Source organism: Cavia porcellus, unplaced genomic scaffold (genome assembly GCF_034190915.1).
Source record: "Cavia porcellus strain 051 isolate PalLab524CR breed Dunkin Hartley unplaced genomic scaffold, mCavPor4.1 scaffold_1, whole genome shotgun sequence".
Lineage (NCBI taxonomy): Eukaryota > Metazoa > Chordata > Mammalia > Rodentia > Caviidae > Cavia > Cavia porcellus.
In genome coordinates this window covers 130723214-130795302 of record NW_026947484.1, presented here as the reverse complement: position 1 = coordinate 130795302, position 72089 = coordinate 130723214, and the positions used below count along the sequence as shown (strand labels likewise).

At 37.2% G+C, this 72089-nt stretch overlaps 1 protein-coding gene across 4 annotated transcripts; it reads left to right on the top strand.

Annotated features, from left to right (window-relative positions):
• The first annotated feature begins 31724 nt into the window (after positions 1-31724).
• Kcna3 (potassium voltage-gated channel subfamily A member 3) lies at positions 31725-48614 on the top strand. 4 transcript variants are annotated; one of them, XM_063255618.1, is made up of 4 exons: positions 31725-33830; positions 34521-35525; positions 37085-37119; positions 43085-48614. In XM_063255618.1, exons 1-2 carry the CDS (start codon positions 32252-32254, stop codon positions 34586-34588), a joined length of 1647 nt encoding a protein of 548 aa, XP_063111688.1. In that variant the 5' UTR covers positions 31725-32251; the 3' UTR covers positions 34589-35525; positions 37085-37119; positions 43085-48614. The 4 variants fall into 4 exon arrangements, with proteins under 4 accessions (XP_063111688.1, XP_063111684.1, XP_063111686.1 ...); XM_063255614.1 differs by having other exon boundaries at positions 31850-35525; XM_063255616.1 differs by lacking the exon at positions 43085-48614 and adding an exon at positions 37653-41342 and having other exon boundaries at positions 31850-35525.
• Positions 48615-72089: the final 23475 nt, after the last annotated feature.

Genomic DNA, 72089 nt, shown 5'->3' with positions numbered 1-72089 from the left:
AAGGAAACCTCACTTACTTCAAAATAATAACTTGAATGTGCCAAACTACCAACAGTACACATCCATATAAGCATCTCAAAGTTAGGGAGTATGACTTTATTTTCTTTGAGTCCTCTATTGAAACAATAATAATATCTAAGATATGGAGTATTTAAAACATATTAAACATCATTCTAAGAATGGAACATTGTTTGCTTCATTTCTTCTTATGAAAACTACATGAGGTAGGTTCTAAGCCCTGGTTTACAGATAAGTGAATAGATGCATGATGACTTTCCCTTTTGACAAAAGCTAATCAGGCTTTGAATCCAGTGTGCATATTCCTACAGAACTTTCCATGGTCCACAGGACATATTATGCGAGCAGAAGCTGTTTTAAAATTGTTGTTTTGGATGAATGGATGGATGGATAGATGGAGCTGCCATAGGAGAGAGAACAGAATTTATCCTAACAATATTACAGGGATCTGGACTTCCTGAATAACTTTTATCATGATATAAGTCTCTGCCTTCTCCAGGCTTCATTTTGGTTAGATAAAACAATATTTTTTCCTAGCACCTCCTTCTGGGTGTACTATCACAGAGGTACAGCCCCTGGAAATTCAGGTGAAATCTTCTCATCTGTCATCTAGAGCTTTGTAATAACACAAACTTTGGCCAACAGACCCATCTAAGCAATCTTGGAACCCTAAAATTGCAGGCCCCTGGATATTTCCAAATATTTCTGATATGCCAGCATATTTGAAAAATCCAAAGAATCCTTACCTTGCTTTGAGAAGCCGTGTTTTCCCTTTGCTTCCTGAGTAAAAAGCAATGACTTTCAAATTCATTTAAAATAATCTTCAAAGACATAATCACAGAAAAAGTCAAGGGAGCTGAATACAAAGTGGGTCATTAGAACCCAGAATGCTTGGCAAGGGCCAGCTACACTGACAGATAACCTGACAAAAGAAAAAGTCATAGGGTTTCTAATGAAAAATGAGGACTCACTCCAGTTCCCATGCCTCCCCTCATTGTCAGTTACTGCCAATGGCCCTGAACAAGGGATGGCCTGCTCCCCTCCCTAGTTCACAATGAATAAGCATTTAGTTCATCCACCACACTGAGGAGGAGTGGGCAATCCCTACACTGCACTGGAAATTCACTAGCTAAAGAATCACAGCTTTGTGTCAGTCCCATTTCCCAGAGCTGTGCAGATCTGTTCCTGATTAGATTCTAGCAGCTGGGCACAATCTCTCTTTCCTCAACACTCAAAATTATTTGGGGGAAACAAACAATGGAATTTGCCTTGTTAATATTCTCTGCAGCCTGTAGGGGATGGGGTGCATACTAAACACTATCAAATGCTTATCCATCCACCATCAGGCAATGGGCTCAGGTTCTTAAGAGCAATAATGTGATAGCCCCCCCCAAAAGCCTCTCCCCTGATAGTCACCAAGTCTGAGATAAAGATGTGTGCCCTTTCACATCCTCAGCTTTGATCTTGTGATGCCTGGATGCCAAGGCTCAGACTGAGGATGAGGCAACAACCTTGAGCCATCAGAGAAGGAGACCTTTCCAGGCTTATGGAAAAGCTTAGGAGTATTAACACTGATGATTTATTAAATATCTACAGCGAATCAGGCATTGTGTTAAGTCCTTCACAAATATTATTTCATTTTGAAGTGATATTAATTACAAAATGAAACCATGTTCATTATTTAAAAAGTAATATATATGACCAAAATGAAAAAATAAATCCTTTGTAATCACATCTCCAAAAAATAATCACTATTAATATGTTGGCATGTATTCCACATAATAACCCTATAAGGTATAGACATTATTAGGCCCCCTTTTTTAGCTGAAGAAACTAAGGCCTAGAGAAGTCATACGTCTAGATAAAAGTTACTGCATTAGTAGAGTCAAAACTTGAACTCTGGTTCTTTCATGTGATGAATGTTTATTGAGAATACATGTTAACCACTGTGCTGAGAAATGGGTGACAGTTTCTTAAGGAACAAGGCAGATGGGGGGTTTCTCACTACAAATTCTCAATCTGGGGAGAGAGCCAAGAAACTACTAATATGTAATTTCTAAAAATGACATGTCAAAAATGAAAGGCACTTTCATGTTAAACTGTCACAGGCTGGGGATTTAGCTTAGTAGTGTAAGCGCCTGCCTGGTCATGAGTTCTATACCCAGTAACAAGAAAGAAAGAAAGAAAGAAAGAAAGAAAGAAAGAAAGAAAGAAAGAGAAAGAAAGAAAGAAAGAAGAAAGGGAGGGAGGGAGGGAGGGAGGGAGGAAGGAAGGAAGGAAGGAAAGAAAGAAAGAAAGAAAGAAAGAAAGAAAGAAAGAAAGAAAGAAAGAAAGAAAGAAAGAAAGAGAAAGAAAGAGAAAGAAAGAAAGAAAGAAAGAAAGAAAGAAAGAAAGAAAGAAAGAAAGAAAGAGAAAGGAACTGTTTTTGGGAGGGTAGTAACTTGGAATGAGCCAGAGCTATATTCTTTGAGGAAATCATATTTCCATCTCTTAAAATTTAAGTAGTGCTTACTGTGTTCCAATCAGTTTTTTTCTTTTTTTAGACAGATGTTAGTGCATTTTACAAGGCTAGTACTATTTCATTTTTATTATAGACAAAGAAATTGAGACTGAGTAACTGCTGAGAGTTCACACATCCAGGACACGGTGAAATTCAAGAATTAGAGACAAGCAGTATGGCTTTGTAACCACGCTGTGGCCATCTGAGTCTGAGCTGAGTTCTCATTGACAACGTGTAATGCAGGCATAAATATAGAAAGAGACCAGTGGGGACAACAGAGCCAAAACTCTGAAGCAAAAGTGTCCTTACTATCTATGTCCAAGAATCAGAAAGTATGCCATTGGCTCCTCAAGCCACACTAGGTAAAGCCTTGGAGGCTGGAAGAAAGTCTTTAGAATTTAAGTGTAGTATGAAGAAATTGGATATTTTCCTCAGAGAAGTAACTAGGTCAGATTTGCTGTTTAAGATAACCTTTTGCCACTAGATAGAGAACAGATTTTGGGAAGACAAGTCAGAGAAGACACACAGGCAAGACTGAAAATAAGGGTAGCTCACACTCAGCACCCATGAAAATTAAAATGGGTAAAAAAGGGTGCTGGGGATTTAGCTCAGCGGCATAAGTGCCTTGTAAGCAGGCAGTCGTGAGTTAGATCCCCAGTACCGATAAAAAGGAAAAAGACAAAAAAATGGGTAAAAAGGTTGAAACAAGTTACACTTTTTCCCCCATTGAAAGCTCATTAATTTAGAGAAAAGCATATTGGTAAGAACTCTTTGCTAAGTGAGGGAAAATACCTCTGTATGGTTGGGTGAGGGGCAGGAAAAGGACTTGTACTAGTTCTTTACAAGTTATGAGTTGGAAACAGCAAGGGAGACTATCAAAAGGCCACAAACAGTAATACCTAACTTGATGAGTAGTTAACTTGTTCCAGCCTACATGCTAAGTTTTTCACATATACTCACTCATGGAATCCTCATAACAATCGTAGGAGGAAAGTGTAGCACCTATCTTGTTTTACAGGCAGGTTAAATCAAATCTTCTCCATAGTCAGACAGTGGCAGAGCTGAACCTTCAATCCAGGGAGGCTGACTCAAGACCATAACTGTTAGCCACTGTGTTAACCTGCTTTTATAAGATGTCCATTAATCCAACCACCAGCCTAAAGAGCTGGCAGATGGCCAGTGAGCATACACACAGAAATGGAAGCAAGAGCCTTCCACTATTTTTTTTAACAAGAAGCATCTTTGTATTAAAAAAAAAAAAACTAGTATATGGGCAATCTTTCCTTCCATGCTAGATTTCACAAAACTCACTTGTTCTACTGCCATTTACTCCAACACTACCACATCCGGTTTCAAGAGAAAGCAGACAGAGTACTCGGGTATATCCAGCTATATCTAGCTTTTAAGGTTATTGTCCTGAGTGGGCATCTTGGAGAACTGATCAACTTGAATTTAGAAAGAGACCTCCAAATGAATCAATCTATATTGCAGATAATGAAATTATAGCTTAAGACACCACTTAAGAGCTAAATTACTACCTTGCCAGCGTAGCTTTAGACAGGAAAAGATATTTGCATTAGCCAATAAGGATGAAATGTAAAAGTAAGTTCTCAGTGAATAGTAAAAAAATCTTTCAGAAAACTATATTTTGAAACAAGCATACTTAACAACAGCCATCTTCTCCATATATTTACTTTAGTGATTAATGAACTGTTCATATCAATGAGATATTATATTTCATATTAAGCGATCCACACATATAGATAGACAGATAGATAGATAGATAAATTATGACAGCCTACACTAGGAAAATTATAGAGAGAAGTTTCAAAATATTTAATGTTTAATTTTTACCTCCCAGAAATTTTTAATCTTACCTTTAAAAAAACCGTGTACATTAATCTGTATGATTCCAGGGACTTTGATTCATATTATATATATAAAAGCAGAGAAGGGCTCGACACACTTGCTAGGCTGATCAGTGTCTCAGGGGAAATGGCACACTTGAAGGAACCATAGGAATATGACAAGGAAAGGACAAAATTCTAATCTACAACACAAGTAGAGATGTCTATGGGATGATGACACCCTGGTTGATATAAGAAGTGGGAGGAATTTTGAGCCCATAAAATTCATATGTTGAAGCTCTAAATCCAAAGAGCTAGAAATGTAACTGTATTTGGAGGGCCATTAAAGAAGTATATAAATTAAAATGAGGCCACTGATACGGATCAAATTGATCTGAATAATGTCTTTATAAGGAAGAAATGTGCAAACAGAGACAATCCACATGAGAACATAGAGATGAGATGACCATCTCTAAGCTGAGAGGAAAAGCCTTAAGAGAAACCAACCTTGAGTTTTGGCTTGATCTTGATCTCAGAGGTCTAGCCCGAGGTCTGAGTAAATGAACTGTTAGTTAAGCCCTTCACTATGTCTTTGTTATGGCCTCCATCATGGACACACATGGGTATAAAGCAAGAAGAGAGACAAAAGGACAGATGTATCAATTTGGGCAGATCAAGAACCTACTCTTTTCCTCCTCTAGATCAATATCCCACCTTTCCTTGCTGCTAGTCATAAGATGACAGAGTAAAAGATCTGAGTATATCAATTTAATATTAAACTGGCAGGTATTCCAGTGACTGCCCAGACTGTAGCCCATGGGAGCACCTCTGCAAATGTTTACTAAAATAATGAAGATATTTATGAAGCAGACCAGTGTAAACTGTGGAGAGAAAGTCATATTTGACAAAGTCAATCAGCCAGGGAAACTGCTCACTCTTCATTTCTCCAGATTCACTATTACCCATTTAACCTCCTCTAGTTTTTTTCATAACCCATGTTATAACTTAACTTTAGTAAACTCTTTTTTATGTATTTGTCCTCCCTGACTAGAATACAAGGCATACAAATTTCAGGACAATGAATTTGGACTTCTCTTTTTCATCCAGCTTTTATAACACTATATAGAGGACACTCAGCACGTGGGAGGCTGAGATGGAGGATCATTGTGAGTTCGAGACCAGCCTGAGTTACAATGTGAACTCAAGAACAGCCTAAACTGCATAGTGAGACCCTGTTTCAAAAAGGACAAAAAAATTGATTATATTGATTAAGCCAGTCAATCAATGTAAAAAGTAGCATTTTTTCTATGTTGATAGCTTAAAACTGTGTGATGTTACATTAAACCAGCACTCAGATTTAAGAATTAAGAATTATATATTATGTTTGCAATTTATATTGAGCTTTAAAATGAATAATTTCATTTGCTTCTCACAGTAATTTTGCTGGGTAGACAAAGAATATCTTAGCATAAGGTCCATTCTATAGATGTTGAAACTGAGGTTCAATAGGTTATGTTTAAGCACATAGCTAAAACTGAGACTCATATTAAAGCTCTTCTAAGAACTCACATAGTCTCCAGGAATACCATGTCCAATTTCATCAAATAACTCGTGTAATGCTTGGCTCAGTATACCACATTGTCTCTCCAGTGGCTTTTTTGAGTTATTACTTAATAATTCTATTATGAGCCAATAAAAGAAATAACCCAACAAAGAATATCTCTGTATTATCCACTGAATTGCTGCTGGAGACATTATAGGCTAATAACTTGAGTCTGTAATATTAAAAATAGAAAAAATTTCATGCCATCAAGAAGCCTAAGCCTCCTTAAAATTGACATTTTTTAATCATACAGTCTTATAAATTATGGCATTTTGTTTTTGTCTTGGTTTTCAGGAAGCATAGAGATAAAATTAAAGCTTAATTATAATAACAATAATAATAATCTAATTTCTAGTCCAATTACAATTCTCTCCTTCTATACATATTTCCTGATCTTTATTTTCATTTTACTCAATTATGTATTTGCACTTTTGATTGTTAGCCATGGTAAATCCTTTCCAGAAATAATTGTGGTAGAAAACATGAAATAGGCAATAACTAAAACCAATCAAATCCTTGTCATAATTCCAGGACCATTTTACCACTTTATATTAACTCATTTCATCTTTTTAAAAATATTATATTGCCAGAGAAATCAAATGTTATAGTGTGATGAAATTACTGTTCTGAACCATAAAAGAACAAGACACATGCCTTCTCCCTTCTCACTCTGCTACCACCATGGTGGGAGCCACGACTACCTCTCACCTCAATTTCCAATACTCTCCCCATTAGACTTTGTTTACACCCTTACTTTACTTGATCTTTTCCCACTGAATAACTAGAATCGTCCTCCTAAAACAAAAGCCAGTGTTCCTCTTCTGTCCCAAACCTCCTAACCACTCCCAACCACACCTTAAGTAAATGTTGAAGTCCTTTCAAAACTCCACTGGCCATACAAGATCTGCCCTTCTCCACTCAGGTTCTCCTATTCCATCACTCTGTTGGATGGCCACACTGAGCTCCGCTTATTTCAGGCAGCTTGTCACTCTTAGTCTTTGCATTTGGTGTTGCAAATATCCAACTAGATATTTCTTCCTTTGAGTATCTGTATGGCTTGTTCTCGCCTCATCTTCAGGAATCAAACATCATCTTCTCTATAAGGGCTTCCTGGTTCTCTTACCAACCTCTTCCTCAACACTCACTATCTTTGTTCTTGTTTTATTTCTCCTGCACCCATTTAATTAAGATACTATGTAATTTACTTATTTATAGTTTATTTATAGTGCCTGTCTTGAATGATAGGCACAACACTACAACGAAGGCTTTCTGAAGACAGGCATTTTAATTCATCTTGTTCTTTGTGGCATTCCAATCAATTAGAATAATATTTGGCATATGACAGATGTCTAGTAAATATTTTCTGAATTAATAAAGTCAGTGAGGAAAGAGGGAGCTAAACTAAAATACTGGAATTATTAAACTGGTTTTCCAAACTTCTTTCTCTTACTACATGCTGAGACTGTCAAGTAAGTTGAGTTAATGTTTGACTTAATACACAGAATAGGACCATCCATGACATTTAGGTACATGGATTTTTCAGGCATAACAGAACATATTTGCCTGGCTAAATAGAAGCTCTAATAATACTACAGTGGATAGCTACTATCTCCTCACCACTTCCCTCTTCCAAATCTTTTTCATTTATTAATTCCCATGCGAACGTTTTTTAACTATAGAAAGTGTGATAATTAGAGGAAGGGGAGATAAGTCCAAAGGATGAGAAAGAGGAAGAATACAGCAAAGATCATTGTCATGTTTGTGTGCTCATTACTACATCCCCGCCTTGGGAAAAAGGCCAGGTATACACTAGGAAGTGAATAAGGAGTTGCTATTGAATTGTTTAAATATCCCCTTGGTTTGCATCTGAATATTTATGGCTGAAAAGATGAAAACAGAAGTGAGATCTTTTCCCCTTTGGGAGGCCTTTCAAGTTCTAAATACATTATGTTCACCTGAAAGCTTGGGAATTTTGGGGGTAGCATAGCTGGGCAGAGACTGGGATGTACAGTGAGCCATGTTGGGAGCTATTCTTCTGCAAGGGGGTCTTGAGCATTAGACAGGAGAAAGTAGCAGATATCTCACAGTGGGGTAGGACTGGGCTGGGGACACACATAAGACATCCATTTGGAAACTTCAGTAAGTACCTGGGACATTTTCAAGAGACAGGCTGAAAACTCTACCAGCTAATGAGGCTAGCCTAAGTTTCACATGGCATCACAGAATGACGATGTGTAAAAAATTTTACAATCACAACTCACTAATCACTTCATCCAGAAGTTTCTCATCTTCACAGAAGAAGAGAACCATGAGTGCAGCATGATTCAGTCTCCCTTTTCTCTCACATATCTAACTTTGAATTTATCTAGGTTGTTTTAAGTCTTTCTCATCCCTTATTCCACAGCCATCAGTATTGAGACTCTCCTTCTCTTCAGTTTTCAGGCTTTTGTTGAAGGTAAAGCTTTTGTGCCTCTCCACTTAGTGTGTGCCTCCCTGTTGACACTCATGCCAAGTATCTTCTTGCAGTATTAATTGCTAGTCTTAGTAAGGGGCGGCTCTTCTTCTCCATTAGGAGAAAAAAAGCATTAATTTAAATTCTAACTCAATTAAACCATGAGCTCATGAGCTCATGTTCTGTGGGCCAGGGCAATGGGTTGCACAGACATGAACAGAATAAAAATTGCAAACGATTCCCTCTTTCCCATCCAGGGATGACTAACACAGAGAGAGAGACTATGTTTGTGCTCCAGTATCTTTCTTCAATTAATAAATCAGTAAGTTCAAAATCAAGCTTCTAAAAATGTTGAAAGTTTGCTGGCATTATTGGGAACAACAGGGTAATAACTTGGAATTTCAGAGGCGCTTAGTGATCCCCACCGATTCTGAAGCTGAACTCTTCTAATTTCTTGACATTGGGGGAATTTTATTCAGTTTTATAGAGAATAACAATGATCTTGGAGTCAGCAGATCAGAGTATACAGTTCCTCCTCTGCTCTTGAAAGAAATAAAAGAAAAATCCTCATCAAACCTAAAGTTTGGACAAAATAATGGACAGTTGCTATAAGGACATTATGAGTGGCAGAGGAGCTCTGGGCCAGGAATCATGGGGACCATTTGAGTGCTTGGTAACTGTAGGGGCATGGGTCACTCTTATTCTATGGCTCCTTTTCTATAAAACAAAATGACTGTGCTAGAGGATCTCAGGGATCCCAGGATCTCAGGATATTAATCTCTATATCAGCAAAAAGTACTTAAGCTCCTGCTTCATTTGTTTGCTTGTCTGTTTGTTGAGACAGGTTATAGTTCAGGCTGATCTTGAACTCACTGTATAACCTAGATTGGACTCAACTTCATAGAAATCCTCCTGCCTTGGCTTCCTGAGCACTAGTATTACAGGTGTACACCACCACAACTGGCTCTTTGCTGGATGTTTGTTTTTCTAGTTCTCTAATCTGCCTCCCACCACCACTTTCTACGAAAGCAGAATATTATCATTGGGAAAATGTTCCCCCAAGTTGATTACCAGGGAGGTTATTAGGAGTTCTAGAGTATAAGAGATCTGAAAGTCAGCCTTTTGACTGAGATTAGAGGTAGGAAAACCAATACACAATATTAAAAAAAAAAACAGAGAAAAAGCAAGTGATGATTGGAGGGGCATCCAGACTTGGTGAGATGGACAAAACTGTAATAGACAAAAGTGAGTTTCCTGAACTGATCAAAGCTGAAGTTTTTACTACACTGTTAAAAGAAAAAAATAAATAACCCAGCCTTCAACAGTAGGATACCAAAATGCTCCCAGCAACAAGAATCAGCCTAGAAGATGGGCTATGGGCTAAGGAAAGAGAATGGCCTTGGAAGAAGCTCACCAGTGCCGCAAACCAGGACAGATTCTTGAATACTGTGAGTCTTATTTGTGACTTCCTGTAACTGATTGCACAGGTTTGGGAATCTTCCCTCTCCCTCATCCTCTCCCTCTCCCTCATCCTCTCCCTCTCCCTCTCCCTCTCCCTCTCCTTCACCCTCTCCTTCTCCCTCACCCTTTCCCTCTCCTTCCCTCTCTTCTTCCCTCCTTCCTTTCCTCCTTCTCTGCTGACTCATCTTTTCCTCCAAACCTCTTCACATGTTCAGCAAAAGCAGAACATGTGACAGAAATTCAGTGGGTATTTGAAAAATGAAAGGGAATTAATTAATTAGATTAGATTACTAAGGAAATTAAAATCTCATCTGTTCATGGGAATTGGTTCTGTCCTATTATAGGATAGATGTCTTGTTCTCTAGCAATGCATTTCATCAATTTTTTTTCTGGCACATCTCTGTAAATTCATTTTTATGTGAATAAATAAAACAAACACAGCTCAAACACTTATACCTCATCTGAGGGTCTCCTAAGGAAGAGGAAGGATTGGAAAAGTACTGTGTAAGACCATTTTGTTCTGTGTTGACATCAGCCTGCCTAAAATGCTGAGAGGCAAATGTTCTCAATCATTTTGGATAGTGTGATAGACTTATTTGCTCACAGCTGTGTGAGATAAAAACAAGTAGCTGATTTTTCCAGAATAAACTAAATTCCACTTGAAAAAAATACACCAGAAAAGGATCCACTTAAATGCATAATTCTTGTTTAGTATTCTTTGACATACACAAATGAAAGACAATATTCTGTTTTTATGTTATTATTTCCCCAGAAACTAACAAAAACCTCTATCACTGTATTTATAAATAAATAATTCCCATATAAAATTATGACAATCCACACTGAGTGGGGGTCTTTAAATCAAAAGACACTAAGCTCCAAGTTCTCCCAACTGTGTTAACTTCTCCTTTTTCATGAACATTTCCTACATGAAGCCTCATCATTGCAGGCTTCTGCATTTCATTTCCTGGATGATGCTCTGGCTAAGAACAGGGTTACCATTAAGCATTGCAGAAACGATAATTGTGCCCTATTGAAACTGCAGAATTTACAAGGTTATAAGAGCATAGACCAAGTCATTAAAACTTCTCTCTATAAATTGTGTGCATGAGAACAAAGGATTGCACATGAATCTCCTAAGTGGAAAGACACAATGATGCCAAGGCCCAGACCACTTCTCCAAGTACCTGAGCTCTTCTGCAGAGAGAACACACTTGGGGACCCCTCTACCTTTCCCAGTAAGAGACACTAAGGCATCCTTCACAAGGCTGCAAAATTAAGGCTATTGCACTCCCAAAATGTTATTTCATGAATTCCCTTGACTTGAGCAACTGTCTCAAGAGCTGTGCTAAGATTGCTACCTGCTTTCCAAAGTATGGGTCCATTTAGTTGCATATTTTTTTGCACCATAACAAGAATTGATCCACTGAGACAGATCTAAATTGTTTAGGACAATTGAGAAAGCATGTGTCTGCTACCAGCTACCTATTTTCTCTGCCTTTCTTCATCTTCTCCTCTTAAGAAAATGATTTGTAAAAACTTAGCAAAAACACGTTTCAATAGTGAGATTTCTAATCTACAAACTGGTTGACCCTAGGCAAGCCACTGGGCAGAGGTATTGAGTTTTGTGAATTTACTTTGTCCTTCCTACCTCCCACCAGCTTTCCCTCCATGATAGCGTCCTGTGGTTGTGAATGCTTCTGATTGTTCACACATGCCCCTCTTTGTTTGGAGATCCTTGTCCAGACAATCTGTGAAAGACACGTTTGAAAATTCATTAAAAAGCCACAGCTTGATCCCAGACTCTGTGCAAATCTTTGACTCCGAAACTTCTGCCCTCCAGAATCTCTAAGTTGACTCCTAAACATTTTATTGTATCTAAATAGAAACATAGGACAGTAGAGTACACAGAAGAGAATAAAATTTAGAAACATAATTACTAAGTAGCTAAGTGGCCTTAGTCACCATGTCAAAGATAGTGCTCACCAAAAAGGCCTATGTTTCTCTACCTTTCCCAGTGCCCCTTGCAGTTGGGTTGGGACCATGTGCCTGTGGCCTGTCAATGAAATGTGAACAGAAGCAGCCTATGTCACTTTCTGGCTGAGGTACTTAAGAACAACTATGCTTCCTCAGTCTCTTCACTTCCTCTGCGGTCTAGGAGGATTCACATTCCAGAAGGCATAACTATGAGATAAAGATAGACCACTAAGCTGCATCTAACTGTGATATAAAAATACACTCCTCTTGTGTTAATTTACAAATACATGGTTTTCTGGCATGGCCAGCATCAACTAACTATAGCAATCCTTCCTTATCAAAGGTTTTGCTTTCTGTGGTTTCAGCTACCAATGTTCAACCACAGTCCAAAAATATAAATAAATATTTTAAGAGGAAAAGAAAGATCACACAGTCACACAACTTTTATTAGAGTATGTTGCAATTGTTTTATTTTATTATGAGTTCCCATCATTAATCTTTTACTATGCCTATTTTATAAATTAAATTTTATTATAACTACGTATGTATCAGAAAAAAGAAAATATATATAGGATTCATTCCAGGAAGAGAAAAGTCAGCACCTCCCAAGAACTGGCCATGCTGGGACTGGGAAGATCCAACAAGAAGCCAACCAGCCAGCCTTTCTGATAAATCATGCAAGCACACAGCTTACCGGAAGGGAAAAGTCAGCAACTCCATGAGCCTAATAGCACACAGGATGAGAATCAACCCTGCCACACACACTAAGCGACCTGCTGGTTCAGAGGACAGGCTAAGTTGATAGCAACTAAGGTACATAAAACAACTAAATGCTTGTATTGGCTGTTTGATTTTGCAGGCCTGAGGCCAGTGGTCTGAGCATCTCTTGGGAGGATAACAGTATGCAACATAGCCAATATGGGGGATTTCCTTCTATCTTGTCTTTGAAATTCAATATTGTTCCCACTGTTTTTGGTTTGCTCTGATCATTTTGCTTTATTCAATATCCTGTTTTTATTGGTGCTATTCTGTTTTGGTTTTGGTTTGATTTTGCTATACCTGATGGAATGGACAACTATTGTGAAGATAACAAAATATACTATGGTAGCTATTGTTGTTTTCCTAGTATCCTGCTTTGAAGTTGTGCAGCAATTTTGCTACTTTGTTTTGATTGGCTTTGTTCTGTTTGTTTTGTTTTGTTTTGTTTTGTTTTGTTGGATTTTACTATCTGAAAAATTAAAAAAAAAGATTCATTACTGTCTGCAGTGTTACTAACCTATGGAACATCCTGGAACATATCCTTCATAGATCAGGAAGTTCCACTATAATCATTTTGTTGAGCATTAAATCTCTAAAACCTATTATCTTGCATAACAAAACTGCTGTACCTATTGACCAACATAACATCCTCCCATTGCCTCCTCTCTCCTGCCTCCAATAGTCACCATTCTATTCTCCGCTTCTATCACTTTGACTATTTTAAATTTCACAATAATGGAGATTGTACAGTATTCATCTTTCTGTGTCTGGGTTTTTTACTTAGTGTACTATCCTCAGGTTATTCCATGTTATTGAAATTGACAGTTTCCCTCTTTCTAAAGGTTAAATAATATTGCAATGTGTGTGTATATATGTGTATATACATATAACCCATAAAACCCATATTTTCTTTATCCATCCATTCATCCATCAATTGACATTTATGTTGTGTACATACCTTGAAATTATAAATGTTGAATAGACATGAACAAAATTATCTCTTTAAGATCTAATTTCATTTCCTTTGGCTATCTATCCAGTAGTTGGATTACTAGATGATAAAATAACTCTATTTTTAACTTTTTTGACAAATCTCCACATTGTTTCCATAATGACTTTATTAATTTATGTTCCCTCCAACAGTATACTGAGTTTCTTTTTCTCTACCTCTTTACTGATATCTGTTATTTTTCATCTTTCTGGAAATAGCTATCCTAATAGATGTAAGGTGACACCTCATTGTGGTTTTGATTTGCATTTCCTTGATGATTAATAATACTGAACATCTTTTATGTATTCATTAGGAATTTGCACATCTTCTTTTGAGAAATGCCAAATTAGTCTTTTGCTCATTTTTAAATCAGTTGTTTAATTTTGCTTTTTGTTATTGAATTGTTTGCATACCTTAAATATTTTGGATTTGATCCTTTCTGAAATGATTTGCAAATGTTTTCTCCCATTCTGTTTCCCTCTGCCAGTTGTTTCCTTTGATGTCATGAAGTGTTTTAGTTTGATGCAATCTTATTTGTTCTCTTTTGCTTTTGTCACACATGCTTTTAGTGTCATACTCAAAAAGTCATTGCAGACCAATACCAAGAAACACTTTCCTTATATTTTCTTCTAGTAGATTATAGTTTTAAGTATTACTTTAAATTGTTAATACCTTTTGATTTGATTTTGTATCACGTATGAGGTCTAAATTTATTATTCTGCATGTTCTCCTAACATTGTTTATTAAAAGGATTACCTTAATATTTTACTGTCACTCTTTTCAAAACCAATTGGCTGTAGACAGGCAGTTTTATTTCTGAGATCTCTATTCTGTTCCATTGGCTTGTATGTCTGTTTTTATGACAGTATCATAGCATTGATTAATATAGTTTTGTAACATTTTGATAAAAGTGATACTTCTGGCGCTTTTCTTTTTACTAAAGGTTGCTCTAGATATTCAGTTTCTTCTGTGATACTGTGGGACCTTTTTTTTCCACAATGAAATTTATAGAAAGATTAATTCTTCCAATGATAGAAGTCTTGTTTCCCTCATGGACAGTTTTTCCATTACAGCAATTATTTTTAAATCTTATTTTACTTAAATAATTATCCTGTACCTTACTGTCAGTTTGCTACTCAAAGCAATACAAATAAGCCTGCTTTCTTTTCCACATGAAAAATTTTCAAATACTTGAAGACAGTTATTAACTTCTATTTTTGAATGCTAAGTCCATATAATTTATTCTGCAAAGATCTATATGATATTTATATTCATAAATATAATTTATTTCATTAATGCATTATATCTTTCCTATGAAGATTTAAGATGACGAACCTAAGGATGCAACAAATGTACACTTCTAAGTGGTTAATGCACTTAAACTAAGTTTGAATATTGAATAAACCTCTGAGTTTCTGACATCCAATACTAAAAGAAAATAAGATGATTTTACACAACCCTCATTATCAAGAAAAGGAAACATCATACACAAAAAAATTTTTTTCACAGTTCTTTGGCAACTTTATCATCTTTTTCTAAAAGCATCAGTTTTGTCAGTATGCTTCCTATGTTGTCAAAAACTAAATGAATTCAATTCTTCAAATATAGTTTCCAAGATCAAGCTTATGAAAAGTAAGCTGGTCTTAAATGAAAAGCTGCTTCCTGAGTATTTTTGTGGGCCAAGGAAATACAATGTTCTACGTATATTATCTGTCATGTCATAACAGCTTTTCAAATTGCTATAAATACTCTCATTTCACAAATGAGTAAAGTGGGAAATTAAGTAATTTAACCCCCAATTTTACAATTACAAACTCAAGTCTATCTGTTTCAAAATCTTGTATTCCTCTCATTAGTCCGCAAATTCTCAACTGAAAGAATTAGATAATTTCTGAAGGTGACTTACTGAAAATCACAAGTGTTTGAGTCAGAGAGAGAATATGGTTAGATGTTTTGGATCTGACATTTTCTTAAGAACCAACACTGGTAACTGTTTTCATCTTCTTCTGGCATCTTAAGGAATCACAGAAACACATGTGAACTGGGGGTGGTTTTGTTTTGTACACTGCAGCAGTTACTCATTTGGGAGTGGATTTGGGTCCATTGGGTTTTGTTAAACACAGGTGCTTATAAACCAATTCAAGTTTGGGCTGGCAGAATCCAGGTTCAATACAGCGATTTACATCCCTAAAAAATGTATGAAAATGTATATGCAATGGAGCAATGGGGAAATTTTCTCTCTGTTGACTACAGATATCTCAATCAAGCCTTTTCTCTCTATTTTGGGGGCTACAGACTTAGATCATATCCTTATTATCTCTCCCCAGTAATGCCACAGTAGCTTGGCCTCAAGTTTAACCTGGAGTCAAGTTTTTCACCTTAAAATAGTCCTCTAGGGCCTCACAGGAGTGTTGTTCTTAAAAACAGTTCTAATCAGTAACTTTCCTGTTTATGAACCATTATCAATTTCCACTGCTCAGAAAATTACATTAAGATCCTGAAACACGGCACATTACTATCTGGTATTAATTCATCACTCTATCCCCATTTCCCTTCCTTTCTCCCTAATAGAGCTGACCTTCTCAACATTCCAAACGTGGTTTCTCACAGCTTCATGTGTCTGCATGGATTGCTTGATTTTCCTAGAAATGAGGGCCTTTATTTCCTAACCTTTTCTTTCCTTACCTACTCATTCTTTTAGTCTCTCTTGAAAAGCTTCTTCCCTATTAAGATTTGTCTGATTTTTATAATCAAATTCCTCCCTTTTTTCCATCTTTTTCTACCCCTATTTGACTTCTTTACAGCAGTAATCATATTTTGTTCAAAAATTTATTTTCAAAGTCTACACAAAGAAAAGTCCTTGGTAAATGTTACATAAATAAAGTCCTCAATAAACGTTATTGAACAGATGTCCCACTGAGATTGCTACCGTACACCACCAGGAGCTGACACCTACAAACTTTGAAACTGAAATTAATGAGTCATCCTGTACATGAAATTAGTTGGATCAACTGACAATAGATAATAACCATCATGTATAGAAATAGACAATCTTAAAAATGCATTAGAAGACCATCTAAAATATAGTTCTAATGATCTAGATATAACTTTAGAAAAAATAAATTATGACTTCTATCATAATGACTTATTTAGTTGTAGCTTATAAAATTAGCACATGAATTTTTATAAAATTAAAATCGGTATGTAGATAAATTTTAAAATAGCATTAAAATCACTCATAATCCAACCATTCAGGAAATGTCATTAACATTTTGGCATATCTTTTTTATACTGTATTAATTGCCTTTCTGTTTCTGGAACAAAATATTTGACATTTATAATTTAAAGAAGCAAAGGTGTACTTTGCCTTATGGTTTCAGAAGTTTGAGTCTATGGTCAGCTAACTCCTAAACAAAAACATCATAGTAAGGTAACGGAAATTTGCCCTCTTATGGGTTCTCAAAACTAACTGTCAAAGAAGGGACCACTTCCCAAGGCCACACCCCATGACCTATCCAGTCACACCTAGAAGTGTGTTTTACTAATCTCTTAGATGTCCCTCAAGCCAATAAAGTTCAAAATTGAGACTCTCTCTCTCTCTCTCTCTCTCTCACACACACACACACACACACACACACACACAAACAAACACAAAATTGTACATTTTAAGTTAATATATTTTAAGTATTTTCTATAAAATTGAATTTTAATTTAAACCATGACTACCATCACTCCGTTAGGTATGTTGGTATATAATAATGAATTACTCTGTTCTTGAACAAGACTGCTTTTAATTTTCCGGTGGTATTAGTAGTGACAAAGAACATACTTACAACTATCACTGCTTTGCCAAAAGACCCCCCAGGAAGATTGTGCTAAGGTCCCAAGGATAAAAGTGTTTGAACATTTAAACTATGATTTTTAACTAGAAAATAGTGATGCTAATCACCTAAATTGCATCTTATACCTTTAAACAGAATGTATTTTTAGAAAGGGGAATGAGAGTTAAGTCATCAATAAAAGGATGCAGTCAGAGATAAAACCCATTATCTGTCTAGGTCCATGTTAATGAATATTCTCTTTGTAAAATAATACCTTGTGATGAAGATGGATGTATGAAGCTTATGAATTTAATGGTTCTTGACTCTGAGAATTATTAACTCCCCTACTTATGGGTTCCTCCTCACCTAGTTATATTTGACCTTTTCTAATTTGGATCATAGATGTTCCCCAAAGGTCCATGTGGTAAAGTCTTGTTCCCTAGCTTTTGCTGTTGGGAGGTGGTGGACCCTTTCAGAGATTGGAGATTATAGGAGGTCTACAAACCATTGTAGATATTTTCATAAAATTCATTGTAGCCCTGAAGAAAGAAATCTGACTCTCCTGCATGCTTCTGCCATGATGGGCTGCCTTGCCAGCAACAGAGCCATTCAAACATTGACTGAGACCTCTTCCTTTAAAAATTTACACTATGTTGAGTGTTTTGTTACATTAGCAGAAATCTATATAGCATAAGCTCATAGAAAAAGTAGGGCCTTTGACTACCAAGAACGTGATGCTCAGCAGTAGTTCTGTGAATTGTTACTCTGATCCATGCGTCTGTCACTTGTGATAACTGGACTAAGATGAGTTGACTAAGATGAGTTATCACCTATGGAAAGACTTTCTAAGACCAAAATTAGAGATGAAATCCTAGATGATCTGCAAAGTCACTGCTCAAAAGTGACCTGAACATGTGTGTGTATTTGTGTGTGTATGTGTCCCCGTGTGTGTGTGCATCTGTGTGTTTACAGAAATCTGAAACCTATCCTTGAGAAATCTGATTTGAGAAGTCTGAGATAAGACCTACAAATTTTTGAAGACTTCATAACTGATTCTGATAGAATCTGAAGATTTAAAACCAAACTTACTGTGATCGTTTCAGCAGCACATATAAAACCAAACTTAGAGTGTAATGCCTAACTCCAGGCTTTATCCTATTAGATCATCATGCTCTGTCCAAATAAAGACATTTGTTTTTCTCTATGTTACCTTCAAACAGCGACTAGTAAAATTAAGGATGATAAAAACTAATGCATTGAGACCTTACTATGGTCAAAGCATTTCTTACAGATTATTCATTCTATCCTCACAACATTTCACGAGTCTTTAGGTTCAGTTCTCTGATCTGAAGAATGGACTGATGACATGATCTTATGGAAAAAAATAACTATTTTCTTAGTAAGATTATTTTAATCAGAGCTTAGTCTTCATTACAACTATAAACCTAGCTCTTATAAGATGCAATATAAAGAGAATGTAGGTGAATTTGATGGATTTTCAAAGTTCTGGGTTTGCAGTGCAGGAGTATGAGCTGTACCAACTCTAGAGGACAGGGGTCTACATGATAAAACCTCTTGTTGAAATTCTCACATCTCAGGAAATTTTCCTTCTCTTTTCGTCTTGCCTCATGAGTCTTATGAATGCTGAAAGTCTCTGTAGCTTCAGACCACTTCTATAATGTTCAGAGCCATGACACCATCTCTGATGGTGGGACTTAGTTGTAGACTCTTCAAACCAAGCCAAAGCCAACAGTATGCTACTGAGGAGAACAGCCCAATTAAGGCTATATCCAGATATAATTCCAATTCCAAGACAAAATGCTCAAAACGTGAAATAAAGCAACAGAGGAAAATTCATATCCCCAGGTTATGTCATAATACAGAAAGAGGTCCCTAGACTCTTGAAAAATGATTGTCAGAATGAAAAAGGTATTCATCAGCAATTCTGCAAGTTGAAAAAGGCAATGCACAGAGGAGGCCTATCTTGATCTGTTTGATTAGTAAATCAAAGAGTTGTAAAATGGTCAAAAAACTCCCATCTCAGACAATGACCATAATTAGGCAAATATAACCAGTCCCACTGGTGTTGCTTGTACAGCCACAAAGTACCTTTTGGGAGTAGGGTGGATTAGGACCATTTCCCACATTCCAAAAGGTAGGTAGAGAATCCTGGGAGCCTGCCCATTATAGTCTCATACATTGAAGGAGGTGTAAGGTGGGAGCAATCAACCTACCAACCTGTATAACTTTTTTCCCCTGGGACCAGAACAGTATGGGAAGAGACCTGTTACATAGCATATTTAAGCTTTCCTTTGCTCTCACTCCTAAAGAAGTCAGGAGATCTAGTAGCAAGCAAGCTGGGTCCCTAGAATACCCAGCCAGTCATAGGGAACATATGCTAAGCATGAGGGGGAAGACATACCTGCAAGAAGCAAAATATGATGACCATCACCACCTCCCCTATAGCCTCCCTCCCACTGGTTGTCATCAATGCATATCAGAAGGCCACTTCTTACACTCTTATATCCCTCCTTTGTCCTCACAGGAGCCCCCAGGCAAAGTGAATAAAGCTGAGCTTGAGAGAGAGAGAAATGGGGAGCCACTGCTGAGCTGCAGAGGGATTTAGTTTTACAAGTTAGAAAGAACAGTGAAATATCTGCTCCTCGCAGAGAGAGATGAACACAGTGCTGACCTCTGCCAGTGATTAGGGGCAGCTGTAAATATCCTTATAAAACTCAGATAATTTGGGGTTTGTTTTTCTGTTTCAACAATGAAAATATATATTTGGGTACTATTTTGTCTCTCTCTCTTTCTGGACATAGCATTAGTTGGCTTCCTCCATAATGAACCCCCAAATAGAATGAATGCATGAGAGGTGGAAGCATTGAGGACAACCCAATACTAAAATTAGAGAAGCAGCAGAATTCTTGATTGTCCACCAAATCTGCTCTCCAAATCTGGCTTCCAAAGCACTTCTCTTTTGCTAAACCAGCAACAGTTGACACAAAGAATGTCAAGTGAACCTCACACTCCTGGATCTGGGCTCCTTGGTAGTGTCTGAGCCTGTTTTGAAAACCCCTGTTAGCCATCTCTACAGGACTCTTGAATTTTCTATCACCTCTCTATTCCTGTTTGTCACATCTTTATCAGACAACAAACCAAGGGCAAAACAAATACAAGCAAATGTTGCTTACATTTCATAACTTTCATGTGTAAAACACACCTGGAGCTCATGTGAGGACAGAGGAGGGACCCAGAAGCATAAGAAAAGGTGGCCTTCTGATATGCACTGATGCCCACCAAAGGAGAGACCCAGGAGTGTAATAAGATAATTGTTTTAAAAAATATATACCAATGCTATAATGTATTATTGTTTATTGGTTGCTCAATTTTTAGGAAATGTAGCAAACATGATGTTTTAAGCAACCATTAATGTGTTTAGTAATTTATTTTCTACCTTAATTTATATTGATTTTCTTTTTGAAACAAAGGACATGTCCTCAATTCTATTTTATCTTCATTTATTATGCTTAATACTTGATAGATATACAATAGAAGTGTAAATTGGCCCTCATATGGCCAATGAAAATTATTTCTGACATGCTTTTTATAAAGCAGATCTTTCCAATAATCTGTTTTTAGAACAGGACGCAACAATCAAGCAAGTAAATCAGGTAAAAATAACAATGATTTACCATATTTACTACAGATGTCACTATTCTTAGTATTTATCATATTAATACTTTTAAGCTATCTAAATTTATTCTCATAAAACTGGAAATATTTAATACTTCTAAAATCTCTTATACATGTTTAAAATACATTGCAGAAATTTGATGGTAGTGACTTAAAACCACTATCAGCAATGAGTATTGTTATAATATTAATTGAAGTTTATTCATTAAAGAGAAAAAAGAAATGACCAGTCAGACCACAAGAAGAAAACAAATCACTGCTTGGTAACACTGTTTCATCAGCCACAAAAAGAAAGGCCAAATGCACAGTTTTATCTCCTGATAGAAGCAAACTGTTTGGCCTGTTCACAATCTAAACTGAATTCTGTTCTTAACTATAGATGAAAGTTTTAATTAAAACTTAAATAATGTATGTGCACTAGTTAACGATGCAGCTGAGAACAAATTAGCCCCACTCTATGTATTATGTTTGTGTACTATCAGTTTCTGGTTGATAAAAGTTCACCAGCCCACAAAAGTTTCAGAGTTGTACATCCTTGTCTTTTGTGTTTTTTCTACTTTCTTTTACCATAAACTTAGTAAACGATGTTTTTCTAGCTGGCGTCACAGGTCTGGTAAACTCAGAATATCATATTTTCAATGGGCAGTACACCAGAGACAGCATTACAAATCAATTAGCTATATTTCATATTTCAAATTAAGTTATCTGATTTCTAACATGTCTACTGTCCTCAAAGAATGATACACTTATCTTCTTGACTAGTTTGGCAGAAATTTGGCTGATTGTCATTGAAGACTGTTCTCTGACTATAAAGAATTAATCCAGCAGCTACTCTATATTCCAGCCCAAGAGTTTAAGGGTCATACCTGTATTTGCTCTATATTATACAGAAGTGTTACAGATTTTACTGCCTTTATGCAAACATAAAACTGTAGACATTTATCTAAGATAGTAAATATCTTCTTAAAATTGTTATGATGCTTTGGGAATGGGTGGATGGGAATAAAACTATGGGGAAATTATTAAAAATATATATCAATGTTTCTTTACATTATCATCATATTGAAATTTAAGCTTGAAATCCATTACCTCAGTCTCCTGAAGATTATATTTGGATGCAAAAGAAGCATTAACTTCATGCCTTGGCTCAAAAATTTTATAGATCTGGAACATAATGTAAATTATAAATATGTTAAAATACAAGGAAATGACAGAAATGAGTGCAGGCCTTTATCAATACTACATTAGAGCAGCAAAACTATGATAAAATTTAACAGTGAGCTAGCTCCTTTGGTTAATATAGAAGACAAATAATTCATTAAGTGTTTAGCTAATATCTATGGAGACTTGCTAGGTGCAAAATGCTATGCAAGGCACTGCAGAAAGCAATCATGAAAAAAGCATGGCTCTATCCACACAATATATATGGAGAGATTATAAAACCAACATATTTTGGAATTTTTAAATATGATGCTTTACTGAACCATGGGATCATTCACCAGGAAACGTTTTTTAAATGTGGCAAACTGAATGCACCACATTTTATGGTCATATAAACAATTTTATACTGTTACATGTATTATCTTAGAAAATGAACTCAGAAGATTTTATTTATGATAGATTTTATATTATATATACATTTTTTAACTTCCAAAGATCTATCAAAATTCAGGAACAATTGAGAAAAAAGAAGTGCTCTAGTATGCTAAATATACTCAATGTTTCCTCTGAATCCGGCACACAGCATTATAAAAAGTAAGCTGCTTATTTAATTTCTTGATAGCTAGGATTGATAATGTAGCTGGACCATTTATGAGGCTCTAAAATACTCAGATGCTCTTAAAACACTCTCAGATTACACATTTTAAAGTAAGCATTTTAGAATATTCTCTTTAACTGGCACTTTTGATTCCATTCTTCATATTGAGGTGGGCCCAGAGCCCTTATGCTCCAGAACTAGAAGTAATTGAGTTTTGGCCCATTTGTTTAGAAATCAATTTTACAATGGGGTGTCAGGAGTACCTAGGAAAGCATTATTTCCCAATGCTATCAAGCCAGAGTCATCTGGGCATCTTATATTCATTAATAATAGTCATTACCTCAGCATGTTCAGCTCTTAGATGTTCACATTTAGAGAATTAAATATCTCCTAGATTTTTCCATTTTGTCTTATGAGTTCAGAAAAGCAATGTGATTTTGGCTATCTCTGAAGCCTATAGTCCTGAGAAGGCCTAATCTGAAAGGTCAGTTCCTCAATATGAAGGTATAAGAAGGGGAACCAGCCATACCTACAGTGTAGGTATCTATTCATGTCCACACTGGAGTTCGTATAGCAGTGGAAATCCAGGCAGCTCGATATTGGCTAGGCAATGGGACCATGGTTCTCGAAGTATATCCTTGAAGAACAGATTCATGCAGCAGTTCCTGTACAGTTAGCATGGCCAGGCTCATAAGGAGGAGCCCAGTGGAAACGAGTAGGGAGGTAGTCCAGTTTTAAGCAAAGGAAAATGAGACAGAACTCATTTTTTAATGACTGGGTGTGTAAGATAAAAGATGGGACACACATCAACTTTCTACACGTGCCGGTACCTCACATCAGCATGTCAGAATTAGGGTTTATGACATGCTGTAATTCCCATTGAGCTGGTATGGTTGAGGCTGGTGCCCCAGGTTCAAAATTCCACAGCATCAAGTTTGTGAAGTGTAGACTCTGAAACAGAGCTAGAGGAAGGCAGAATATAATATGCACACTCCATCAGAGGCCCTTGTGGAGCAACCACAACGGAACCTCATGTTCTGCCTAAGCCCTCCCACAGCACCAGGACACTACATCAGGATTTAGTGGCCCAAAGATATAGAGTCTAGGAAAGAATTTCTGCCTTGCATTCAAGGCAATGACTAATAATGAAGACCCTGAAAAAGAAGGTTGCAAAAGCAAAAAGGGTGAAAGGAAAAGGAAAATAAGCATAGAACTAGGCCAAGAAGTGAGCTGGTGCAGAGCCAGAATAGCATGTGGTCAGGCAGACACAATGGTAGGACCAGAGGTCAACCAAGGTAGGATGTCCAGGTACTGTATAAAAGCAGATAACATGTCTTGTTCATCATAAAGCAGCAACAAGTATTATGAGAAGAAAGGAAAGAAGGGAGAGTAAAAGAGGGACTGAAGGAAGAGGGAACATAGGAGATCATTAAGTGAATATAAAAGAAAAAAGTTGAGCTAGAAGTCAATGTATATTGACTGAAATTAGCAACGTTAGGTTCTATCCTAACCCTGGAACTAATTATATGCTGGACTTTGAATAAAAGTTAGTATCTTTCTTTCCTCTGTAAAATAGGTAGACTAGATTATCCAAACAAACAAAACAAAACAAAAGTTTACTTGAACAACAATTGTGTGTCTATTTTTGAACAGTTTTGAAGAAACTGGGGTAAAATTCATGATAACCAGGAAAAAAAGAGTTCTGATTTTTAAAGCATGCTCTGTGATCTCTGACTAGTTCTGCAAACTCTGCTAAGTGTGAGTGTTCTTAGAGCACATGTTAATTAAAACATTGAAAGGTCTAGGTCTTGCTGAGACACAACAAAGATAACCAAGTTGCACAGCATCAAGTCTTTGGCGTTAGAATTATGAAAGTCCTAATACATTTCACCTTCTCCTTAGACACTTCTGTTATACAGAAAGTATCAGTAAGCAAGCAATTATTGGATATGTAGTGTATGCAACATAATAAGTACTTCCAGATATACAATACCTTTTAATTTTCAAAAATGTGGTTCAGATATTTTCATTGTACAAGTAAGAAATTGATATGAGACACAGGTAAAAAAGATTTCTCAAGGTCACTTCAACTCCAGAGAGTTTGTGTCCAAGGCTAAAATTCTTTCTTCACATTAACTTGTTGCACATCTTCACGTTAGCTTGTTGTTACAAGCATAATAGATAAACATTATCAAATAGTAGACTTTTCATGAAGGCTGATCTTCAACATAAAAACATTCAGCAGAAAATGTGCATGTTGAGGCTGACATCCTACAGGTGGATTCATACACTCAAATAGAGTGTGATGGGGGTGAGAAACAGAAACAACTCACCCTTTATCCATTCATTATATAATTTGTTTAATTAACTATATAAGCAAAGGGCCTCAATTTAAATTGCTCTAGTATTTCTAGCTATGCATCCTACCAACCTCTGTAACTCAGTCATGAGGCATTCTAGGGCTTCGATAGGCTACAGATATGAAGACTCCCCTTCATATCTGTATAGTAGAAGTTGAATCTAAGAGAGTAAATTGAGCTTCGGGACAAGTGCTCAAATCATAAAGTCTTAGAAAGAAGAATGAAATTTAAGTGCAAGCTGGGAAAACCTCATGGACCAAGAAATCCAAGCCCCTGTGGGGTGCAGGACCAAAAGGATGGCATGGTAATGTCAAAACTGATGGGTGGTGTTGGAAGCTACATGTCTCAAGAGGCTCATCTAGCATAAATAAGGGCTCCAGACCATGTCAAGTTTCAGTCTTTGGGAAGCCTGTCAAGGCCTAAAAGGAGAAATGGAAACTGAAACAAGTCAATTGGGGTTTTAAGATAGAGCTTAAATCTCAATGGAGAAACAGCACAGAACAGTAGCAAGCTAAGGCCAAGCTTTGGTTTTATTGTCATACAAAGTAAAATAAAAGTTCAGAACCAGACTGAAGTTTTATAAACAATGGGATAAGGGAGGTCTGCCTCAGGCACTGGACTTAGTGAAGCAAGGATTCTAGACCTCCAGAGCAGGGGCAGGGATAAGGGTCAGATTTTCTAATATCCTCCAACAAGTTTGTTTAGAATTGACTCTAGAACTGAGATGTCCTGAGCCTATGAATGAAGACCTCCAGTACTTGCAGTTGTATCTGGGTCAGGCAGAGACTGATACATCACAACATAGTTTAATTTTATTTGCATGCAATTTATAACCAAGTGAGTAATTTGTCAATTACACTGTATCTCAGGTACTGTGAAGCCCTCAAAGAATTGCATTCATATTCTTTGGTCATTATAACACCCAGTATTAATTGGATCATTATGGTTCTTTATATGTTTTCATTAACATTATTACCATTGTAATGAAACCCAATAAAACTGTAATGCTCTTCTACCAACATGTTCTTGAATTAGTTGGTAAACATAATGTCAAAACCTAATAACAAAATAATAAAACTGTAATATTACACCTATGGATTAATAAAATGGGGTTTGGTTTTCACCATAATAGCTACATAGAAACCCTCAATCAAAAGTTTCTCTTGGCAGTATAATGGTATGTTCCCGGAAGTGTCTGCAAAAGCTTTATAGGTTCATGCTAATTTATATTCAGTAGTTCATACTAATGTCAACTCAGTCAGGCAACTAGAATAATCCCTTTTAGATTTTAAAATAAAGAGTTAAATTGTGGCTCTTCCACTGCCTTACAACAAAGATCTCACAGAAAATATACAAAGCAGTAAAGTACAGGATCTTTCTAGATATTTTAAAACAGTCTGTCAAATCCACTGAGGAGAAAACCAAGGTGGAGGCATTCTTTGTAAGGTACATGTTATCAAAGGAAGTTAATATTTGCTAGTTCTCTAAAGCCATCTAGTCATTTCTATGAATGTGGAGAAGATCCTCATCTGCAAACAAATAGTTGGCACATACCTGGACCCTTAACAGCTTATCTCATCACTAATTGCACTTCTTGTCTATGATTAGAGGTGTGACTGTGACTGCTTTTTATATATAAATTAGCCAAAACCAGAAAAGGCCATGCAGGAGTTTCAGTGTCTGATTACTCACAGAGAAAAGATCGGTTTTACTTAAATAGTTGGTCTAACACTACTTTTAACTCTTGGCATACTTGCTGACAGAATTCTGGTGTTCCAAAATAGAATTCCAGAATAAAACTTTTTTTCTGAAAACCACTATGCCATGTGAAAACCCAGATGTTTAGGTCATTTTGAGGGACACAGCGACACTCAACAGCCACCTTAGCCGCAGTCACGTCCTGGATCTGTACCTACTTCTGGAATAACTTCCTTACTACATCCAGTGGCTTTCTTACTTGTTTTTTAAGGTATAACTTCAGAAGGTCTCACGTATGACCTTTATGCTGAGGGAATAGAACTAACGTCTTCATTGTGGTTTATCTATGTTTTTAATGAATATTCATTAAAATAATGTCTCATAGTCATTCTTCTTGTATGATACTATTTGAAAAGTATTTCTTCTATAACAACACAATTTCAGAGACTGGAAATACAAAGATGAACAAAACAAGGCATCTAATCCTCACAGAGACCGTCAAAGGTAGGGCTGGAGGATGTAAACTTCTCAGTAAGAATCCCGGTTCCATTTCCCAGGTGTGTAATCATTCAGAAGTGACTTTATCACCGTGCACTCCGTTTCTTCAGCTGTAAAATGGCATGGTAGTAATATGACCTGTCCTACAGAAATGTTGACGGCCACTCACATAAAATGTTCAGCACAGTGTCTGGCTTTGCACAGCAAATTCACTACCTAATATGCTAGCTATCAGCATAATAGAGTTCAGATTTTATGGGAAGGCAGATTGTAGCATACAACCTAAACATAGTACAACAAAAGCCTTTAGTGGAGCTATGAACAAAATGTGACAGAAGCTCTGATGAGAAAGAGTATCAGTGGATTCACTTTATCAAGTTTTTACCACAGTGGTAATCATGGCTGACAGGGAAGGTAGAAGTCTCAAAAGAGGTGATCTCTGAGCTGGGATTTAAAGACTGAATCCACCAATGGGACAAAAGTGGTTAGGAGTATCCAGTAATAATTCTAATTGTGCAGCTAGCACAAGTGAAAGCCTAGCAGTAAATAAGGAGTGCTGTGGAGATGCTGTCAGAATGACAGGTCAGGGCTAAGTGTGAGTATCATGGCAGCAACAGAGAACAATGTGATCAAATCTATGGTTTACAGAAATAACTCAGCTACATTCTAGAGGATAAAATACATAAAAGAGAGACTGCAAGCAGGGAGTCTTTTATGAAACTGTTATGGCATCCTGAACAGGGACAGTGACCATGAGAATAGATAGATGAAGACAGAGTTATTAGGGACTTGGGGGAATAGAAAACATCTAGTAATCAACTGGACATGGTCAGGAAGGAAGGATGTGGGGATGACTCTGTATTATAGCTGAAATAAGAAACACAGGAAAATAAGCAGGTTTGAGGAAAAAGATAATAAGTTCAGCTCTATAAATGTTAAGTTTCAGCAGGCAAAAAATCAAGTGGAAAGTTTAACGTACAATTCCAGCCTTCCAAAAAGATACAGCCAGGATGATGGGCAAAAGAGAAGGTAGAAAAAAGGGAAGAATGTAGCACTTTAAAAAAGAATCCTTGCATAGCTGCACAGCTCAGGTTGTTCTATGACACAGAACCAGAAATGGCCAAATACCTCTCCAAGGTTGCTCTTCTGTACCCCAAAACTGGTTCACCTACTGTACTTAGCAAGCCTTGTGAATTTCCTTTCCCCTATTCCACATATACTCCCTATGTGCCAGGTTCTGTTCAAGATTAAAGAGACACACACATGAAAATTCAAAACCTGCTATTTAGAAGACAATAAGCAATGAGAGAAATAAATATAAAATGCAATTTCTTTTTTGTACTGGGGACTGAACTTATGACCTTGCACTTACCAGGCAGGCACTTAAGCCACTGAGCTAAATCCCTGGGCTCTAAAATTCAATCTTAAGTAAATAAATGCAATAAGGAAAAAATAAAGCAAGTAAGAAACTAGAGGAGGAGGGCAGGATTTGAAATCAGATAGTAGTACTACCCTAATCACCAACTCAAAAAATTTATGTCAGAGCACACATCTCTGATGAAGTGACATTTTGAATGGAGACCTAAACTGATAGAGAAGAGTGTTTCAGGCAGCAAGAAAAGCAACTACAATGACCCTGGGATAGGAACTACATTGGCAGAGTTGAGAAACAGCAAGGCAACCAACTTGGTTAGAATTGACATAATAGTCATATGATTCTTATTATAGTTCCATACTATTGTCTTGTATTGTTAACTAATGGTATTTTAAAAATTTTTGTGGATTTATATTCTGTATTCTCAACTCTATATAAGCCTATTGAGAACAAGGTTTATATTCAAAGTTCATATCACACAGTACCTAGGACACAGTAAGTGTCCTTCTTCATTCATTTATCTATTATTGCGAATTGGGATCTCTAACCCTGCCTTGTTGCACTCTCAAACAGTTCTGGGCTAATCCCAGGTGCTGCTCACTATCTCGCAAGCCACTGGGGTGCTATTTTTTGTTGTGGTCAGTAAGAAACCCAGGCTATGCCTAGAGCAAAGGAGAAAGGCCAAACAGAGATTCACCCTTGCTGTTTGAAGCCTAATGCTTTTTCTTAGATGTTAATATTAAATATTGAAATATGAAGTAATTCTGCACATGCTCAGGGAAGCTGTTTGCTTTGCCGCGATTCTATACTTAAACATTATAATATTATTATTATCCCGCAAGGGTGTCCTGTGAATTAATCAGACATTTTCAAATCACTTTGAGCTACTCCACTGGGGGTACTAAATAAATGCTATGTTGTTCTTCTGAAGTGCCATTTTTGACACTGATTTGTTGTGATGGGCTCTGCTGTCCAACAGGGCTGGAATGCACCCACCAACTAGTTTCCTTCAAACAACACAGTAGCTTTCAGAAGGCAGTGGTTTTCTGTTAAAATAAATATGAATTGAAGTGAACTAGTCAGCAATCAGAAGCAAATAGACTGCTGTTTGAAATCTAGTGTTTATTAGGTGCTCATGGTGATCGACATAAGAGTTTCACAGTGTGATACAGTAAAGCAAATATTAGATTTGGAAAAGGTCCAACATTTTAGATCCAGCTGTGCTACTAACTAGCTATACAAACTGAACAAATTGCTAAACTTCTCTGAGCCTCAAAACTAAAGTCAGGGCTGTCCTAAAAAGCACATAATCAAAATCTTCCAGAGAATAGAAATACATAAAAGGAATGGAAATATTCACTTCTGGAGGAGAGACACTTCACAGCAGGGAGAAGCTTCTGACCATCCATCATAGGACCATCCTCTGCTTTGGTCTTCCTTGCCATTGATTAATATTAATTTCAGTACTAATTCCTGCAAAGGGAGGAATAAATCACTTTCTAAGTCAGACACAGACGGGCATGAAACATTTGGTTTTTAAAAATAGGGTCTTTGCCTTTCTATGAGCTGTCCTTGCAGCATCTGTCTCGTTCTTGGATTTAAATATATTAATGATTGATTATACCTCTATCCTAATTGCTAGCTCAAATATATATATATATATATATATAAAGTAGTGAGGTGAATGCCACACAAACACAATGCATTGTTCTGGAGTTTTGTGAGAACATTTTACAGTGTTACCTAGTTTAACCATCTCCAACATGTTACTGTCTGCAGTGCCCAGCACTGAGCTAGATATGAGGCACAAAACAAAGAAACAGTAAAGAACATGGTTACTTTTTGTGATCAAAAAAGCCATAGGGGGAATAACTGGAATAATGAACTATAGTATGTGAGCTCAGTTTCCCTTCACATCTCATCCCAGGAATCTTAGTAGGGTCCCAAGCTCAAAAAGAAGAAATGTTGATCCTCCAGAACAAATAAAAATGCAAAGATTCACTTGAGAAATTCAACTCAACAAATACATACTGAGTTACCACTACTTCTAAAGCAGGTTGATGACTGATAAGAGTAAAAATTGATAAGATCTATTTCCTACCTTAGGGACCCTCCTGGTTGAGAGTGGTGGGTATGAAGCAATGATCATGAATCACTTTTACTTCAAAGTGAATCGTCAGCTCATTTCGGATGCAAAAATTTTAATGATACAGTAGATGACAGATTTTTGTAGGCCTAAGGCTCACTAATATTGGGTTGCTAAAATTCCTGGGAACAGAAATTTAGAGAAACACTACATTCCAAAGAGGTAAGTGTATGTACCAAGCTACAGAGACAAGAGTAGCAGAATGTTCTCTGTTTAGCAACTAGAAAGTGGCAAATTCCTAGTCACAAGGGCCATGACAGAACCTTAAGTAGAGTCTAGGTACGGGCCCTGCTTCTGTCCTCATGACAGATGTCAGTCATGCAGTTTCTAATCCCAACAACTAAACATGAATTCCCTTTTCCATTTTCCTCGTATTGTCCACTGACAGAAAATTTCATTGTACTCTAAAGGCCAGGCTACCCTAATAGAAACCTGGTCTCAGAATCGGCCTAGTGTGAACTATTCACAAAAGCAAGGTGACTGAGTGCCAAAATGCAGTTCTTAGAGACTCTAGGGAAGGAAACCCACCAGCATCAGCATCAGAAGCTCTGTTCAGCTTCTCATCCAAAACACCATTATTTAGAACACCCACCCGGTGGTCCTGGAGAACTGCTCCCCTCAAGCGAACTCTGGGACTTCCTACCCAGGACATCCACCTAGTCTCCATTCTTTCCCTCTATGACCTTAGAGGCCAGGCCTTGGGCACCTCGTGATCGTCCCTACTTTTCTTCCTCTTTGGCCTTCTTCTATATGGGCTGCACGGAATCCAAGGAGGTTAGGTGGGGGCATTGAGACCAAGGAGGCCTGCCCTCTGCGCAGAGCTATGGTTCCAGGGCAGGTGCTTGGGACAGGATCAGCTGACCCAAAAGGGAAGAGGTGGGCGCTTACTGGAAGCCAGCTGAATCCGGGGGCCAAAGCTAAGATTCCCTGAGGGCCAGATCTGCAGGGTACTGGGTCCTGGGGGCCTAAAAGGTGCAGAACTGTAGTGCTTCGGTAACACTGAGCTGCTAGGAGGGCGGCAGTGAGGTGCAGGTCCCCAGCTCCCCAAGAAAACAGGCGCGCTCCCGCGCATTGGGCGGGAATCGTGGGGGACGCGGAGGGGCGGGCGCGCACCCCGCGGAAGGGCGGGGGCGGAGGAGGCGGAGGAGGCGTCTCTGCAGCGCGGCCCCGCGCACCGCGCCAGACCCAGACGGAGCTTCGCGGTGGCCGCAGCAACAGGCGGCGGGCTGGGCTCAGGGGCGGAGGCGGCGAAGGGGCGGGAGGCCGGCAGCAGCAACCGGGCCCCGCCGCATGGACGAGCACCTCAGCCTCCTGTGCTCGCCGCCGCAGCCCCCCGCCGGCCACCGCGCCCACCCGCCCCAGGACTCCGCCGGCGGCGGCGGCGGCGCCCACACACTGGTGAACCCCGGCTGCGCGGAGCCCGCCGCAGGCCCCGAGGCGCCGCCCGACATGACCGTGGTGCCCGGGGACCACCTGCCGGAGCCCGAGGCGGTGGACGGCGGCGGGGGCCCGCCTCGAGGCGGCGGCGGCGGTGCAGGGGGCTGCGACCGCTACGAGCCGCTGCAGCCCGCGCTCCCGGCCGCCGGCGAGCAGGACTGCTGCGGGGAGCGCGTGGTCATCAACATCTCGGGGCTGCGCTTCGAGACGCAGCTCAAGACCCTCTGCCAGTTCCCCGAGACGCTGCTGGGCGACCCCAAGCGGCGCATGCGGTACTTCGACCCGCTCCGCAACGAGTACTTCTTTGACCGCAACCGGCCTAGCTTCGACGCCATCCTTTACTACTACCAGTCCGGGGGCCGCATCCGCCGGCCGGTCAACGTGCCCATCGACATCTTCTCGGAGGAGATCCGCTTCTACCAGCTGGGCGAGGAGGCCATGGAAAAGTTCCGTGAGGACGAGGGCTTCCTGCGGGAGGAGGAGCGGCCCCTGCCCCGCCGCGACTTCCAGCGCCAGGTGTGGCTGCTGTTCGAGTACCCCGAGAGCTCCGGGCCGGCCCGGGGCATCGCCATCGTGTCCGTGCTGGTCATCCTCATCTCCATCGTCATCTTCTGCCTAGAGACGCTGCCCGAGTTCCGAGATGAGAAGGACTACCCAGCCTCGCCATCGCAGGATGCCTTCGAGTCAGCCAGCAACAGCACGTCGGGGCCCCCCGGGGGAGCCTCCAGCTTCTCAGATCCCTTTTTCGTAGTGGAGACCCTGTGCATCATCTGGTTCTCTTTTGAGCTGCTGGTGCGTTTTTTCGCTTGCCCCAGCAAAGCCACCTTCTCAAGAAATATCATGAACTTAATAGATATTGTGGCCATTATTCCTTATTTTATTACTCTGGGCACCGAGCTGGCTGAGCGACAGGGCAACGGACAGCAGGCCATGTCCCTGGCCATCCTCAGGGTCATCCGTCTGGTGAGGGTCTTCCGCATTTTCAAGCTCTCCCGTCACTCCAAAGGGCTGCAGATCTTGGGGCAGACATTGAAGGCTTCCATGCGAGAGTTGGGCTTGCTCATCTTTTTCCTCTTTATTGGGGTTATCCTTTTCTCCAGCGCGGTCTACTTTGCGGAGGCAGATGACCCCACTTCGGGTTTTAGCAGTATCCCAGATGCCTTTTGGTGGGCAGTGGTCACCATGACAACAGTTGGTTATGGTGATATGCACCCAGTGACCATTGGGGGCAAGATTGTGGGCTCTCTTTGTGCCATCGCGGGTGTCTTGACCATTGCATTGCCAGTTCCTGTGATTGTTTCCAACTTCAATTACTTCTACCACCGGGAGACCGAAGGGGAAGAGCAAGCCCAGTACATGCACGTTGGAAGTTGCCAGCACCTCTCCTCCTCAGCAGAGGAGCTCCGAAAAGCACGGAGTAACTCGACTCTGAGTAAGTCGGAGTATATGGTAATAGAAGAGGGGGGTATGAATCACAGCACTTTCCCCCAGACCCCTTTCAAAACGGGCAATTCCACTGCCACCTGCACCACGAACAATAATCCCAATTCCTGTGTCAACATCAAAAAGATATTCACCGATGTTTAATATATGATACAAGTGACACACTGTGCACATTGTTCTCTGAAATGTGCCCCCTGGTCTGTGTATGCCCTTATTTTATACATTTCCAGACCATCCATCGAGGAAAGGACATGAAGAAGAGGGAAGCACACTTCATTCTCCCTCTCCCTAGTGCTTCATACTGAAACAGGTGCCTGTTTTGCAAGTGGGCTGCATTCTCTCAGCTCTTTTTTTTTCCCCGTCTTAATTTTGTGAACAAAAAGTTACATTAAACTTGATTTCTAGCACATGTCCTATTTTTTTAAATAAAGTACACCCTGGGAGGAAATGAAACTAAAGGACAGTTAGACTGCAGAGTAACTGTTTAAATTCAAAATTAAAAGGTAGTTGGATTCTTTACTAAGTAAAGTGAGCGAATACTTAAGTGATTATTTTAGTGGACACTGTAACATTTTATCGAGTGTTTAGTTCAATTGCCTACTCTCGAAATATGGATGGAAGATCAACTAAAACAATGACTGTAAGCTTATATGGTTTTTGACTGGAGTTTCTGTTTCAGTCCTCCTCTTCCGGCGTCTTACGGGTCTGAACAGCTTTGAACAAAGGGAAATGCCCAAAACATCCTGATCTGACTAATGGTTTGGAACTTGCTAAGCATTTTGCAAGTATTAGACTAAAAGATTTCAGTCAAGTTCTGTGTATATGTCCCAGCTAACATCTTTCAAAGTCTAGAAACAGATGTTTTCAGTGCTGCTGAGAGAAACAACAAAAAAATTCCTAATGCATCTGAGATAAGCTGCTGCAGTATCACAAGAAGATTAAAGTGGCAGACACCCCTTCCAGCGGAAGTTACTAATTCGGACCTGGCTGATGCAGTTTCTATAGCAACCCATGTTTCCTGGGAAACCCGAAAAAGGTTGTCATGGCATCTCTTGCTCCCTAGCCCCACCCCCAGCCCTTGCTGTTTCCACAGTAACCTTTCCAGATGGTTCTTACTTACATGATTTCATAAGGGAAACTACTATTTGAAGAAACCGCACAAATAAAGTTAAGTGTGAGAATCTAAGAAGGTGAAAGAGTTGCCAAATGCATTTTTTCTTATGAACAGCATTGATGCTATCCCATAATGTCTGAATTGACAAGGAAAATACCATCTTTGGAATGTTACATGCAAACCACAATAAAGCATGATACGAATTAAATGCCAGTTTTTAGGCAATAATTTTAAAAGATGCTCTCTACAGTTTTCTTTCTCCGAGAAGTGATGACAACAAAATCTACCATAAAAGTGTCCTGTATATAAGCAAATGAGAAATTCAGTGTATCTGAAATCTTACTAGAAGGGACCTTTAGACTTCCTTGTGAAAATAAAATGCAGCTCCTGCAAAAAGACTGTCACCATTACAGCACTTGAAAAACAAAATAAGCAAATATATAAAGGATGCTCATTTTTAACGGAAGGAATTACAATCAGTGGAAGGAAGAGTAGAAGTAACCAGATCTTAAAGGAACATCTGCAAGTTTCAGCTATGTACAAGGGTTGCCAGCAGACAGACAGAATCAGGTGAGCACTGTGTATTATACTGACTTTTGTACGTGGAACCAGATTCACATCTACATTGGTAATGCTTAGAAAACCAATAGCTTTATATTTTATGTCAAGTGCCTTTCCTTAAAGTTTACATCTTTCCCGTTTTTCCACGTGGCTAATTATTCTTTGGTTTCCAGTGTTTATTTCCAAAAAAACGGAAGAAAAAGTTATTTTTCCTCAGAAAAACTTTTCACTCAAGCTGAACTGAAGATTATTCCATTGCTTTCACCAACCCATTTGGTTTTTGAACAACCTGTTTCCCCTTAAAAAAAGAATATAAAGCAGACTCTAAAGTTGATATATTAACAGTCCAATTTTAATTTACATAATTATTCAGTAGTAAACACTAGTACTGTTCTTTGAAACAATAATTGTTTTATATATTTATATAAATTACATGTTGTACACAATTGCTTTTCCACTCTGATAACACATAATTATTCTAGAGTAAATTAGAGTAAACCTTGTTTTTAAGCTCATCAAATATTTTCAGAAGCCTGCATACTTTATTATTTGTGCATTTGAGAAAGTGAGCCACACTGATTGATACAATAGGAAGAGAAAGAGGAAGAAAACACAACAAAACACATCCAAAAGAGGCAAGAAATCTGTATATACTCAACTGTAGAGTTGTTTGCTTTTATCTATATGTATCTGAACAGGATTCCTTTATCTAATTTCCTTGGCTTTTTTTTTGAGTTACTTTTAACATCAATACACATTTTTACCTAACATTTGATATTCTTAAAGACCAATTATTCTTTTTATAACCCATTTTAATAATATTAAATATGCTGTAGCAGTCGTATAAAATATTTTATCTATCCTTAAAAAATCTTAACATAAAGGTGACAAATTTATTCACATGTATGCAGAAGATGTAGAGAACTTGATTAGTTCCATAAGTAAATGATAGTTATGACTTAATTTTTATGAAGGCATAAATAATATTAGTTTGAAAAAGACCTTTTATCCTTACCTACAGATATAGCACAGGTTTTGAGTCTTAATTTTGAGGAAATATAACTGCTTCTAGTCGCCATATTGGAAGCTTCATAAAGGTTATAAGTTCTGTGCCCTGATTGTTTAGATGCTTGATGTTTTGAATATTGTGTCTAGCATAGAATGTAGCAACATGTTGTGTGTTTATTGATCAAATGCTTGTTATGTTGCATTACTGTTACTTCCAGGCTTCCAGTAAGATGGTAAAAGGGGTTAAACTCCACAGTCATATTGCCAGGGTTTGAATCCTTAATCTGCTGTATGACCTTGAGCAAATTATATAACCTCTCTGCACCTCAGTTTCCTTATTTGTAAACTAAGATAATGAGTATTATTTCACATGTTTATTACAAATACTAAATGTTAATACAAGTAGAAAACTTAGGAAAAATGATTGCATGATGTTACATTATTTTATGATCATTACAAGCATATATAATTAATAAAAATGTTGTGAATGGCAAATACCTAAATAATCAATGTTTTCCTATTTCCTTTCTATGATAATAATAATTACCGTGTATTAAAAGTCACCCATGTCCTGGACATTTGTCAGTTCTCCTAGGTAAGTGCTATTAACTTCATTTTAGGAGGATAACAAATAGCTCAGATTGACTGATTTTCTGTGATTTCAAGCCAGCTCTTGCTGGCTCAAAACCCTTGTTTCTTTCATTGGGAAACCTGAGAGATAAAATAAATCCCTGTGCTCTTGTGTTTGCCTTCAGCCTAGGTTTCTAATTATGAGTTCATGTAAGGACCATATCCCCAGAAGCCTATTGTATTAAATGTTCTCAAAATTAACCCTTTCTTAATAATCAGGTATTTTTTAACCAGAGGAGCAAATGTTATTTAAGTCAGATAGATATTGACTTTTCTGGTAATTTATATGCTTGGTTATCTGGATTTAATATTAGAATAATCAACCATACTAGAATATTCTTTATATATATTGGTTATCTGGATTTAATATTAGAATAAGCAGCCATACAGTGCTTTTTTTTCAGTTTGACATTTATTTTTGTTTTATGTGTTTTAATCAAAAATATATGGTATTATTATGCAAATGATTGCTTTTCTACCTCCTTATACTTTGCTTAGGTTGCTGAAGAACTATACCAGAAAGCAATGTAAACAGTTTCACTCTCCCTTATTAAAAAGGAAGAAATTTCTGAGAACAGCAAGATTGAAAGCAAGAGATTTCCAGTTCACTGAAATTTGTGACACTGTGGACTTACCCAGCCACTCCATGAATCTTTAAGAGAATCTGTGCTCAACAGATCCTTAGAATATACTTTTGTCATACATACTACCTATGGCTCCTTCACTAAGGTCTTAAATCATTTATGAAATGAAAATGGTAGTGATTTGACCTTAAAGCAAAATGCAAATGAATCTTTTTGCCCATGTTAGTTAGCTTCACCAAACTACAGGTTTCAGTGCTAAGCTCAGTTGCACATCTGGGTGTTGAAGAAGTATATGCGTCTATATGTTGCAAGAAGAGATTCTTGTAAGCAGTGTAACTGGATCGATGCATATCTATCAGCACCATGGGGAAAATGTATCTACCCTCATAGCTACTAGATCTAGAGAGAAAGAGGGAGGTAAACATTTGTTATTATTTTTTTCTTACATAGCATTTTTAAATATCCACTAACCACTGCAACATAATTGTAGAGACCTACACATAAAATATTGTATAAGTTATCTGTGAGCTTCTAAATATAATTTCAGAATTGAAATTTTAAATGGACAAGAAATTTAAAGTTATGGTTTATTTACATAAACTTGTAATTTACCTCTTTGATGTACGATGTATTTAAGTAATTGCTTTGCAAATAGTATATTAACCTAACATGCATAATATATTCCAATAAGTTACTCCTTTGAGAACCATAACTGTAATTTATTCTCTTCTATACATTTAAAATTTCAACATTTTCTACAGCAGTTCCAAGTCTTTCCTACCTTTCAGCTGTGACTAGAAATGGTAACCCCTCCCACTAAGAAATGCAAAGAAGCACAAATGTCCCCCAAAGTGAAGATATGTGGAAATAGTGTGACATAGAGGAGGATGGGGAACATTTAGGGATTGCATCTTAAGGTGAAATTGTTTTCTGTTTTGTATTTGGCTTTTTAAAAACAAAAATAAATCTATTAGTTTCATACCACTAATTTATTGTATTTTTTATTGTGACAATTTTACATATGCTAATTAAGTCACTTTTTTATATACCCCAAGGAGAATAGTTGATAATCTTTGAGAGAATGTCAATCAGAGGAGGAAGGAAGAAGGGAAATAAAGCCATATAAAGCCAAAACTTTTTCTTTTTCTTCTTTTTGTAACAGATGTACTTTTTCTTACATTTCAAAATTTACACCATCAATCATCCAAAGCATTAAAGGAGAGATCTCAAAAAGAGGCTCCATCATTTTCTTTAAAGCCTTATTATTGTTGTTATAAACTAAATAGTGCAAGATAGTAACTCTACCTTGAAAAAGAAAGTCTGGTATTCGGTTTGTTAGTAATATAGCAATTAAATGAACAAAAACGGTGTTTCATCAAATTTGAAGACTGTTATTAATAAATCTAAACTCACATCCAGCTATTGTCATAGCACAAAGTTTTGGGAATTTCTGTTAAGATCACCACAACTTTTTAGTGTGAAAGTTAGCATCGCACCTATCATTCTCTCTCACTTGTACTTTTATAGAGCTCTCTTGATTACTCCCCCAGCTTTCGTCCTTCTCCTGACATGACTGTATCCTCAGCATGGCCTCCTGAGTAATCTTAACACACTTGTAAGATCACTTTCTTCATGTCAAAACTCCTATCTGGTTTAGTTTTTCAAACAGTACAAACTGGAGACCTTACAATAGCCTGTAAGGCCAGACCTAGCTCAGGGTTCCTTACTCTTCTGGCCTTGTTTGCCACTCTCCAACTTGACCCATGCTGAGCCACACCGACCTCCTTGCCATTGATAAGATGTGGAGTCTTTTTCCTTGCTGTTTCCCTGCATGGAATGTTCTAGCACCTGGCATCTACATGGCTCACTCTGCCACTTCCTTTAGATCTTACATTCTCAGTACAGATTTCCATGACTGCTCTATTTAAAACTGCCATCCCATGACATTCTCTGTGTTCTTTATCTACTTAATTTTTTCTCTAACATACTAGATACTTTTATTTGTTTGGTTTAGTGTCTGTTTTCTCTTTCTTTCCATGAAGACACAATTTTTTGTCCGTTCATTGTGGTGTGTCCTCCCAGATAGTACCTGGAATGCATTTGGTTCTTAATAAGTAGTTTGTTGAAGCAGTAATGTGAGTAGTGCAGATATTGCCAAGGTTTTAGGTAACACTGTGGTATGTGTGCTTTCCCCTACAGTAGAAAATGAGGGTTCTGCTGATGGAATAGAAGGAAACTTTATCCAGAACTCTTCCGAATTTTCTCCTTTTCCAGGCAAACCTAAACCAAAGATTGACCTGGCTGTTTCCTCTTTACATCAAGTGGTACAATTTCTTTACCAAATGTGTCAACAAATTAAAAATTAACCTATGTACTTAATTTATATATGCAGACCAGCAAACCACAGAAGCTCCTTTTATCAGCTTATCAATTAAGCACACAAGACCAAATATTATTCCTCTCTTCTGAGGATAATTGTAAGGGCTTTTTAAAGAAATGACACAAAACAAAGAATTACAATTTGTTAATTTATTTTTTCCCTGTTTCCTCCTGGTTTGGGATGAGGGGTTATAACATTGTTTATTTTTATTGTCTAATTCAATATCAGGTTTACTAGATTTTTCTTTATAATTTGGTATAGTCAAATTTAAAACAGTCTCACATGATGTTACATTTTTATTTGCCTCATGTATGACTACAGAACAATAAAATATCAGATGCTTTTTTGGTATCTGATATCTGTAAGGAATTATAATTAAAAGCATATTAATCAAGACTGTCAGATTTCTGAAGGGCAAAACTGTGAAGGCAAAACCACAGATAGAAATAATTCCTCCAAGTAAGAGCCGTGTTTTAATTGTTTTATACCTAGATCTTATAGACTTTTTACCTGAAAATCTTTTAACTGATTTCAAAAGTGTAGTTTATTTTACTGTGTAACTATGTGAATTGAAGATATTATTAATAGACTTAAATATTGCATGAAGAAATATTGATTATACTTCACAATTTATTGTCTCATGACTTCCCAACTTTTGACAAAGTTCACATCTTAGCATATTATTAACTTTAGTTACTAAGTTTAAACCTCTTTTATTTGTTAAGAGTGTACAATTTCCAAAATTCCAGTCAGATAATTCTACATAAATAGGCAGGAAATCTTTCTAGCCTTTGGGCTTATTCACTACCATTTAGTTTATAGAATTTGTGGAACTTAACTGGTGTGCAGCCAATTCTAAGTAAGTTAACAGATGTCAAAGTGTAGATATGTGAAAACAAAATTCCCATACATCTATATGTTTTACTTCAATCTTTTCATCGTCAAGTAAATTTAGTGAGGCCAACAGTTAAGGAACTGAGTCTGAACTTTTTCAGTTAGGCATTGGTGGAGATATGAATGAGTTTTTAATGAACTGATGATTATTGAAATTGGACTATTCTTGTCTTTTCTTGTTTTATTTGATATAACATTTATTCGATAAATTCAATTATAAGCCACCAATTCCTACTGTACTTCTTTATTCAAAAATTTTGATAATCTTTGTTCTTTTTCTTTCAACCAGTTTCTTAACCTCTAACATAAATATCATGATTACCATCCAAATACTACTTTTTTTAAAATTTCTATTGAAATGTAACTCCCTTCACACCTATAATCTCGTAGGATACCTTAATGTACCAATTTAATTACAAGAACTTCAAGAGGCAGGTATTGATACATGAGGTTTTTTTAAAAGGCCCAACCTTTATACAAAAATGATGGAACAGCATCAAGACAAGTTTAGTTTTAATAGCACCATTTCAAGATAAGCAAGTATGTAGTAACACTAAACAAAAACCAAGCACTTGGGAAATAAAATGGATGCCAGATGATTACTGTTACTACATTTTTTTTGTTTGTGATCATTAATAACTGTTAGACCACTAAAGTTTTCAAACTCTCATAATTAAATATAAGTATACCATAGATATACGGTACTCTTGTTTCTTGACTAAAAATTTGTCTTAAGAAGCTATGTCTCTTTGATCAGCATAATCAATTATAGTCCCGGCCAGTAAGGAAAAATTTTCAGTAAATGATTGTGTAGCAAACAGTAGGTATACAGTATTTAATTTAATTAGTGAATATTCTTCCCTCAAAGGCATAAATTATAGACCAGTGTGGCTCACATGCTGCAATAGACTATATCATTTCATCTGTGTTACAGACTGTCATCTTTGGGTATTTATGTCTAATACAGAGGCATTTGCTAAAACCAAGAGGCTGTGTGGGAAAGTGTTCTATATGAATTATATTAAAGAAACCTGGATTCAGTATTCTCTGTTTTTGTCCCTGTGAGTGTCCTTTATATTATGTAGGAACTAAATGTAAAGAGCACAGGAATATAATTTCAACATATCTTTTTATTCATTCAGTATATATACCCCCTATAGAATATCCCCTATATGCCAGGCATTATGAAAAGTAGTAAAAATGTATTTAAATAATCCATTTAACATAAATTATCTACTGTGTACCAGATACCATTCTGAATATAACCGTGAAAAACACTGTCATTCTGTTGGCATTTCTAAATCATTTTTTCAATTAGAGAAAAGGACTATTAAATCTGTAACCTTTATTTCTTGAGTATCCATAGCCCTGTTCTAGTGGTTTTGTGGTCTTAATGATACTGTAAAGTGTACCTAACTGTGCAGATCTCATATTTTTAAAGGATCACAAGATTTGTAATAAAAATACAAACTATAAGCATGATATCCTGTGGCACTAAAATGTGATTTTCACAGTACTTATTTTGAAAAAAAACTGTTCCTTTATATATCTCTTATTTCCTCTCTTTCTCTGTCTCTCTCTCCCCCCTTCTCTGTTTTTCCTGCTTGTGATGCTTATCTGAGAATGGAGTTTCTATTGCCTTCAAAAGAGTTCTCAGATGACCACAGTACAATATATAGTCAGACAAGAATCAAACACTTGGAAATCCATATACATTTTCCTAAAAATCAATGGCACTGACAAGTTTTCAGATGCTTCTAAGGATGAATATAAATTTTCCTGTTCAAAAAGCAAGCAATTGCATTACTTTGGACAAAGCTTTATAGAGTCATAATTAATGGTAAAGTTTATACTTTCAGCATAATCTGAAACTTTCTAATGTAAAAGAATTCAATATGTAATTAATGGATTTAGAAAACTAAATTACTGGAACTTTTGAGAGCAACAGTAAAAAATCAACTTTTAAAAATTATGAATGGAACTTTTCTGACGTCTGAAGTCTATAGTTTCTAAATTCTACAGTTTTTAAAAGTGCATATACAATTAATGATTGCATTTCCTCTGTTCAACAGATCCTTGAAGAGCCCCACATGAGCAGTAGAGCCGCCTTAACCAGTAAGATGCTAAGTTTTCATTTACCTGGACCAAGAATTCAGTAGCAGTTTTTACATCACTGATGAGCAGGGATCTGTCTGCCAGCACATATTTTTATTTCCGTTTACATTAAATAATGATTTATATTAAGAAAACAGCTTGAAGCTGAAGGATTCTCTTCATCTTGTGTGCAGCATGAAAGCTATTACTCAAGAGACAAAGAATGTTAAAAATATTAAGGTATAACAATCTGATGTTGTAATAAAATCTAATCACGTAAAAACTATAATCAGTGTTGAAGATAAGGAAAGCCTAGATATTTGTTTCTAATAAACCAACTAATACTGTCTTATTTTTTAAATTAATTATTGAACTGTATTTAATAATGAGACATATTCATGTCATTCTCAGTGTTCTGGTTATGTGCAACTTTACTTTTGAAGGTATGTTCTGTACCAAAGGCCCCCATGAATAGCTTAGCCCACTTATACATAAGTAAAGGCGTCACTGTGCCCAGAATGATATTAATGATAGACTTGCCTAAAAGAAATGTGCCTTGCTTGATTAAACATTCTTTTATTTTTTAATTTAAAATATTTATTAGTTTTAGAGATAGATTTTAGCTTACCTTAACTTTACAAAATATATTAGTACTTATTATATGTTTATCTATATTAACTAAAATTTTAACATTTAGTTATACTTTTAAACAGTTCATGTATGATAATTCAATTTGATTTTCATGGGATGTTTGATGGGTGAGACAAAGCACATTCTTAAAGATATGTATACTATGTCAGCTAATGTCTATAGCTTTTCCTTCGAGATTATATGTGTAAAAGATTCCTTGACTCGTTTTCTATTTTTATATTCTTTTAGAAATGGAACTCTTTTTCAATTAAAAAGGCAAAATTTTAATTGGAAAAGCTATTTAGGGTGTCATAAAGATGTTTTCCCACTTTGGGACATTCACTTCTGTGCCATTATTAATGTATTTACTGTGACATTTCAGCATAATGGTAGCTATTTGTATATTATTTCATAAGCCTTATGGAAAGTCAAACTGTGAACATATAGTATATAGAAGACCTTTTTCATTTCTGTATCTGATTTTCAAAATATACCTGAACAAATGCAATGTCCTATTGTTTAAATGAATAACAATGCTAAATTATAATTAGAGTTCTTGCGTAGTTTTAATTACTATAAAATATTTCAGGTGCAAAGTCAAGATTATAAACTTTTTGATGCCTTTAGAAGGTAATACAAGTGATGAATTTAATACATAGGAATCATTAAATAAACAATTATTCACCTAATGGCAACAAAACATGTGAATAGGAGATACAATCCAGGTAACTTTCTTTGAGGCAATGTCTACAGTAAATGTTTCATAACCTTCTGCTAATTTCATGTGGTCAAAACTTGTAGACCAGATCACTATAGGATAAAATGAGATAAAGGAATGAGAACTAGCTCTTATTTGAGCTATAGGAATCTCCAATGGAGATGGTTTGTAGTTAAAGTGAAAGTATAGGCACACTTTGTTTTTATTTGGTGTTAGCCCATGTGGTAGAGATACTGGCCCAGGGAATAGTCAAATTACAGCCAACTTAATCCTTTTATCTGGTTATCATAGCCTGGAATGATTGAAACAAGCCGATGAACTGTGCTACAAGAGGTCTTAGATATGCAGAGGTATTAGTAAGGATCAGTAGGCATAAAATCTACCCTCATAAAGCACCAATAATACCATTTTAATCATTTTGGTACATTTAGTATCATATCTGCATTATTACTACAGGCCTCAGTTTTAATAAATACAAAACCTGGATACTCACAAGGAAATCACAGAATTATATCAGATAAGTAACCAAAGACATTTACAAAATGGGTAGTGAACAAAATACTCACCTAAGTAATAGAAGGCCAGAAGTCTTACCTACTTCCTATCTATGGGACCCTAAGGAAATCAGTTACCATAGCTAGGCTCCAGTTTTTTCAATTACAAAATGGATATGCTGAGTTGAATAATCTCCAAGCCCTGCAGGCCTCAAACCTATTATGTACATTTCCTGAAAAATACTTTGAACGATACTTACACACTCAGCTTTCCAGATGCATTTCTAAAGAAGAGAATGAAGTGAAATAATATTTAAGCCTTAAAAGTGTCTTAAATTTATCATTCTTCAAATTGGTTGTGAGAAGAGAAGAGAAGATTGTTTCTCCTCAAAGAATTTTCCCTTATCTACAGTGGGGTCATGAAAAAATAAAAAACTCACTTCAGAAGGAAAACAGACCAGTGGAATCACTAGAAATAAAGGGAGAATAGTTGTTAAATTTAGTTAGGTGTTAAAGTGGCTAGCCAGTTGCATATGAGATGCCAAAATTTTATTGCACACTCAACATTATAATCCTGGGAGTAGGGGAAAGTGGGAAAACATTGAGCAATAGAAGTGTTTGCATTATGGTCTCTTGATTCTTTTCACACTAGAGAGCTTAAGCAGGTGTCTGTACTGTAGTGCTGACTCTGCCAATTATAAGTCTTATGTCCCCAGGAAAGTCCCTTTAACTTCTCAGAGCTTCGGTTTCATTTTCTGCAAAGTGGAAATTTTAAATTCAGTAATCAGTTTCTTACCATTTAAAAAGATTATATAACATTTTCAAATTTTCATAATATATGGATACATGTGCCAGTTGTCCCCTGTCCCAGTTACTAACATGTTATCTATGTCTTCTCAAAGGACTGAATAGATTAAAAATTGAAATGTTCATATTTCTATTATTACTAATTGGCCTTAGACATAAAAATGTCAAATAGTATTTTCATCTGACTGTGACTTAACTATTATGATTTATCTTTTCATCTTTGAATAGTTATTTATACAAAATGTCTTTTAAAGTTAATATTTCTCTTTAAATTTTTGTGGGTTAAAAACTCACAGCAAACAAGACTCAGTATGTTTTGCTTACCAATGAACTATAGCTGATTGTAACGTACACTTTTTTTGTACCCGGGGTCAAACTCACGACCTTTTGCTTACCAGGCAAGCACTTGAGCCACTGAGCTAAATCCCTGGGTCCTGTAAAGTACATTTTTGTCACATTTAAGTTTAATGCTCTTTTGGAGCCAGAAGAAATGACTAGTAAACTAATACTCATAAAATTTTATGGTTTTTTTAATACAAAGGAGGCTAGATAGAGCCATATCATAATCAAGTTTGCTCAGGAGTGAGAAACAAAATTCAGGGATAGCCCAAACACTTTTGTTTGGCAATAATGGACAGTTGAGACAAAAAGGTTACAGCTTTTGCACAACAAAGATAACAGGTGATTACACCAATTGAAAAACAGGAGTATATTCTGGTTACTGGTTGTATGATAAAAGAGATTAGATAAAAGAGTGCTAGAATTTGGAACACTAGAGAAATTATTAAAATGATAGCAGTCCATTTGAATGATACAGAAATATTTTGTCATACTGAAATTATTCATCCAGAGATTCAGTGTTATATTCCTTGCATTCAGAAAAGGGGGCGACTTTTAAAGGCCTCTGTCATAATCAAAATGTATATTTTGACTAATGGAGCAATTAAACATTTAACCTAATCATTTGACTTTATGAATCTGAATTTTCAGGTTTAGCTGTGATTGAATCTCTCATGTATTAGTGTTAGTGATATTTGTGAAAAGTGATTTTGTCGTTGTAAAGTTTATGAAATATGCTAAGTGGTGATTCTAGCATATCGTAATAATACTGTATCTTACAATCATTTGTGAAGTTACCATACCAAACAAACCATAGTAGTATCTCTTCTGGTAAATTGTCTCTGGTGTGATCTCTTATTGCTGGGTTTGGGGTGGGGGAGGTTAAGTATTTAGTTTACTTAAAATTGTCAAAATGTTTTTCTTAAATGCCATACAATTGTATACCTATAAACCAAATATCTTCTTTTTTTTCAATTTTAAGGAAACTGTATAGACCATTTTTAACTATTCCATAAAATGATATCATTTATGTTTAAAAATTCTTACACATATTTATATATACACAAAAGGGAAAGCAAACAGTGTAGTTTTTTGTGTAATGTAGTATCATAACTTTTTTAATTATATAGATATTAATTTCACAGCATCATAATAGTAGATACACCATCTTGTTTTTGCAAACATCATTCACATATTCTACTTAAACCCTACAACGACCACATGAAATACCAGTATCACCCCCAAAACTTAGAGATTGAACAGCCAAAGTTTAGTAAGGTCATATGGGTTGTCTAAGAAGATTTGGTCAATACGTGGCTCTCAATCTCAATTCTTTACACTATTCATCCTCTGTCATGTGAACTTTATCCTGTCATTGCCATTATGTTTAAAACTTTGACTAAAATTATTTTTTAAAGATACATTGCAGAACTTCAGGTTCCTGAGTGAAAACTTCAGGTTCCTGAGTGTTATTGCTGTCAATCATTTTTAGATACTTAACTGTAGTTCTTCCATGGGGTGATATCTAAACCTTTTCCACTTACAACATTTTAAATCCCCACACACTGACCTAAAACACCAGATTTATTTAACGCCAAAATGCTAGACTAAAAAACAACGCTAATTTTTCTCATTTCCTTCTAGGAACAACATTTAGACAATATGATTCAGAGAGACAGAAAAACTAAATGCATCATAGTAACCATCTTTCAGCCTCTTTTGTTTTTTATTACACATGTGCAGTGATTGAAGGACAGGAAATGGGCATTGTGGATAAATGTATTATTTTCTGTATAAATGTATTGTTTCCTGTAGTCATACAAAAAGAATTGGTCATCAAGAGTCAGATAGCAGTGTTAATGTTTAGATATAGTTAAAATATGTGGCAAATTTTAAAATGCATATAAGGATTGCCCCAGATAAAATTAAAATCTGATGACAGCTTAGTTTAAATATCAAGAATATTCATGTGTAAATCCATGATAAATATTACCTTTTTATCCTTTCACAAACAATAGCTAGACACTGTTACTGCTTTCCCTTATAAGTCATACAGTTTGTAAAACATTCTGTAGTTGTACTGATTAGCAGTGTAATGTTACTGTGAATATTCAAATGAAATGTGTGTATGATATCAGAGTTTAAAATTTTCTCATCTTATATTTAGTTCTCATCAAGTAAGTCAAATGTGTTATTTTGTATGGAATGAATATCATTAATAACAAATAATAGGAACTCTTACTACAATGTAAAATTGAGCCTACATTTTATATTTTTTATAAATTCATTTTGTTTTGACATGGTTAATTTATCATATACCAATGTAAAGTTACAATCTTATCCCCTGTTCTCTGATGTTCTTGTCATAATAGTTTTGAGCCTTTCGTTAAGTAATTTCAGTAAATACAGTTTTGATTTTGTGGTATTTTCATCTGATCCACTTTTTTAATTTGTCATTGGATTTAAAATGTTTTGTCTGCAAATGTTATGTACCGAATTCAATAAAAGACCAAAAACATACTTGTTGTTCATATTAATAATTCCAAATTACTTCTTCCCTCCCTTCTTCCTTCTTTCTTTTTCTTTTTCTTTCCTTCAATGTTTTGTTTTTTGCAAAAGAGGAAACATTGAAAGCTAGCTGCTTTCCATAACTCAAGCATCAGCTGCTTTTAGATCAGCTTTGAAACTCATTTGGCCTCCCACTTTCTGAAGACTGTGCATTACACTCAGCAAGCCGCTTAAAGGCCAGCATTCTCCACAGTTCCCCCATTATCTCCTGTCTAATATTCTTGCAGATGCAGTGAAGTCTCAAAGAAGAAAGAATTTGTATGAAATAAGTGAAAGCCTTTATATTTTGTCCCAGTCACAGAAGAGTAAATTATAGCATGGCCAATATGTTATTTCATTTTTAAAATCTGTATTGGGCATCTGTTGTGCGCACTGCTACATTCAAAGCACTGTAAAAGTGTGTTAAGGTCAATATATAGATGAACCTGCTCTCAGAGATTCTTATTAAATATATACAGAACACTAGAGTATTAATATTTCATTTTCATTCTGTCTTCTTTATACGTGACCTATAGTTTTTACACAGAGCATAACTTCTAGCATTCACACTTTACTATATGCATTGTTAATATTTTGTACCCAGGAATGTTGATCCCAAATCATTTTCTTAATAACAGCTAGTCCCTCAAGTGTGCTTGTGCTTTTGGAATGTCAAAAAAAATGCTGTATCATCCAAACAAGTCCTCACTCTGGTTTCCATCTGGAATTTTACTTTGTATAAAACAAAGAAAAAACTGCAGATTTAGACTGCCTCACATGTGGTAATTACCTATCAGAGAAAAAAAACAAAGCATTTCCTAAGCCTTCAACTAATATAAGAAATAATTGTTTTTAAGTTTTCTGGTCATAGCAATTTTGGTGGCAGACCCCATGACCCATAATTTATACGTATTTCACTTAGGGGATCAAATCTTTACATCCTTTGAAATATTACAGAATAAATTAAGAGATGCAGGTTGTTTCCACAGTATTGTAGATAGTCTCTGAGCTAAGACAATTCTCTCATTGCTGTTAGACTTAAACAGAAACTAATGGACTCATAATTACTACTATATACTTCCTGTGAATTAGAACCCACTCAGTCTTCAGGTAAATTTACTGTACTTTTCTTGGTATTATAACTTTTATCAATCTTGTGCCTCTTGCATCACTTACATCTACTATATATGGGTACAAATCTTGGCCAAAATGATCTACTTTACTTTGTTAAAAATATCCCTCTTTGTTCACTCTAAATGACGTCTGATGAATCATGGAAGAGAAGACTATTATGGAAGTAGCTAAGTGAAGAACTAAAATCTCTGGTGACAATATAGTCTCTCAACTTTAAGATTCATGAAACCATTCTTTGGAATTAAAGCCTCTAGAGAAGGATGAATGCAAATAACCCAGAAATCTGATCTCAAACACATAATTGACAAAAGAATGAGTACATATGCTGAGTCCTTCACCCATACCTGGTCCAACTTCGCATATCAAATGCCTTTAGTTGAAGATAAAGAACACAAACTGATTCATAGGCACTACCCCATTAACTTTGCAGTTTCTGTGAGCACTACATGCCAGGTGCTACTAGTTTAATCTATATCCATATGCCAGTCATAAAAAAGTTAATTATTTCTACCTAACTTGAGTGTACAAATAATCACAGACTGAATAATACAAGTCACGGTGCCTAATTAGAATCCAGATCTGGGCTAAACGATGGTAAATATAGCTTAAATCTTTAGTGTTTATTTCTGTCTATACAGAAGCTGAGGAACTCTGCAGAGGTAAATGCCTGTGTGGTCTTTTGATTTGTAACTATGGAGATGAAAATAATTCACAGAGAAAAGGAAATAGCATTTTATAAGTGTAAATGCAAATTTTTGAAAGAATTAATTTTTGCATAATTTCTGGAGGCAATTTTTAAGGCTGTTAAAATTTTTACATTCTAGTCTCAAGAAAGTAATGAATTTGTGATTTTATGTGCTTATTCCTCCAGGCACTTTCTATGCTGATAGGAATGTTCAGCACTGTCAGGCTACACTTTCAATATGTGTAGTAGCCAGAAAAGAACTCAGAAAACAGTACTGCAGAGGTATATGTGTGTGTGTGTGTGTGTGTGTGTGTGTGTGTGTGCGCACGTGTGTGCGTGTGTGTGTGTGTGTGTGTGTGTGTGTGTGTACAGTGAGACAGCATTAGACAGCCCCCAGGACCTATACCGGATGCAGTCTATATTCATTGTCTATAGTATATATTAAGAAATTTCACAACTGTACTGTACTTATTTACAATAATATATGAACACACTCAACACAATCTGTAAAGTAGGAAATATCACATACTCGCCACAAATAATGAGACTTAATGCACTTTTCTAAGGCTATATGGCCAATAAATTTCAAAATGTGACTAGAATCTAAGGCTTTCTGGCTCTTGATCAAAGTTTTTGATTCACAGCCCCATCCTCCAACCTTTACCACTCCTCCCATTTCAAATTCTGTCTTCCCTAGGAAGTGAGAACAATGAGAGTTATCATTAAGGAGATCCTGAAGCAGAGCAAAATGACACTCCCATTGTATTTATCCATTGTATCTTCCACTGTATTTATCCTACACCATGTTCAAGCTGGCAAGCCCAGCACTGCCTCAGTATGCCTCAAAGACTCAAACCGCTTGCTTAAAGACTCCAAGATAAATAAAAACAAACTCAGCAAACTTGAACAATCTATTCATTTATTCATTCAAAAGTGTCTACTGGGTATGTCCTGTATGCAAATTCTCCTTCTCAAAATGTTCCATTCTCTGGAGCTGTGGTCTATCCCATCTGCCTCTTCCATCTACGTATTATCTACTATTATCTGTGGTAGCCAGCATACTCAATATCACCCTATGCTAGAATGTCTGATCAATGTGTTTCCTCATCCATCTTTAGTTCATTTGCCTCTTCCCTTCAAATCCATACTTAGAAGTGTGGCGCAAGCTGGCCTTGAACTTTCTTGTGTAGTGCAGGCTGGCCTCCAATAAGACTGTATCTCAAAAAAAGAATTAAAAGTGTCATATAACAGTGATATATGCACATCCATGTTTATAATAGCACAATTTGTAACAGCTAACTCTTGGAAAGAACCCAAATGCCCATGAATGTATAAACATGGGTGGTTTTTATACAACAGAGTACTACTCTGCCATAAATAAGGATAAGCTTGAGACTTCTAGCTAAATGGATGCACCTTGAGACCATACTCACAAGTGAAATAAATCAGATATACCTGTGTAAATATCACATCATTTGTTTGGTGTGAGAAACTGAAGTTATAAATAAGGACCAAAAATGTATCATAGATATTGAGACAAATATTTAAATGGGAAGAAGAACTAGGAAGGGAAAAGAAAAATGATAAAAGAAGGAAAAATTGGAAACAAAGCTTAAATAGGGAGAGGTGGAGGGGTAAAGGGAGAGTAAAGGAATGGGGGGGAAGAATCAAGATATACCATATATAAGTACAAACTCCCTATGATGAACTTGATTGTTACGTATATCTAAAATGTACTAATAATAAAAAATAAAAGTTATGTCTGTTTCCTTATCTCTCATTTATCTGATACCCTATTATAATGTCGACCCCTATAATCTAGTGTCTGTCTCCACCTCTCAATATTTCCTCACTAGTTTCTCTGCCATACTCCAGTTTTCCATTTCCCCAATGCCAGTGGACTCCTCCTTCCTTGGTTTTATCAGACTTTTCTCCTTATCTCTCTTTCCATCATTTCTCAGTCACTTTTGCGAATTCATTTTTCTTTTGTCACTTCCTAGTCTACCTCCAATGTTCTGGTCTTTCCTCAATTGTATTCTCTAACTTAGTTTTAACTACTTAGATTTTTCTATCTATCCAAGATTATATACTATTTGCTATTTTTTTACAATGCTTCTAGGTGCCAGTTGTTTTCTCTGCCAATCATTTCCACCCTGCTCATGTTCCATTCTAAAACCCATGCCAGCCCATTCTCTGTCCACAGATGGTCACCTAGTTCAATTAGATCCTGTCTCCTTGAAACTTGGAATGCGGACTTAGAGGCTTAAGATTAAAAACAAACAAAAAGCTATGAACTCCCAGGTACTTGAGTCATGGTCAGCATCATGGCAACCCTAAGTCCATGGAATCCATATTCATAGTGAAGTAGTAGCTGAGCCTAGCAAAAATCAAAAGAAAACAAATGGACATCAAGTAGAACAACTGTGTTGTTTCAGTTAAAAATGCAAAATTGGGAAGCCCAACTCTGTTTCTTACTATTGAATTCTGTGAGATTTATCTACATATTCTAAAAACCTTTGAGTGCATTAGCCAGCTTAATGGGATGTTGTTTTCCATGGAAACAATCTATTTTTTTGTATGATAATCTTTTTGCTAGAGGTATCTCCTTGGATGATCTCTAGACTACCCAAAGTTCTTCAAACTCAACACCTGCAAAACAGAGTCACTCAGTTCCTACACTCAATGGTCCCATGCCAGCTGTGTTTCTTATCTTGAGAAATCAGACCTCCTGTCCTTAACATTATTGTTTAGAAACCTGGGTATCAACTGTCCCCAGATTTCTTCCTCACTTGTCCCCACCACCAAATTCCTGGTTCAACTTTTCTCACCCTTTCCACCTCTGAATTATTTTGTAACTGTGGTTTCATCCTTATGAGTAACATCATAAATTTCCTGCAATACAAACAAAATAATCTTTCTAAATTACAAGAACGCTAATGGCTCTCCTGGCTAAAATATTTCACTAACTCCTCCCGTATGCTTTTGCAATACAGCCTAATATTTTCATATGACATCCAATGCCCTTCATGATCCAGCTCCTATCTTTCTAACCTCCACCCTCATCACATTGCTCTACATCAATCATCCTGAATTATTATGAATTCCTTGTATATAGTACACACCCTCTTTTATGTACCTTCACAGTAGCTGATCTTTCTGCTCAGAAATATCTTCACACCTTTTTTTTTGTTCTCGCTCCACTTGTCTACACTGTCCTACTTAGCTGAGCGACAGCTAATTATCTTCAAGACTTTCTGATACCTTCTCTAGGAAGTCTTAATTATTCCTCCAGCGTGCCTCCTAACTGCCCTTGGTCAAAGAACTTAACACAAAATGTAAGTGTCTGTTCTTTCATCTCCTTTACAAAATTATGAGCAACTCTAGAGCTGACTCTGTCCTAGTCATTTTTGTATTCACAGTGCCTGGTAGAAAGTAGATATTTAATAAACATTTATTAAATTAGTAATATGTGAGATCTCAGAGAAGGAATAGAAAATAAGCCTAGGTTTGCAGCTAGTGTCAATCTACTTAATTTGCACAAGCTACAAAAGCTGTTGCACGATGATGTTCCACTATTCAGAAGTTCTCAGAATTACAGTGGTAAAACAAGCACAATTTGAGGAACTTCAGAATTGTCTCAACAGTGGAAAACCTAAAAAAAAAACTGAAACTATTTCAGTACTCAAAACTATTTTGAGTTCAATAAAACTCCAATATGTCTCTCTCTTGGAAATTTTCCCTCTTAATTTTGAAACACATGAATAGTTTTGAGAAAATTAATCTGTACTTTCAAATTAACCACACTTACTTCATCTAGTTTCTTTTTACAAGAGTTGTTTTTATTATTCCAGGAACATTTGGGGGTCCTTATTGTAAGTGTTTTACTTTGGAAACAGGAAATAAGATTTTATCTCAAGTGTAATTTTGACCTCCGTATTCAAACATTTCCAGTACTCTCTAGATTTCATACTTCAGTACCCAATCATTTGAAGTATGTTACTTGTATTTAAGTACACAGGCCAAGTGCACAGGATTTGTTCATTGATTTTTCCATAAATTCCAATAAAAATGACTCCCCATTCAAAAATATATACACATGTTCTCATTTTTTTTATTTAGAGGAAAAAAAGGAAAACAGAAAAAGGGAAATAAATAATACAGAACTTCAAAAATAACAGCAAGAAATGACTAGTCAAAAATAACAGTAAGAAATCATTAGTTGATAAGTTACATCTCTCACTTTCATGGAATCTACTGAAAATTAACCTACATGAGGATGCAGGCACCAAATAAAATGTTGGAAAAGATACAGAGAAAAAGATACACCATGGGAATGTAAATTAGTATATCAATTATGGAGAACAGTATGGAAGTTTTTCAAAAAACTCAAAATAGATCTAACAAGCAAGCCAGTTAGTCTATTTAACTATATATCCAAAGAAAACAAAATCAGTATACCAAAAAGTTTCCTGCATGTCCATGTTTACCATAGCACTGTTCAAAATAGCTGAGATATGGAATCAGGCCAAGTGCCCAAAAATGAATGAATGGATAAAGAAAATGTGTTTTATACACAATTTGTAGCAAAATGGATAGAACTAGAGGACATTATGTTACATCAAGCAGGCCAGACACAGGAAAGCAAGAACCACATGTTCTCTGTCATATGTGGAAGCTAAAAATACAGTTGACCTGAATCTACTAGTGATTAACAAAGGCTGGGAACATTGTACAGGAAGGTAGATAAAGGAAGACTGCATTTGGTCAGCACATGTTCTGAAATATCACACTGAACCCCATTAATATGCATAATTAGAACACATTAATAAAAAAGCATTGACTAACAACGTTTTAACTACTGATAATTTTTAGCAAACTAAGAGGTTTTAACTACTGATAATTCTGAGCAAAACTGAAAATATATATTTTCCACTTGTATTAATGGAGACCGAATTTAGACTATTGGAAAATAAAAGACTAATGCCAAAGATTGCAAATGGGCCTCAATCTCTTATCGAAATTCTTTCAGGTCTATTAAATAAGCATTTGGGGAATCAGAGAGTAAGATATAATTAGTGTAGCTGGTTTTGGTGATTTATTCAGTGGCAAATTATAAGGCTGCTATTGTAACAGGCTTCCATAAGCTTAGTAAGAACAAAGCTCTTCTGCTTCATGGATGGGTCATGATAACCATTCACACATAGTTCTCATTTTATCTTTTTGCAATGATTATCTGCCAAATGAGCAACCTTTAATCTGGAATTCAGTTGTGTGGTTTCCATTTATATAGCCTTTCAATGTCTCTAAGATCGCAAGTGCTACAGAAAATTTTTGCGTTTTGAAATATATATTCTTGTCCATCTTTGTCATGTGCTTCCATCCCATCCGAGTTGTCACTGATTGAATGAAAAGGTACAATAAAAGGGCAATTTCCCCTCAATTGATATCCATGTATCTTGATACTTGGATCTTTTTGATAGGTGATATAGACCTTGTTCAATAATCTAGTAATGATGACAGCTTTTGCACACTAGGATAGATAAAATACTGCTTTGTGCTACAGAAGTTGTATTATATGGCCAGAAGTCTAAATCAACAGAATAAAGATGACCTTTCTAATGAAATCACCATACACAAATATCTTACCATGCTCTTTGAATCCTGGTTAAGTCTACTTCGCAGTTCTCTAATTTGATATATTTAACAGTTTCCCATTTCCCCAAAGATAATCTCACAGCCACTGAGATTTTTAAATCACATGACTCGGAATCATGAGTCACTGGCTGAATCATCTTATAAAGTAGCTAACCCTCTCATTTTATAACCTACGCCTTTAATTCCTCCACTGATAATTCAGAAGTGAACTTGCAGCTGTTATGTATTACTATTATTGTTAGTAGTTAAAAACATGTCAAGAGTTTTGTTTTAAATTTTAAAAAAAAAAAAAAAAAAAACCAAAATCTTAGACTGGAGTAAGAGCTTGCCAGAGATTTATAATAGGAGAGCAATGCTTTCAAACAAGACTTGAAAGTTCAAGTTAATGTTTTAATAATTATGTCTTCCCTTGATTTACTTTCATTTAGATTTTGGTCCAAAAATCATGTCCTCAAAATATTCTGAATAAATCAAACACCATCAAAAAATCCAAAGAAATTATAAATTTTATTGAGAACATTCAAAGTACAAAACAAAGTAATCCCACTTGACTTGTAAAACTCCAGGAAAGCCTCTTTTACAGGCACCTCTGAGATTTTTGACAAAAATCAAAACAAATTATATATAGCCTTCCTTCCTTCACTTGTCAAAACCTCGGGGAAAAAAGGATGAAGCTTCTGTCACTAGTCATTCTTCATCTCGCTCTCTCATGAAAGCCTCTTTCTATTAGTATCGAGTAATTCCAGTTTTACTTTTGAATAGGAAATGGGAGAGTCTCTAACTCTAAACCCCACACCTCTGCTTAAAGATATCTTTGGCAAGATTTTATAACCTGACTGCTTACTGGCTCCCAGAAGCACAGCATCAATATTACCTAAGCACTTTGTAGAAATGCAGAATCTCAAGCTCTACTCCCAGCTCACTGAACTGAAATCTGAATTATAATAAATTCACCAGGTGGTTTATTTGTCCACTAAAGTTTGAGTCTCTACTACTAGATTGTTACCACTTAACCTCAGAGACTTTCCACCTTTAAGCCAGTAGAATGGATAAATAATACATACTCAAATCAGGCTTAAAATAAAACAACCCACTCTGCTCCTATATAAATTTGTTTTCATGAAGTCCCAAAATAATATGCTAAAGAATGGATATTTTCATAACTGAATGCTAGGCATTGGAAAGTACCACATTTTTCTTTTTAGGACTGAATTTTACTGTTCAATGTAGTCTGAATGATTCATTCCATTAAAAAAAATGACCCCATCAACATATTCTACTTCATCTATGTGTAAATAGCTGTAAAATGTACTAAAACCCAGGATTGATGTTTTCATTGGCCTCACATTACCAATGACAGCACTTTTGCCAAGCTCTTATTCATATTAACTTACTTGATCCTCAAAATAACCACAAAATATAGATTCTATTAACATCTCCATTTTAGAGATGAAGAAACGAATGCATCGAGAGGTCAAGGAACTTCCCTTGAATTGTGAAACCAGACAGTGGCTAACCAAAATAAATATGAAACCAAATCCAGACCCAGTGCTTAATCATGAGGTTATATCACCACCCATTGTTTTATGGCATGTGGTATCCCTGTTCCTCACAACAATCCTATAAGCTATATATGATGTACAAATAAGATACTCGCATAGTTTGCAAATAACGAAGCCTCTGCATTTTGTCATTTCTTGCTGCCTTCTATCCACCTTCAACCCTGCAGATCTCCCAGGTATCCCCAAGAGCATCGCCATGACATCTCAGTCTAGTACAATTAGACTGCAGGAGCTCAGTTTCATCTCACTGTGTAATCAAAGTAAGAACAACTTATTTCATATTTCCTCTCTTCCAGCTACATCAACATGCATATCTCATGTATATCCAATGTAGTTTATAAGGCTGGGTTTTCAGTCCTGACAATATGTATATGTATCTTCATTACATGCAAGGCAAACTGTACATATGAGCTAAAACAATATCCTAAAGAGCACATACGTTTACCAAACTGATAATTCTAGAGGCCGTCCTCACTCCCGTACTGACAGCCATATTTTAGTCATTAGTATTCTAGTCAGATAGAAACTTCCCTTTCAGAGCGGTGGTGGAGGAGACTGCAGCTTTATGCACTATAAATAGTGATTTTATTAAAATGTAGAAAAATTGTTGAGAAATGGAAAAGAGATACAGGGTAGGGGTTGCCATGGCAACTCAACATTCCCTCAGCTTTCAAAGAGTGGGGAAGACTAAGGAATAGTAAATAAAGGAAAGGAAATAGAGAGAGTTTTGATGACATGTGATCAAAATGGAATGAGACAGCTCAGGGGGGAATAATTACAAATTGAGTGATGGGCTGCAAACAAAGGATAGGCCTCATGCAGGGATGTCCTTCTCCAAGACTAAGGAGTCTGTCAGAGGTAAATTTTTGTCATCAGTTTTACACATGGCTCAGCCACAGAGGCTACCAAACCATATGGGCCTTGACAAATAATTTATGAATAAATAAGTATCCCTCACAAGGACCCAGGAATTCTGGTATCTTCCTGAGAAAATCCACTTCTCTCCACCATTAACATACACATTCTGAACCTATTCTTTGTGTGTGTGTGTGTGTGTGTGCGTGTGTGTGTGTGTGTGTGTGTTTTTCCTTTTTATCGGTCCTGGGGATCGAACTGATGACTGCCTGCTTGCAAGGCAGGCGCTTATGCCGCTGAGCTAAACCTCCAGCCCCTTCTGTACCTATTTTAAGATACTGGTTTTAGAACCATCCCCTTTCATCCTTACCTTCAATCCAAGATTGTCATTTGACTCTAAAATAGATCAAGAAAGACCAATATCAACCAAAACTTTAGTTCACACACAAGATATTAGATTAATTCACATATATAACAAATCCAAAATATATTACTAAGGAAAACTTATATAAAAGTATAACAGTTATTCAGCACTTAAAGATAGCTCAATATTCACACATTATTTTGTTTGATACAGGAAAGCCCCACCTACAGGAAAGCAAGCTGGGATTGCTTCACTTTACAATAGCCCATGGAACCTGGTGTGCCCACATGTCAAACTGAATAAAGTAATGATATGTCTTCTACTCAAGAATTTCCCAACTGAGGCCAGGCATGGGGTCACACACCTGTAATCCCAGCATTGAGGCTGATCACTGTGAGTTAAACTCCAGCTTCGGCTGCAAAGTGAGTTCAAGGCCAACCTGAACTCATAGTGAGTTCACTATGCATAGTAAGACCATGTCTCAAAAAGATTAAAAAAACAAAAAAGTATCTTGCCACAAGTATCTGCCTGGCAAATACAAGGTCCTGAGTTTGAATCCCTGTACTCCCTCCCCCAAAAAAGACCAAAAACATTCCCACCTGTTCTGAGAAAGAATTAAAAGCTGATTGTTTACATGTTTTTTTAATCTGGCTTGATCACACACTGTGACATCTTAAACAGCACACTCTTTTCATGAACTTCAGTTTGATGGTTTGTATATATACATACATGTGTGTATGCATGTGCATACATGCCTGTGTAAAAGAGAATGCAGCAGATACACAGAGATACAAGACGTGTTTATGTAGAAGACACACATATAGGCAGCTTTAAGTCATTTTTGTTGGTAGGGAGGAAATAAAAGATCATCCAAAAATCATTTTTAAGGACTTTATAATTTGCTTCATATGTCTGATTGGTTGGAGGTTACTAGAAGATGTTTGGGATAATTTTTAAATAAGGCTTACAGAATATTTTCACCCAAATACTCTGTAAGAGATAGCAAGGGAAGCTACTTAGAGGGAGAAATGTCTGGGATTAAAAATTGGCACAAGATAACTCTGAGACTACTCTGCTGGATTAGAAAGCCATGGTGCAGCATTAACCCTAGCTGCCTCCCTACTGGATAAAACTCATCAGGGGGTAGGGTTCAAAAACACTGACATTGTGACTAAGGGCTGGGATCGCTAGAAAGAATGCCACTCCATCAAGCATAGTAAACTTCCTCAAACCAGAAAATGAGAAAGGACCAGAAAAAAGGGTCTGGCTAAAATGATGTGTGCTTAATCACTAGACCTCAGAAAACTATTCACTTTATTTTATTTTATTTTATTTTATTTTATTTTACTTTAAAGATGATTAAACGGAGTAAAACCAATCAAAACTAACCATCGTAAAAGTTACAGGACTTCAAAACATCAACAATAGTTACCATAATGCCTTTTGATATCTTCAAAACAGCTGCAGATAACTTCAGATATAGTGAAAATCAAGCAGAACAGAATAGAATAGAAACAATAAAAACAAGACAATGAATGCAATGAAGAACTTCAAAATAAGCCTATAGTAAATCCAAAATATATCTTGCAGTCTTTGAAACAGCTGCTCTTGCCATTGGATTTGACATAATCAACAAAAGAGAATAATATCGAACCCAACAAAACAGTGGAAATGATACAGAACTTCCAAAACAGGACCATATGGAATCAACAATGGCTGCCAGCCCCCAGTAAAAAGATCCCCCCTAGATGTCATACTGCATACCACTATCCTCTAAACCTATGATCAGACTACTGGCCCTAGATCTGCAATGTTAGTGAAACACCAAAGCACCACAGGCATCCAACTGCATTTCACCTCCATAGCTATCATCACACCCTGTGTTTCTCCAGATATGCCAGTAGTTCACAGCAGTGGGAGGAGGGACTTCTTGTTTATCAGCCCACGTGCCAGAAGGGGTCCTCTGTTCCAGTCTAGCAGAGGCCCAGGTATGGCACTGGTTCCCAGGTGGGGTTTGCTTGATGATGCAGCTTTGTTCTCTCTGCCCCTAATCCATGAATGATACTAACTCACAGGGAGAGGCCGGGATCTGGGATCTGTCTGTTTTTTTTTTTTTTTTTTTTTTTTTTCTTGTCTTTTTCCTTTTTATCGGTTCCTTTTTATCGAACTCACGACTGCCTGCTTGATCCAGCAGTGGCCAGCACATGGCTCTGGTTCCCAGATGGGGTTTGCTTGCTGATGCAGCTTTTCTCAGAACACTCTTCTTGAAGTACACATTTATTTGATGAAGTAAATTTAGAATGATGAAAGAACGTGCTAGGGCTTGAATGTTCTCATCAAAACTCATGTTAAAGTTTAGTCCTCTTTTTGAAGAAGTAAGAAGATGAAAAGTTAATCAGCTGTGGTATTTGCAGAAAAGACCTTTGGGAGATAATTTGGGTTGAAGGAGACCTTAAAGGTGGGGCTCCAATTGCATGACACAGTAGCTTTTCAAGAAGAATAGAAAGCCCCAAGTTTGGACATTCTATCTCACCAAGTAATGCTCTGCACCACCACCAAGAAGGACCTCTCCAGGCAGAGGTGCTCCACCTTGAACTTCCCAGCCTTCAGAATGATTACAAGGATAAGCTTTTATTCTTGACACTGTGCTTAGTCTTTGATGTTCAATTATATTAACAAAAAAACTAAGGCAGACAATTTATGGTGCTTATTACCCAAAATATGATATAGATTAAAATGTAAACAAATTAAAAGAATCTTTCAATAAATTTCTTTAAGACAAGTCCAAAACATGAAAGTAAACTGGAATTTACAAAAACTTTTTCAACATATTACAGGTTATGAAGAACTTACATGTTATTTTATTTAATCTCCACAAACATTTAATAAGGTGTGTGTATGGTGACATCACAGAGAGCAACACTCAAAGAGACCATGAATTTGAGCAGTACACCAAATATTTTGGTCCATTATTCCCAGTCTTGTGCAAGTCTCCTAAGGTAAGGGATGCAGGAATATAGATCATCACTGATTAGGGCAACCTAGCTACAAAATAAAAAAAAATCTGTGCTTCTGGACTGTGTAGCTTTGACTGAGGAACTTGGAAAATCTCACCAATATTTGCTACTTTAAATTGTGAAGCCACAGTTTTATTGTCTGTTTATTTTTATGCTTTAATTTTGTAACTTGAACAACTACTTCTAAGATATGTAATACATTAACTACTGATGATTTCTGTTTTCTTTTTGAAATTCTGTATCATTTCTACCCTTTTTTCTGTTTTGCTTTTTTAAAAAAATAAACAGGAAAAAAATTGTGAAGCCACAATTTAACTCAGTCATGCAATGATTCTCTAAAACTCATGTTGCCTTTTCTATAGTTCTATTACTATCGTCTTCTTACACACACACACACACACACACACACACACACACACACACTTCTGTTATTTCTCAAACCTCTTTCCCCCTCTCTGCTCTATTCTCTTTTATTTAGTCACACACAATCTTTTGCTTCTACATCAGCTTCATTTTCCTATTTGAGGCAAATTTTGGAACATTTGTCCAGCTATATCCCAGGGTGGATCGCCAAACTGCTCCCAGTGGAGAGCCAAAAAATCTAATAATCGTAAATAGTTGATATTTACTAACATCTCCTGTATGTACAAGTTACCAAGATAGTGACTCTCATTCAGATCCTAAATATCTCATTCAGTCCTTACAAAAACACAGTGACTTCAGGACATGCTTCCTGTCAGCATTGTACAGATGAGAATCTGAGACAGAGAGATCCATAACTCATAGACAGTAATACGGCTAGTAACATAATGATGTAGTTGGAGAATTGAGTGCTGCTTCCCACAACACTTACCTAATTTAAATATATTTGATATTGTCCAAGATATTTTCCTTAAGAATAAAAGCTTCATATTATAAGATTTTGACTGACTCACTTAATTTATAATCAAGCAATTCTATTTTATAAAAAAATCCTTCTTGTTTTCTTAGTGGTTTGTTTGTGCAGACCCTTTTATCCTCTCCATTTCAACTACTGATATCTATTTCTTAATTTCCTAGAATATGGCAAGCACCTAACCTCTTCCCTTAGTTGTCTTTTCTGTACTTAATTCGTGAATAGGAAGATAAGCAGATCCTAATGAACTTAGTCCTCATTTCTTGATTCCACAAAGTCACCTGGGTCTTCCCACAATCGTTTGAACTGCTGTTTCCTTACTGTCACACTCCCCCACTCTGTGCATCCCAGTGCGCCATACGGATAGCTGTTCAGGCACCAGTGACCTCCAAGCAGCCTTTCCTTGTGCCTTCTCCATTTTTTGGCTTCCATCATTCCAAACAGCCATGCTTCCCTTCATTAGCAATTATGCCTCATTCATCTGTATTCTCTTTCAGCATCCTATCCCTAAGGCTTAGGGCTCAGTCCTCCTTGACTCTCCTTCAATTTCTTCCCATCAGTCCATACATTTGTCTTGTTTGGGGCTCTTTAGAGCTAACTCCCAAATCTATATTTCTCTCCTTAGCCTGCTTCTTAGCTCCTCCTTCACTTCCAACAATCATTTGTTGACACTTTCCATACAAACTGTTGAAGAGAAAAAAAAAAAAACCACAAGCTGACACTTGTGATCTTCCTGTCTTCCTCACCCACTATTTTCTATTAGTCTTAAAATATAAAATGATTCTACTTCCCACCTTTCTTATTACTACTCTGTTCAGAAAATCTTCAGTGGCCTCCACAGCCTACTGATGAAGTGCTTGCTTTTGCATTTTATACACCCCATTTGTGGCCCAAATTAGCTTTCTATCTTCATCTGCTCTGAGCAAATTAGACTCTATCTTATTCTTGGACACATGTCAAGCTTTATTCCTCCCCACCCTGATTCCAACTACTCTCAATCCTTTTTCTCCCCTACACAGGAGGACTTTTCATACCACCATACCCTCAACTTAGTGAGTCTCTCACTATAATTTGGATATTAAAGCCCAGGTGTTAAAAGTTTGTTTACCAGCTTTTGGCTCTATTGGGAGGTAGTGGAACTTTAAAAGATAAGGTCTAGAGGGCAGAAGAGAAATCACTGGGAACATGACCTCACAATGGACACTTATAGTTAGACCTATTTCCCCACTGACCACAGGATGAAACCCCCAAAAGTGTGAGCCAAAATAACCCTTTCCTCTTTTAAACTGATTATCTCAGATATTTTTTCACAGTGACAGGAAGCAACATATCTTTCCGAAGTTTGTGGTATTCATCATGTACTACTGTTGTTTTTATATATTTATAAATATATGGCCTTCATGTCTCAAGCATCTATTTCCCACAACACGTGCATATTTTGTTCATAGAGGATTTTCATTATATGTTTGATGAATTGAATTGAGATTTGGCTCAGTTCAATTCATCAACTGTCTAAGACTCTGTCCTTTCCTGAAACCAGTCAAGCACTTTCTTACTTGTTCTACTTTTTCATCTTAAAATTGGTTGTCTGTTTTCCCTTGTGACCTGAACATCTGCCGTTTGCCTATGCAAATAGAAGTGTTTCAATCTTGGGAATAATGATCGCATCTATTGATCCCAGCCCATCTACCAGACACTGCTAGAAGCATGCACATTTTTCTAATTTCTTTAAATCTCTCAGTAATCCAATGAAATGGGCGCTGTAATACCCAGCTAGGGAAATTGAAGTCCAGAGAGGTTAAGTGGTGTTTCTAAGCTCAAAACACTAATATGAGTGGAACCGGGTCACCATCCTACTCTCGGGTTCATACTTCACCACTATACTATTCAAAAGAGACATTTTTCTCGCAGCTTTTGATGGTCCAAATATCAACTTCCAAGTCTGGGTCGGTCTTTACAAGTTTGTCCAGATATGTAAAGACATGCATTTGATTGTGAGTGTCTGTGTGGCAGAATGTTGGAGGAGTTTATATCTCCATTCTGCTAATTAGCTAGTGTTCATAGGTTGTTCTTTCCCAATGCAAACTTTCTAACAGAAGATAATGTTTTCTTAACTATTCTCAAATTGTAGTGTAATCCATGACTCCTGATACAGGTGGTAACCCAAACTTCTATAACAGAATTGTATTTCTGTATATAAGTCAGTGCCTAAGCCACTCTTCCCAGCCTCCTGCCATACACCCACTATCACAGAGAGCAAGTATGCTTCAATAGAACAGAAACAAATCAGCTCTGAATGTCAAAACACATTTTTTATTCAATTATTAATTTGGAAGAACTAGAAGATAAATATCCAACAAAGTCATGCTATCAAGGATAAATAACCTATCAAATCTTGTATTTAATTTAGACTCAAATGTCTGAACAGTTCTCCAGTTTCCCAGATCCAAGCCAAGGGCCATAAGACTTGCCTTGGGATAGCAACAGTGCATCTGTATAGGTTCCGTGTAACCACAGATGAATGAAAGGTTAACCTTCGTGAACAGATGCCCAGAGGACAAAGGCTGGAGGGCAGAGAAAAGTGTTTCTTCTCCAAAGAAACCAATCAACTTAAGCCCAGGCACCAAATCAGAGCCATAGAAGATGATATCCATATAAGTCACTCATCCAGTAAAGGCTTTGTCTAAGGTTGTGCAGAAGTACTGAATTGGCTTCTTTCTGTTCAGCTTCCTTCAGCCAGTTATACTGGAAACATAAGCACCTTCTAGGATCTATTCATAGCTGTCATAATATTTATGTGTCATAATATTAAGTGACTCATAGTGAAGGCCAAAGAATAGAGGGGAAGAATAGAAGAGCAGAGGAGCAGAGAGGTAAAAGATTCAGAGCAGGAATGTTTCAGCTTGTTCACCTCACCTGTACCTTGTTAACCAGACTCTTACAGCCATGTCATTGTAGCACTATCTCCAGATTCTAGCAGGCTGCCTTCGTGTGGCTTTCATGCCTGCTGATCCATTCCTTTCTCACTCAAGCTTCTGCACAGCATATTTCATATGCATCAACATGTTCTGCTGCGTTCATGATCCATAGACCCTCAGCTTTCTCTCCGTGATAGCTCCCTGAAGAGTTAGAATATGTTTGCTCTTGGTTGAGCATCCCAAGTATATACACCAGGCTCTGCTAACAATGCCATGAAATACATGAAAATCTAAGAGACAGAATTAATCAGGTACTCTCACATGCTGGGTCCAGACCACTTGAAGGGTACCTATATCAATTAGCACTGCCAGGTAGGCCCAGTATCTAGGCAGGTCTTAAAATTCTGAGATAATCCATCATAGCTATGGCTATATGTTTGACTGCTCAGCCTGCACTGATTTGTGAGCATTTTTCAGCTACCAGCAAGCACAAAACAGTTCTGCAATAGAAGGAAGGAACAGTGTGATATTCTCATCCCCAGTCAGCTAGGCTTGGAGACCCCATCCCACTCTGAGCATGCCACAGCCTGCAGGAGAATACAAATTACTCTAGGTGACACCTTTCCTGTTATATTTCCCTCCACATTTAATCGGATTGTAATGAGCATCAAGAGGTTCCTTAAAACAACATCTTTGATACAGTTATTGGGGATAGTCCAAGGAGATTTAGATACATGTGTTTCAGAGATTTCTCTCCTCTGCAGTCCTGGTTTCCTACAAGGTCATATTATCCATTCTGTTCTAATATTTGTAGTGGATCCCTTAAGGTTTTTGAGTAAATCCTCTTTACTGTGTGTGGGACAGTTTCCTGGTGCCTAAGGGTCAGTAAGCTCTCACCATGTGCCTCATTTGGTGCTACCACTGACTATGAGTGTGAATTTAACAAGGTGAGTACTAGTAGTATTCTATATTCAGATAAGAAAATAGTATTTTAGAGAAGTTAACTCCTTGTCAAAGATCACAGTATTTTCAAGTGAAAAACTCAAAATTCAAACCCTGGCCATTTGGCTGGAACAATGCTACATACAATGTTACCTATAGGGGCTAGATATATGGCACTAGTAAAGCCACACAAGTGTAAGAAAGGTACAGGAAGGTGTCACATGTGATGAACAGGGCTGAACTATCTTATTCAGAGGAGGAAGTTCCACTCGGGTCCCATTTATTGTTCTGTAAGAAGTAAGAAGCAGGTTGATCAGGTCTTCAGATTTTTCAAGAGAAATTCCAAGTATGGATATGTAAGCATAATTTCTCAAATTGTATTGGTGACAGGTGCAAATTTGTAAAGATCACAGTGCAGGCTGATACTGAGTGGATCTCATAATCATATCTATGAGCAACATTCCTGATGGCTTCCCATTGTGACTTAGCCCTTGAGCCCAAAGCCTTAACCATGGGACTATTGTCTGAAAATGATCAAAGAAGACTGTTTCTGATGAATCACAATTTTTTCCCATTGCTTTTATCTTCTGGCCCCCATTCTGTCATCTGGTGCAATAGCAATTTGAAGACACATTTTCTTGTCCTCTTCTCTGCATTGAATATGTTCAGCCCTTCCAGCATCCTCCTTTGGCTTAGTTAGTAGAATCTTGCCAGGCTGGTCCCTCTATTCCAAGCACATCCTACACATTTCTGCTGGGTTGCATGACTACCAAAATCTACCACATGGACATACACTCTTCTTTCCATGTCCAGTCTGTGACATACAGAAAGGCAGGCTCCCTGCCCACAAGGGTTCATCCAAGAATGAACTCAAATTCACTGGACTTCCTTGGCAATTGGGGATTGCCTCATTTGAATTGAAGAGATTTTTGCCTCCTAATCCAGTAAGAGGTATTAGTCTCTGCAATGATTGTAACTCCTGTAGGAAATAATATCCACAGCACCAGTCCCTCCCCACTATGATCCTGCACATTTGTCCCCCTTCTTGAATTCTTAAGGAACTGCTCCAGAGTTATTTCTTTAACATACATGGTTTGCAGGCCACTCTTGACTGAGGATTCCTTCAGAAAAGACAGTCCATGGCTTGAATAATCTAATTTGCTGAGATGTAAGACAAGCCTCATTCTCCTTCCAGAATACCCTTTTACTAACATTTGGTAGATTCATCACACAGTGTTAAAAAAGTTTCACCCCCGTTTCCTGATACTGACATTTTCACTGGCCAGAAAATACCATGCACAGACTACAAACCAGGCTTTAGCTACATGTGGGTCAGATGGAAAAGCTATGGGTCCTCAGAGAGTCAGAGGAGAAAGACTAGTGGCTCATCCCAAAGTTTCCACCTCAACAGCTGCTCCAAAGTATCTACCTCTTTTGTTTCCTGACCCACCTCTCTACTTCTGTGAAATGGGAAACTGCAAATCTGTAAGCTTCTGTGAAAACCAAGAAATGCAAGACAGCCTATCTCCGATTCTCCCTCTGTTTTTTGGCTCTTCCCTGTGGCCTCTGGGACTTTAGTTGAGCTGAACAGCTGGTTTTCCCCTAAGTCATTCACAGACATGGTTTTTCTGGACAGTCTCAGAAAAGTTTCAGAAAAGTCCCAACTGGGAAGACTTCCTGGTGGCCAGGAGATCAATTCCTCACAGCTGACAATCCAGTGATAAGGAATTCCAGCTGGTGCTAGGTGACAAAGAACACGTCTGTGCTTCATCCCTGGGCTAAAGGTCCTGTCTTGTTGCACTGGCGAGACTCAGGATGTGATTCATCATCAAGGATCCTGTGGAGCCCTTGGACCATCAAAACCACTCTAGTAAAGCCAAATTTCTGAGTACAAATAGCTACTACCACTAAAAAACATCAATTTATTCCTGCATGTGCTGCAGAATTCTGATGGTGTCCATGTGCTCACCAAATGCTTGGCATTAAAATTGACAGAGGTATACAGTGAAGAACATACTTCCAGGGACCATCTACACTAGCATATAAGACAAGTATTGCCTTTATAAAGGTAAACCAGACTCTCATTAAACCAAAGCAAACGAGTGCTAGACAAGATCACAAATGTTACCTCTGTTCCTCACTAGCAGAATCTTCTTATCAAACAATATCTTATATAGAACCACAATATTCAGGCAGGTCCAAGGGTAGTTGCTCAGATAGACAATGGTAGAGCCAAGAATTCATCCCCTCTTAAGTCCTTCAAAACAGACACATGCGCATGCACACACACACACACACACACACACACACACACACACACACACCAGAGGATACTTAACTCTTCCATTGAAGCCCAGCTCTTCCATCTTTCAACAATCTGGTAACTCTCCAGTCATCAAAAGCATAATGTACATTTCCCAAGGTCACATGGCAAATATCAATTTTAAATTCAGCAGAGTAAAAAGTTTTGAAAACCAAACTTTTAGTGAATCACAGCAGCTGTGCAAATCTGTGCAAAGTGAATACACATATTAGCTGTGCAAAGCTGTGCAAAGTGAATACACATATTAGGTTAATTTCCATTTTGTCTCAGCAACTTTATAATTGTCTATCCTCAGGCAAGTTCCTCCAGCTCAGCCAGCCTGAGGTTAGCCTAGATCCTGTGACCTCTTGAGGCATCTCCTCCTGTTTAGTCTTCAGTATCCAGAATATAAATAACAAGGCCCCCTCTCAGAGCTCCTTACCTGTACTAGGGAACTAGGCAGAAGGTCTCTCCTAAGCTCAAAAGCTCTATAAGGATGAATCTGGGCCACCTCAACTTTTCCTACATCTCTTAGAGTAATGGGCCACAGCTGGAACTGCCACTAGATTTGTCTTGTTTGGCTGTGGAAGTAGAGAACAAGGAAAACAGGGCAAAAAAAAATAAGGAAAACATGAAGCATCAGAGAGCCTAATCAGAGACCCTAGGAGTGAAGGCTGAACCCCGGGGTTTCTTCCTATGTCTATCTCGTCCTTCTCCCCACCCTATATCACTCAGGGCATCTTCTCATTCCCTCAGCTCTCCTCTCTTCTGCATGTGGAGCCCCACCAGCCTGACAACACTCCCCACATTCCTCATCTTAAAGAAAACTTACTGTCCACTGCAGATATTGCTTGATTTATAGCCCTTTCAAATGGTGACTTTTTTTGGCAATAGCTCCTTGCCCAGAGCCACTACCTTTCTATAAATCTTCAGCTTTCCTGAGGCTCCTAAAACCAGCTTCCTTTTCCCATCTGGACATCTTTCAACAATCTGATACCTCTCCAGTCATCAACAGCCTTAACAACTTATTCACGAGCTTCTTCTGAAGTTCAAGCATCTTCCTAAATATCCAGGTCTGTGAACCATCCACATTTCTGACTTCTATTCCAGACACCTGGAATAGATGCCCTGCTTTCTCCTGGATGCCCCATTAAGACCACATCCTGGACTTTGACAAAACCCGAATAGGTTGGCTACTTCTCAGGAATCTTAAACTGGATCATCCCACTGTCACCCCAGCAACAAGCTCCTTCTCTTCCCAAATCACACAGTTTTGGTCTCTGACACATTCTGACCGCCTTCTCTTTCTTGATCATTTTTTCTCACTGCATACCAACCTCCTTCTGTGTCACTCTTGTCCAGAGGTAGATCAGAGCTCTTAGTGCTTGAAATGGCTTATGGCTAAATTTTCAACTCCAGTAACTCCGCTGCCCTGTGTCACAATTCTTCTCTGGCAAAGTCTTAGTGGACTGACACTATGGTGTCCCCCTCACTCCTTTACCCAGTCCACAGGAACCTGATAAGAAAATCACACTAACATGAGAATTCAAAGAACTTCCACATTGTTTCTTCTCTCCAGGCTCTAGAGAGAGCTCAGCTCACCTCAGCAAAAATCTTTCCCTCCTATGTACCTGATATTCTTTGAATGCTGTGACTTGAAAATTCACCCCCAATGTAACAATGCTGAGAAGTGGAACCTGATTAGGTGAGGAGGAATCTGTCTCCTGCATAGATTGATAGAGTGTGGGTTACTTACCATAAGAATAAATTGTTACAAAGGTGACTTTGGCCCTCTCTGTACTTTCACATTCCAAGATGGACAACACAGCACAAAGAGCCTCACCAGATATTCTGCAATACCAGCACAAATGAGTTAAGACACCTAGCTTCAACCAGCCCCTCACTCTCAGCCAAAGCCAATTCTAGCCCAGCCTTGCCTACTCTCAAAGAAGTGTAACAGGTCTTAGGTACGCATGTTCCCTTCACCTGTATTCTTAATCTCCTTCTGACTTCTTACCTCCAATAATTCTCTCTTCATATCTTTTAAATACATCTCCAACTACTCATTTACACTCATGTCATTCCACTAGTTTCTGCCCAGTAAAAGTGAATTTCAAATAAAACACTTCAATTCTGAATTACCTTCTATTGACATCTACTTTCATCATTTCCTTTATATGCACATTTCTTCAATGAGTACCTGTAGGTTCCTCTCATACCTCTTCATTATATATATCTGCTCCACTGTTGGAGCTTGTGCTCTATTGAAAATGTCCTCCACTCTGACACCTCCTACATGTTAAGGTCCACTATCTATGACACTGCTGGGCTTGCCTCCAACACATCTCACTGCCCTGATTTTCTTCGTGTGTTCTATCCATGCCTTCTCCTTTCTCCATGCCAACTACTTCTCTCCTAAGCCTTTAAATATACTCACTACTTTGTTTCTTGGTGCTTTTTGACCTCTATTATAATCTTATCCATGTCAGAGGCCTCACTTCTACAGATTTTCAGATTCTTCTGGTGCTCCAACCCAGGCCCATCTCCTAAGCTCCAAGCAATAACATCCAAAGTACGTCCCACAGAGAAAATCCTCAGTTCCCTCGCATCCACAAATGTACGGGGGTCTCTAAACATACTGTCTTGATCGCTGCACTTTCTTTTTTCAATCTAGGCCCACATAGTCTCTGCTGGGGTCCCTGAAACAGCTGCCCACCCCATTTTCCTGCCTTCTGCATTTCCCCCCATATTAGCAACCTGAGATATTCCTTAATAAGAAAGTGCAATCAATAACCAGAACCTTAAAATTCTTTAAGGTTTCCTTACCTCCAAAGACAAAAACAAAATAAAAGAATAAAAACTGTAGCAGAGTTCCAGACCAAGATTTAATCCCTGCTATTCTCTTTATGTGCCTCTCTTCTGTTTCCTGCACACTGTGCTCCAATCACAATGTATTCCTTACAGTTCCTTTAATCTTCCCTGTTACCTTCCTTCATGTTTTCAGAGCTACCAATTGCTATTCCTAACTCTCCATGATGAAATAAACCCTGCTAATCCTGCAGTGTTCAACTCCTAGATCGTAGGCCAGAGCCTCCAATGGCCACCCCAGCCCTCCTCTC

Coding starts and splice junctions, on each gene's coding strand:
- Kcna3 (XM_063255613.1), top strand. CDS start 32,252: ATGGACGAGCACCTCAGCCTCCTGTGCTCGCCGCCGCAGCCCCCCGCC.